Here is a 60,980-nt window from a genome sequence, read left to right on the forward strand (position 1 = left end):
GCAGAAAAAATGCTACTGCTTATTTGCAGATTGACAATTGTGACATTTGTCTATATGTATTGTCTATTTTATTCTTTGCAGTATGACAAAGGCAAAGCTCTTACAAACTTAAAAAATCCAATCCCTGCCACAGTTGCCAATGCAGATGACCTCCCTGAAACTGCTCAGATGATTGGCTGATTCTGAGCTTGGATCAAATTTGTGGCAGGGTTTTTACTTTTCTGTAATACTTTATTTTACATACGTATTTTAAGGGCCCACTGTTACAGTAGCCTAGCCTGGGCGAAAAGCCGACTGTTGACTCCGTCAATCAGTCTGGCAAAAGCCATGAGGAATCAGTCTCTGTGGAGGGTGGGAGATGGTCTGTCATTTAAATTAATTGAAGTTCCAAACTCAAATCAAAACCCATATTGTGCTTTATTAGCATGCCTGTTACGTTATAGCGTCGCAAAAGCATACAAATAACAAAACAAAAGTGTGAATATAGTTACCTTAACCAATCAGTAACGGATCTTGCGGGTGAGTTCTACGTCACCACTCTCAACTGTTTGCTGATTGGCTAAACACTGAGAGAACCGAGCTCGAGGCTTTTGCAGAGCCAAAATCTTTGGGTGGAGTACATGGATGGCGTCGCCAGGCTAACAGTAACCTCATTAGTGGAATAATTTGGCGTAACAACTACACACATATAATGCTGAATGTAACCAGGTCATACTGTGCAGTCTGCCACTCGGGGCTTGAACTCACAACCTTCCAGTTCACGCTCCAGTTCGGCACAGCAGGGACAATATGACACCACTGACCTTAAAGGACCAGTTCAGTCAATTTCAATATGCTGTTGTATTGCTGACGCTACCCTTGACTTGTCAGTACCCGGTGATGCCACATTTTTTGGCTAAGCCCTTTCCGAGATATGAGGTATTCTAATGGGGGCAGCGTTTGTTTACTTTTCTTTTTAATTAACATAGGCCTACTCCAAATATTTTCCCAAAAGGTACCGCTGTTTGCTAGTTGTCTGCTGATGTTGTATAACCTTTTGGATGTTTTTGGGAATAACTAAAAATGTTTTTTTGAAATGTAAACAAAGCGCTGCCCCTATTTCAATGACCAAGATCTCGGAAAAGGCTGAAGAAGAAGAAAAAAAACTCAGGTACTGACAAGTCCAGGGCAGTGTGAGCATTACAACTGCATGTTGAAATTGACTGAACTGGTCCTTTAAGTTCCAGACTGATAGCAGCGCTACCAATACCAGAGAGACTGGAATCTCTGCCGATACTGAATGAAGCTTTGGGAGGGAGGTTTAGTAACATTCTACCAGAGACTATTAGAATTAAGAGAATCTTTGATTCTACCGCAGACCTCTGCTAATAGACATCCATTACGCTTAACCACATCTCTCCTGTCCTTTCCTCTCTGCACTGGCTCCCTATCTGTCTCAGAATTAAATTCAAAGTACTTCTTTTAGTCTTTAAATCTTTACATGGTGAGGCCCCTTCCTATATTTATGACATGCTGCACTGCCCCTCGCACAGATCCCTTAGATCCACAGACAAAGGCCTTCTCCTAGTGCCCCGGTCCCGTCTTGTCAATAAAGGAGACGGAGACGGAGCCGTGGCAGCTCCACGCCTCTGGAATGATTTGCCCCGCAACATCAGACTCACCCCCACTACCTCTACTTTTAAAGGAGTATGCCACTATTTTGGGGCTTAATACAGTTAAAATCGTTGGCCAGGGTTTATATAGGTGGTAAAGTGTCTTATTTTTCATGTAAGCCGTTGTCTTGTTTTAAGACAAGTTAAAAGAGGGAGCATGTCGCTAAGCTAGTGAAAGTCAATGGATCCACGTAGCATGTAGCAATGCTACATGGATACATTGACTTTCACTAGCTTAGCGACATACTCCCCCTTTTAACTTGTCTTAAAGCAAGACAACGCTTAAAATGAAAAATAAGACACTTTACCACCTATATAAACCCCAGCCAACGATTTTAACTGTATTAAGCCCCAAAATAGTGGCATACCCCTTTAAATCCAGACTAAAATCGTATTTTTATACTTTAGCATTTGCTTCTTAGTTCTTACCTTTTTGCTCTTTAACACCTTTTATATTTATTTATTTTATTTTATTTTTTTTACTTTATTTTATTTGTATTTACCATATATAGGCCTATATTTTTGCTTATTGCCCTTTATGCTGAAAATTGTTTATTATGCTGCTGAAACTGTTTTACTGTTTTGATCAACATTTTAGTTAGACAATGTACAGCACTTAGGTCAGTTTTACCATTTTTAAATGTGCTTTATAAATAAAATGTACTTACTTACTCACTTACTTACACACACATACTGTACTGTGTCATGTAGTGTAGTTTGCTATACTTGGTATACTTCTACGCTTCTACCTTTTGCAAAACTAGGATTGAACAGTACAGCACTTGACAGGTCTGCAACAGGTTACACAATGTAAAGCAGGGGTGGGGATATGTCTCGAGGGCCGTTTGTGGCCATTGAGGCCGTTTTATCTGGCCCCCAGTGCCATTTTAATGCCATGCAGCTTCACATGACATATGACATATTTTGTAAAGAAATCTATAGAAATTATATTCGCAATACAATTAAGTTATTTTCAGGGGACCTAGAGAAGATGGGGTCTGTTTTAAAGGTGGCTGCCTTCAATATAGGCCTATAGGAGTACAAGGGGAAATCCAGGTTTGTGTTCATTGTACGGCCCTTGAAGGACTTTTACAGCCCTTGGAGGCCCTTAAAGTGGCCTCTCGAATGAAAAAGGTTCCCCACCCCTGATGTAAAGGTTTCAATCGAAGGCGCACTAACTCAGGGATAGCTGATGTTGTCGCTGGGTGTGTCTCCAATAAAAGTCATCAGCTAGAGAAAGACCACAATGTCTTTCTTGCTCTCTTTACTAAAATGTTAAACACACCATGTGCAAACACGTTTCGGCCTGAAGCCGCCCTCAGCACGTCACACTTTAGGCCGAAATGTGACTCCAACTCCCATTGTCATTGTGACACAGCACTCCACAGCACACAAGTGCACACTGCACACAATGAAATAGCATTTTATGCCTGACCCGTGCAAGGGGGCAGCCCTCAATGCCGCCCCAAGGGAGCAGCGCAGCAGGACAGTATGCTCAGGGTACCTCAGTCATGGAGGAGGATGGGGTAGAGCACTACCCAGACAGCAAAATGGGTCTGGCCCAGATCTGTGCCAGATGTTGGCAGGCATTTGGGCCAGGTCCGCAATCCTGGTCTGGCCCGGTTTCTTATTTTACAATGGCGCGGAGCTGGAACAGGTCTGGATTTTGGATCCGGAATGGATCTGGCCCAGGTCCAATCCACATGTTTGGAATTTGGCGGGTCAGGAGTCGAACCAGCAAACTTTGGGCTACAAGTCTGACGCCCTAACCTCTTAGCCATGACTGCCCTGGTATAAATACAATGATTGTCACAGAACCACCCTCAATGGCATGTATCGCTGGGGGTCAGATGGATCAATCCGTAACATTGTTATGTGTGACGGAGGTCATCTTGCACCTGTTCACCCCCCTCGGGGATCGAACGTGCGACCTCGTCAACTACAACGGTTCGGCAATGGGAGACACAGTACGATACCGCTGGGCCAAGAGACTAGTCTCTCGGCCCAACGGCACGAGACTGTATGAGGCTATCGGAGGGAGGTTTACCAACGTTCCACGCCAACTCTGTGCTAGTTAGCCTCCGTTACATATGGACTGGTATATGTTTAACTGGTTTCAGTATTGTCTATCACGATGATGGGGCCTCTGTCTTATTAAGCCTTGAGTTTCCTTCTGCATGCCATTTCTTTCAGTTGGCAAATTATACTGAATTTCAAAATGTTCAAAATATTCATGCAGGTTGTGGTAGGCCTCCTGCTGGGTGAGGCTACACTGTCAAGTTGCTTAATTACTGGTAGGCCTATTTGCAAATTATAAGGCAAAATAAAGGAAAATAACGAATAAAAATATAGTCTATTAGTAGGCTATACATTGTGTCTCATGTGTTGTGCTTGGTGATGTGTCTGTTGATGTTTCAGCAGTTGTAGGCTACATCTTGTAGTTGACTAGCCTAATAATAATAAGAATAATGATAATAATAATAATAATAATAATAATAATAATATGTTCTTGTTTTTGGTAATGTTCTGAATTTATTGAAGGGGGGAAATAATGAAACAAACTTAATAGCAGTTTGCGGTTTGCACTGAATATGACAAGATAAAAAGCCTGGAAACGTCAGCGCTCGTTAACTCTTATTTTGAAGTGGTTCCACGGGGTAGGCTAAGCACTTTGTTGATGTCCGGCGTTTCACCGGGATGTTTTTTTTTCTTAACTCGAAGTCTGTCGGACTGTCACTTTAATAGCTCTGTCTGTGTATGCCTGGTTGTAGGAGTGTGACATTATACGCGCAGAAGGTTATTCTCAGTCAATTCAGTGAGCACGCTCTGAAGAAATTTTACAGCTCAAGCGTATTGCAAGATGTGTCTATTAGATGAATGGTTACCAGTGGATATGACTGTCGGATGCATGCTTCTCATTGTCACAGCAGTTTGTGTAGTGTTGCAGGTGCTGCGTTTCATCTTCGCTGATGCTGACTTCACTTTGCTGTGGTCAGCTTCTTTTGGACACAAACCTGGTAAAGGCGATTCTTGGGTAGTACGGTTTTTTTTTTTTTTTTAATTATCTGTCCTGATTTCATGTCTTATCACACGGGGCAGCCATGGCTCAGTGGTTAGAGCACTGGCTTTAAGATTAGAGGTTTGCAGGTTCAAATCACACCCTTACCAATACCATCATCCATGGCTGAAGTGCCCTTGAGGAAGGCACCTAGCCCCACTTTGCTCCAGGGCCTGTAACCAATACCCTGAACCTAAATAAGTGTAAGTCTCTTTGGATACAAGCGTCAGCTAAGTGTAATGTACACTCGTGATAATTGAACCCCCATGATCTCCATTCTTTCTCGTAGACTACATTATATTGTAACAAATTGTTTGAGCAGACATCAGGGCTGTAGTACTCGAGTCCGGACTCGGCCCGAGTCCGGTCTCAAGTCCGGTTTTTTATGGACTTGGACTTGTCTCGGACTCGGTATTGTTTGGACTCGGACTTGTCTTGGACTCGGACAATGGTCTTGCCAAATTAGGCTTTTGGACTCGACCGGGTCTGTCATTAATTTTTGTTTATAACACTGGCCATCATAGATTGTAAAGTGGAGCTTGAAATCCAATAACAAACAAGTTTGTCTTCACATCCATGCCATATAGGTTATCTTCTAAGGTTCATACTATTGACATTCATCCTTTCATTGTTAAATACTGACCGACATGTGACTCGGACTTGACTTGGACTCTAATCTTTTTGGACTCGGTCTTGTCTCGGACTCGAACCTCTTTGGACTCGGACTTGTCTCAGACTTGACTAGTACTGGTCTTGGACTTGTCTTGGACTCTACAAAGGTGGACTTGACTACAGCCCTGGCAGACATTGTTATTCCATGTCATGAGTGACTATCATAAGTGACATTCCAGAACCTGAAGTCCTGCCTTCTAGGCTACTCATTAAACCTGACCAAATCTTCTCAGCAAAGCTGTATATCATTTACTAACACACTTGTTTTATGACCTGTATCTGACCACCAGAGTCTATTCTGAGGGGTCAGGTAGTGTGGATCACGGGCGCGTCCAGTGGCATCGGCGAAGAGCTGGCCTATCAACTAGCAGAGATTGGAGCTCGGCTGGTCTTGTCAGCACGCCGAGAGAATGAACTACAGAGAGTGAAAAGAGAATGTTTGGGTGAGTTAACAAGCCCAGTGGTTCCACGCCTGCCATGTCACATATGCAATCGGCTATCCAACTGTATGTGGACAGTTTCAATGTCTGAATGTCTACTTCACCAAATGTCAAACATCACCAAATCTGCCTTTTTACACCTTAACATCTCCAGACTCCCGCCCTCACTCTCTGTGTCACTGAAACATTCATCCGATCCATGCATTTATCACAGGGGTGGGGAACCTTTTTCATTCCAGGGGCCACGTCAAACTCCTCCAAGGGCCGTACTAGTAAGAACACGAACCAGGATTTCCCCCTGCACTTTAGGCATATATTTAAGGCAGCCACCTTTAAAACAGACCCCATCTTCATTAGATCCTCTGAATATAACTGGGTGGTTGACATGACGCCCTGTTTTTACATAACATTAGTTAAAAACCTGCAAAATGTATATTTTTCCAAATATTTTTACACCCAATATTTTCACCCAACTATTGCAAATGTAATTTCTAAGATTCCTTTACAAAATATGTCATATTTCATGTGAAACTGCATAACACTAAACTTAAATCAGTAGCCACATAAAGCGGTCTCAAGACCTCAAGACATGGGTCCCCTATGCATATGCATGCCATTACAGTGTCGTAACAGTGTCATGTCACAGTTATGCACGTGTCATTATGTTCATGTCTTAGACATTTTATGACTGTTGTTGGCCTTAAGTGACATTCGATTATGGCAAAGACAACCCTCTTTGCCATAACCGAATGTCACTTAAATGGACACTGTGCAGGAAATGGTCAAAATAGGCACTGCAACTATGCTGCTTATTGAAATTGGGCTGTCTATTGCCAAATTTGATCTTTACATGAAAGTTTACTAAGTATTAAACAAATATTTTCTAGTATGGTCCAAGTACCGTCATTTTTGCAGCTGAAAAAGGCTATTTTTGGAAATTCAAAATGGCGGACCATGGAGAAGATCCCCCTTTTCATGTATGAAAAGTGCAATTTTTCCAGTCATAATGATAACTTAGAATTTGATGCTGGTGGCAAGTATTCATGAAAAAGGTAACATTAGTGAATGGGCAGCATGAATTCTGGAAATAAACAACTAAAAATCTCACACAGTGTCCCTTTAAGGTCAACAGTCATAACTGTTTATTTGACAGGGACAGTGCACAACATACAATTGAGCCAGATTATAGCCCTAAGGCTCATTTTCATCTGTATAAATGTTTATGACATAATGTTTATGACTTATCTATGAGACTATGACTGTGTCATGACACTATTATGATACTGTAATGACATGCATATGACTCCGGCTTCAAGTAAAGTGTGTGACCCAACAAAGCCCTGGACCGATTAGTATGTTCAGAACTCAGCGGCCAGTGTCATATCGTGCACATAGTGGTGAAACTCATCATGCCCACACTTTTAACAACTTCAGTGGCTCGCAGTGAAGTCCTGTATCGTATACAAGCATCTTCTCTTGACCTACAAATCACTCCATGCTCTTGCTCCCCTGTACCTCTCTGAACTCCTCCAACCCTAGTCCAACCCCCACTCTAGGTAGCTGAGGTCCTCTGGCAAAGACCAGCTTGTCATCCCCTACGCCAGATTACGTACAGTACCATTAGTGACCGAGCCTTCTGTGTTGCTGCTCCCACCTTAGGAACAGTCTACCCACCCACATACACCAAACCCCCACACTGATCTCGTGGGAAAATCACCTCAAATCCCACCGTCCCCACCACCCAAGACCCTACCCCACCTTGTTTGTAAAGCAACCTTGGGGTTCATGAAAGGTGCTACAAAAGTTAGGATGATGATGATGATGATGATGATGATGTTGATGATGATTGTTTTCCTGACTACAGGACGATCTAAACTACATGATGAGGATATCCTAGTTCTCCCACTTGATCTACTGGACAGGACGTCCCATGAGCCTGCAACAGCAACTGTTGTGGAGCATTTTGGAAAAGTGAGTCTTTCAACTTTAAAGGTGCACTATGTAAGATGGTGGCCCAGAGTAGGTATTGCAACTATGCTGCTCATTGAAACTGTGCTGCCTATTGCCAAATGTTATCTTTTCATGAATATTTATTTACTAAGTAATAAACTAATATTTACCAGTATGACCAAAGTGTATGCAGCGAAAAATGTCTATTTCTGGGAATTCAAAATGGCGGACACGGAGAAGATCCCCCTTTTCATGTAAGAAAACAAGTGCCAGTTTCCCAGTCATAATGAATACTAGACTTTGATGGTGGTAAATATCCAGGAAAAAAGTTAACATTTGTGAATGAGCAGCATGAAAAATATTACATATTCTACCTTTAAGCACAGTGGGTTTACATACAGTGTTGAATCTCGCCCTCAAACCCGTGCCTGCAGTTCACCTAGGGAGCGCTGTCGAGACAGCAGAGGTCATAAGGCTGGCGCTAATAACTGACAATTGTGCTCGCTGTCTGCTGAAACTTGACAATATTACTGTAAGTTCTGTGAAACCAATGTGGATTTTAATGAAATGTACAATAACATGGGAGTTATGTCCTTCTGATTTCCTACAGCTTTGGCATTTAATGAGTCAGGCTCCGCTAGCATCTTGCTAACAAAATTCCTTTACTGCCGTCGTGATCACAGCAATGCAGCCGGCCGACCAATCCAAACGCAGTGTGTGAAGCCACTCGTGACGTCATATTGACAATAAAGACGTATTTTACAAAGATCCAGCAAGTTTAAACATTCAAACTAACTGCTGTTTGAAAGGATAATCTATCCTGCCTTTTGGAAAAATAAAATGAAACGATGATACCAATTCTCTCCCAAAGCAATGCATCGTGGTTGAGCTCCATGGGACCACATTCATGTCAACAGCCTCTGCGCTCCTTGGCGCTCCTCTGCGCTGTCTGGATGGCGCCACTTAGTGGACAGTACCACCCCGAAAAGGGGGGGCAATCGCTATTCCGACATACCGCTATTCCGACATACCGCTATTCCGACAGCCGACATACCGTAGGGTTAGGGTTAGGGTCAGGGTTAGGGTTAGGGTAACTGTATGCACTCTCCCTAAACTTAGTAAAAGCTGAGCAACGTAGCACAAACCAAAGAAATTGCATAACTCGCGCCGGTATTCCGACAATAGACATCAATGTCGGAATAGCGACATGTCGGAATAGCGCCACGTAACCCCCGGAAAAAGTAGCGAGATTGCTCTCTCGTACTACCCATAAACACTCTCTGCTTTAAGTTAGTCTGATGGTCTGGGTGTGAGACCTGATTTTGTGAACGCGTTTTTGTTTTTCTTTTGTTTCTCACAAAGATTGACATGCTCATAAACAATGGTGGACGTAGCCAGCGGTCGCTGTGTCTAGAGACTGCCGTGGAGGTGTATGAGGCCCTGATGGAGCTCAACGTCCTGGGCACCGTGTCCCTCACCAAGAGCGTGCTGCCCCACATGGTCCAGAGGGGTGTTGGTACTGTGACTGCTGTCAGCAGTGTGGTGGGCATCGCAGGGGCTCCGCTGGCCACCGGCTACGCTGCCAGCAAACACGCCTTGCAGGTCAGGGAACAGATTACACTGGTGCTTACTACGAGGTTGGATATAAAATAGACACTTAGTGCCAACGGTTGTGAACAAAAGAATCTACACAATGGTCACACACAATATTACAGGTCCAGTGTGTTGGTTTCATTGTGTTCATGGTGTTAATTTCATTATTCCAGTTATACATACAGCACTAAACACTACATAGAGAGGTCCCAATTATTCATGTATGAAACGTGTATGTCATACGAATAATTAGAAATTGATGGTGGTAGTGAATGAAGAGGATGACTGATGCAATCTATTGTGAATTTGTGTTCAGGCTGCTTTGTTGTGGCATACTATTGCTATATATATTTTTAATATTATTTTTATAATTATATATACACACAATAAAAATATTGACATACTTCTCTGTCATGGCCCTTTTCCCTCACAGGGTTTCTTTAATTCGTTGAGGATAGAGCTGGCTGATTATCCTGGCCTCACCATCAGCACCATTCTCCCAGGGCCGGTGCAGTCCCAAATAGTCCAGAATGCCTTTACTGAGTCGCTTAATAAGGTAAGCTTGGCACTCTGCCACACGGGTGAACTTGACCATAACCAATATCAGCCAATATCATCATCAATGTTATACTGTGTGTTAAGTTTTGTTGACGCCCACATGTGAGGTATAAAGTCAGTAGACTGGTTAAGGCTCCGATTTAATGGCTGCACATAGTCCAGAATGCCTTTACTGAGTCACTTAATAAGCTTGGTACTCCACCACACGTTAACACATTTGAGTGAACTTAACCATAGCCAATATCAGACAGCTTATTGGTCCAGTTTGTATATAAATATTGTTGATCTGAAATGTAAATACAGTATATTGATGGATCCATTTGATTGACACGGTCCTCCTTTTCTGTCCCTTTCAGCCATTGGTTGAGACAGGGAACCAGCAGCACAAGATGGCCACCTCTCGCTGTGCACGCCTCATCTTGTGTGGCTTGGCCAATCGAGTGAAAGAGATGTGGATTGGCCAGCAGCCATTTCTTTTGTATTTCTACGTGTGGCAGTACACACCTACGTTAGCCTGGTTTGTGACGAACCTATTGGGCAAGAAGAGAATTCAGAACTTCAAGGCTGGACTGGTAAGTTGGGTAACACTTTCCTTGACGCCGGTGTCATATGCCTGACATTACAGTGTCATAATAGTGTGAGTAGTGTGATGTCATAAACATTATGTCCGTGTCAAACATTTTATGAATGTTGGCCTTAAGTGATATTCGGTTATGGCTGTCTTTGCCTTAACCGAATGTCACTTAATTCCAACAGTCATAAAATGTTTGACACATGCATAACTGTGCCATGACACTGTTATGACCTGCCTATGACACCGGCGTCAAGTAAGTGTTACCGTAATTTGTTAGACTTAAAACATTGTTGGTGATGGTGGGGGGACAGCAGATAGTTCCTCACGGCAAGGGTTTGTACAAACTTGACTAGGGCGTGCATGTTCAATAAGTGTGTGGGGCAAGAATTTTAGCATGATATCAACTGACTGCTGACATTTTATTTGTATTTTTCCAGGATGCTGACTCTGCTTACTTCACAAAGCCAAAATCTCAATGAAGGATGGTGTTCATGGTCAACCGTTACGAATCTCATTGGATGACACATCTGATTAACTTTACTAATCAAGGGCCGAATAACCCTACAACTGAATCTGACCGTAACCTTGTAAGCAGTGTTGTATTTTTAAGAATCAAGACAATGAATTGTTAAATTCAGCACAACTATAGATGTTCTTCCGTTCCCTCAAAAATATGAAATAAAATGAACCATCGATTATTTTTTTGTGAAAAAAAAAGCGTTTTACTGTAATAAACTGTACATACAATAACATTTTACAGAAATAAAATGCATTTATACAAGGTTTACGGCAAACAGAGAAATTAATACACAGACCACCACACTGAAATTCAAAAAACACTGAAGGAGTCCTCAGAAAGAGAGGGCTTCGCAAGCCCAGTGCTTAGTGTTCAAGGAGGGAGGGGGGTTGAGGGGTCAGTGGGTGAATTCCAATATGCAGACTTCCATCCTTCCTTGCTCACTTGCCTTCTTGTGATCTCATGATGATGTCACAGATGATAGAAAATTAATTCAATATCTAATTGCAATTCTAATGTCATTTCCTCATTTGCAAGTTGTTGTGGCTAGTCTGACAGCGGGGAAACTTCATTGTTTTCTCCGCGGAGGTGTTAAGTCAGCAAAACGCGAGGCCACAAGCACAAGTGGAGGACGGAAGTCTGCATATTGGAATGCAACAGGGAATGGTATTGAAAAGAATCCCTGTGATGCAGAGCAGACGGTCTATATCAAGAGAGAATGTAATAAATATGGCCATTTGATGCTGTTCACATTTAAAAGGGAGAGAACTGCTGTAGATTTCCAGTAGTCCTGCAGACGGTCAGAGAAAGGTGCCGTTAGTGTAAAAACCTTTGAAAAGGGACTTCTTCGCCTTTCTCACATACACTGGGTCCTGATTTAGCCATGCCATGCTTTATTAAGTGCTCAATTGTCTGAGGTCTCTCTGCCCCTGGGCAAAAGGAGAAGCAGGTACACGTTGTAAATGTTGCTGCCAAGGTAAGCGTAGGGCTCCTTTGCTTCCCAGAAAGTAAGAGAACCTTAAAGGTGCTCTTCCAATATACATACAAAAACAATCCACAACTACAACTGGAATCAGTTTTTGGCATCACACAACAACAACCAGTTCCTTCCATGATTTTGTGGCATCATATGTGTGCATGTTGTGGAGAGGAGACTTGGTGCTAGAGGCAGGCCAGGTGCAGCGGGGCGGATGAGAAGATGGGGTACCCCAGGGGCGGGTCTGCAGCCTGCACGGTCAGGTTGCGCAGGAGCACCGGGTGAGCCTGGATGCTGTAGCGCTCCTCGTCGTCGTTGGTGGCGTACAGCAGCTCCCAGGACAGGTTGGCCCACTGGCCCCGCACCCCCTCCGCACACACCTGGCCCACGTACACCAGCTGCTCCTGCAGGGTCAGCACCCGACCCGTGTACGTCCCCTGTTAACACACAGCAAACAGGTGGGTAACAAGTTAATTAGTTGAGCAATAAACCACGAGAAGCTGTGGGTTATGCTCGATTGATAACAGGTAAGGGGAGTGGGGCATGAAGCGACCTGTGTACGCGCCTGGTAACACACAGCAAACAGGTGGGTAAAGAGTTTGTTGTAAGAAACTTAATTGTCCCCATGGACTACATTTTGGTCAGGAAGTGAGACGCACGTTGTTACCATGACATGACCTGGTCAAAGGTGCACTGTGTAGGATGGTGGTCAAAGTAGCTATTGCAACTATGCTGCCTATTGCCAAATTCAAACTTTTCATGAATATTTATTAAGTAATTAAACTTCAAAATCACAACAACTAAATGGTTAGAATGGTTTGAAGTTCTGTTACCCTTTGGTCCAGAAAACAAACACATGATATGATGTGATCTTGATTTGAAGCTGGGAAGCACCATCATTCATATTTTAAAAAATATATTAGTAGCCTCTTGTAACCTATTCTATCTATAAATGATCATCAAAAAGATATATTTTAAAAACTGTGGGGTGTATCGAACCGTAGGTCAAAAATTGTGATGCAAACCAAATCGTTAGTTGAACGAATCATTACACCCCTAGAAAATACATTACAAATATACATGTCAAAGAGTTCAAAGTTCACGGTTGCAACATGCATTACACACCATGGCGAGGTCGTGGCCCAGGGAGAAGAGGAAAGGCTTCTCCTGGCGTACGCTCTCCTGCCAGCCGTGGTCTGAGGCCGTGCCGATGTACCAGTGGTGCTCGTACTCATCCAGGGTGGCCTGCAGCTCCTCAGGGCTGTCTATGGGGCCCAGACTAGCCTGGTCAAACAGCAGCTTGAAACTGTACCTGCTCAGGCAGGAGAGAGCACACACAATAACAATGATGGTTCAGTTTTAAAGTGGACGTCTGCAACTTGTTTCAAAGTCCTATGACATCCTCTGTCATGGTAGCCTGATTATCATCGACTTTCAAATGTCTTTGAGACTTGGTCTGACCCAAGAGCATAACAATTTAATGTTTCCAAAACGGCATGGTTAACCTGCCTCCCTAGGTTTGCTACTGGTTGATTGGTTTCAAGATTCAAGATTCAAGATTCTTTTTAATAGTCCCGAAGGAAATTTGTCTTGGACATACATAGCTGCCACATACACACAACATACACATGACGCCAAAAAACAAACAAACAAAAACAACAATAAACACACACATACATAGAAACACTCAAGTGCATATCCACCACAGCCCACCACCCACATACATACAGTGCCCTCCATAATTATTGGCACCCCTGGTTGAGATGTGTTAAAAGCCTTAAAATAAATTCAGTGTTTATTGCAGAAGAATACTGTCACACTGAAAATTGTAGGAAAATGTAGCCTTCAACTCAAATGAATTGTAAGAAAATAAAAAAATCCCTGACTTAAAAAATAATTATTTTTCATTAAATCAGCTGTCCCACAATTATTGGCACCCTTAACAATTCCCAGGAAATAAATATAATTGAAGCATTTCTGTCATTTCTACAGTAGTTTACAAAGTTTACCAGAGTATGTAGGAACATTTAATTAGTAATTCATCACTTCCTGTTTCCCTGGGGTATAAATATGACGTGACACCGAGGCCATTTCTCTTATCCACTCTTAAACATGGGAAAGACAAAGGAACACAGCATACAAGTGAGGCAGATGTGCGTCGACCTTCACAGGTCAGGCAGAGACTACAAGAAGATTGCCACTCAACTGCAGCTGCCCATATCCACTGTGAGAGGAATAAAGAAGTTCAAAACAACTGGAACAGTGGTAAACAAGCCTGGACGAGGACCCAAGTTTATTTTGCCACCACGCACAGTGAGGAGGATGGTAAGAGAAATCAAAATATCTCCAAAGCTCATTGTTACAGAATTACAACAAATGGTAGCATCCTGGGGTCACAAAGTCTCCAAATCAACCATCAGGCGCTGTCTACACGCCAACAAGCTGTTTTGGGAGGCATGCACGGAGAAAACCTTTCCTCACTCACAATCATAAACGCAAGCGTCTGGAGTTCGCCAAGCGGTATTGGGGCTTCAACTGGGACCGTGTGCTTTGGTCAGATGAGACCAAGATTGAGCTTTTTGGCAACAAACACTCTAAGTGGGTCTGGCGTACCACGAAAGATGCGAATGCTGAAAAGCACCTCATACCCACTGTGAAGTATGGGGGTGGGTCAGTGATGCTGTGGGGCTGTTTCGCTTCCAAAGGCCCTGGGAACCTTGTTAGGGTGCATGGCATCATGAATGCTTTGAAATACCAGGACATTTTAAAATCAAAATCTGTTGCCCTCTGCCCGAAAGCTGAAGCTGGGTCGTCACTGGGTCTTTCAGCAAGACAATGACCCTAAACATATGGCCAAATCTACACAGAAATGGTTCACCAGACACAAAATCAAGCTCCTCCCATGGCCATCTCAGTCCCCTGACCTCAACCCCATTGAGAACTTGTGGGTGAGCTGAAGAGGAGAGTACAGAGGGAGAGGACCCAGGTACTGGATGATTTAGAGAGATTCTGCAAAGAGGAATGGCTGAAGATCCCTCTTTCTGTCTTTTCCATCTTGTGAAACATTATAGGAGAAGATTAGGTGCTGTTTTGTTGGCAAAAGGGGGTTGTACAAAATATTAACACCAGGGGTGCTAATAATTGTGACACACATTATTTGATGTCAAATAATTATTTCTTTATGTGGGATTTTTTCCCCACTGAATAAATGCACTTGTATTGAAGGTTGGATTTTTCTCTTTTTTTTCCATTAAGGTCCCATATTATTTAGAAAAAAAATAAAATAATTGGAAGCTAAAAAACACATCTCAACCAGGGGTGCCAATAATTATGGAGGGCACTGTACATGGCATTACAGGATGGTAGTTGTTAATGACCTGCGTTCAGTAGGTTAACAGAAACGGGGACAAAAGAAAACCTATACCTATTCAGAAACCTTTTCTTGTTTTTAACTGGTACTCTGAATCGCCTGCCAGAGGGTAGCAGCTCATATTCTGGGTACAGAACATGTGATGGATCCTCAGTTATTTTTCTAGCATGCCTAACTACAGACTCTTCATATATTGCTTGGAGGGTGGGGTAGTCCCTCACCCCCACTACCTTCAGTGCAGTGCGGGTCAGTCTGTCTATTTGAGACTTCACTTTCACTGTCAGGTTTCCAAACCACACAGTGATTGCATAGCGTACTACGCTCTCAACAACAGCACGGTAAAAAAAGTAACATAATCCTCTGTTGAACACCAAACACCCTGAGTCTACGTAAAAAATGAAGTCTCTGTTGGATCCTGGTACACACATTGTTAACATGAACATTCCAAGACAGATTATTATCAAAGTACACTCCCAAATATTTGTAAGAGTCCACCTGAGTAATATTGGCATCACCAATGACCAATGACTGTTTCCGTCAAAGAGGGTGGAGTTCCCCATTTTCCAGGAGATCAGAAACGATATTTACATTGCTCTTGGCCTGTAGAAGCAACGCAAGGTGTTGCGTCACTAGGAGGGCGTGGCCTGGCTACTGTCATGGGATTCTGAAAGTGGTACATGAAATAGCCTGTTAAGGAAAAAAAGACGAGTTACTGTATCCTTTCATTGCGCATAAGAACTTTATTATATTAGTATACACCACTATGTTGCATTTTACATACTGTGCTGTATGTTAAGTGTGCTGGCGTGGCTGAACCTAATGCATTAATGTATGATCTATGGCAGACATTGTGTCACTGTTCAATTGCAAGGAATCGAGTACATTACAGTACTTGAGTACATACAGTACAGACCAAAAGTATGGACTCAACTTCTTGTTAGTGTACAATAACGACACGAGTTTTAAATGAACTTCAAACTTTATAGAGCCATATTCACATTACAGCCATTCCAATCTTCTCGATGTAAACGACTACCCCCCAGGGGCGCACATGCGCATTAACAGTTAACAAACTCCCCCTTTTTCTTTAAAGAAAAATAAACTCAAGTATAGTACTGTTCAAAGAACAAAAAAAGAAAAATACTGCCTTCATATTTAGAGTCCATTAAATTGTTGTCTTGTTCTCTTATTCCTTGAGGTGCCATACACCTTCACTGAAGGCCTTTAGGAGGAGGAGAGCTGATGTTCCTTTCTTTGTCAAGCAGTCAGCAAGCTGGTCTTTGGTCGCTGACCACATGATGCGTCGAATGACTCTGGACTGGATGAGCTCTTTGACATTGCTTATTTCAAGCCGCAGTCTCCTCTCTGTGACTGGTTTGGTCGACTTTACAGCATCCAGGAGTGAGTGATTGTCAGTTACACATATTATAGGTATGCCGCTGTGCTTGCAGTCACCTACAGTAAGTTCTGAGTAGAGTGTGGCCAGAAATATTGCATTATCGATGCCATCTGCAAGGGCCAGTGTCTCCCCTGCTAGAGTGCTTCTCACCACTCTTCTTATTCTTTTTGACTGCCAGCATATACAGTCCCAGGAAAAAGTTTGTACACCCTTTGAAATTTCTTACATTTCTGTCAAAATTGATCATAAAACATGGTCTGATCTTCCCGGAAATCTCAAGAAGGAACAATCAGAGTCTGCTTTAATTAATTCCACCCAAACATTTACATGTTATCATATTTTTATTGGTCATAAGGCCATAACATCCACAGGAGAGCAGGGCATAAGTAAGTACATCCTTGCATTAAGTAGGTTTTAACCCTCAGTTAGTTGCAATATCATCAACCAGACTTGTCCTGTAGTTGCAGATCAGATTAACAAACCAATCTGTTTGTATCTTGTCTCCCTCTTCTTTAGAGAACTGCCTCTCATCAGCAAGGTTTGTGGGATGTCTGGAGTGCATAGCTTTCTTGACTTCATGCCATATAATCTCAATTGTTTTTTTGTCAGGGCTTTTACTGGGCTATTTCAGAATGTGTATTTCATTATTATGAAGCCATTCTAAAGTCGATTTGCTTCTAAAGTATGGGTTGTTGTCACATTTCAGGACCCATACTCTTATGTGCTTCAACTGTGTGACAGACTTCCTCACGTTTTTTCTATGATAATAGCAAACTGTCAAGGGCTTGAGGCAGCAAGGTAGCCGCATATAATGATGCTCCCACCACCATACTCAGAAGAGGAGATGTAACCAAGAATAGCTAAAAATGGGACTCATTCTGCCAATCTAAAATTAATGGGGTTTCTGTCCAAAAAATATTGCTGCACCTTTGAGGTTTGTGAAAAATCATTTATATGCTTCATAGAATTACTGCAAAATATTCTGTAGACCAACGTTGAAACCAAAGTTCAATTGTTTAGGGGAACACACAATGTCATGTTTGGATGAGAACTGGAGAACCACACCTTCACCAAAACATCATCTCCACCTTTGAGTATGGTGGCGGGAGCATCATTATATGCAGCTACCTTGCTGCCTCAGGCCCTTTTCAGTTTGCTATTATCAGTGGAACAATGAACTCAGAAGTTTATCGAGATATTTTACAGAAAAAAGTGAGGTAGTCTGTCACACAGTTGAAGCACACAAGAGGATGGGTGCTGAAATGTGACAACAACCCATACTTTAGAAGCAAATCGACTTTAGAATGGCTTCATAATAATGAAATACACATTCTGGAATAGCCCAGGCACTCAAAGAGTGCGGTAAAGTTAGTTTGATATTGGACATTCATTTGACATTCAAAATAAAAACTTGATGGATCTGAAAAATAAGTCTTGTGGTACATGAGGGACTTCTGTCCCTATGTTAAAAATATGGTTTGATGACTCAAGGTCAAAAGGTCAAGGAGCCTAATTAGTTTATATCAACATATTAAGTATTTTTATTATTTGTAGAATTACTTGAGTGCTAAATCTAAAAAAACAAGTCTTGTGGTAAATGAGGTATATTTATCTCTGTTTTATAAAACTGGTGTGGTGATCAGAGGTCAAAAGGTCAAGGAGCCTAATTCATTTACAACACATTTTTTATGATTTTATTTTTTTTCTGAATTGACAGAATGAAGAATGACAAAATGAACTCTTGTGGCATATGAGGCACACATGCCTCTGTGTTACAAAACTGGTTAACCGACTCAAGGTCAAAAGGTCGCGGAGCCTAATTCATTTATATCACTCATTTTTGTAATATTATTATTAAAATACCCACCAAAGTGATTCATCTGTAAAACAAGTCTTGTGGCAAATGATGGACATTTATGTCTGTGTGATAGACCTGGTGTGGTGAGCCAAGGTCAAAAGGTCAAGGAGCCTAATTCATTTATACCACCATTTTAAATATTTTTATTATTTATAAAATTATTTGAGTGCTAAATCTAAAAAACAAGTCTTGTGGTAAATGAGGTATATTTATCTCTGTTTTATAAAACTGGTGTGGTGATCCGAGGTCAAAAGGTCAAGGGGCCTAATTCATTTAAAACACATTTTTTATGATTTTATTTTTTTCTGAATTGACAGAATGAAGAATGACAAAATGAACTCTTGTGGCATATGAGGGACACATGCCTCTGTGTTACAAAACTGGTTAACCGACTCAAGGTCAAAAGGTCGCGGAGCCTAATTCATTTATATCACTCATTTTTGTAATATTATTATTAAAATACCAACCAATGTGATGAATCTGTAAAACAAGTCTTGTGGCAAATGAGGGACATTTATGTCTGTGTGATAGACCTGGTGTGGTGAGCCAAGGTCAAAAGGCCAAGGAGCCTAACTCGTTTATACCACCATTTGAAATTATTTCATTATTTATAGAATTACTTGAGTGATGCATCTAAAAAAACAAATCTTGTGGTACATGACATACATGCATCTCTGTTTTATAAAACTGTTTTGGTGATCCAAGGTCAAAAATTCAAGGGGCCTAATTCATTTACAACACAGTTTTTATTATTTCATTTTTTCCCAAATGGACAGAATGAAAAATGACAAAATTAACTCTTGTGGCATATTAGGGACATGTGCTTCTGTGTCACAAAAATGGTTAAGAAACTCAAGGTCAAAATGTCAAGTAAAATAATGCATTTTCCTCACTTTTTTATAAAGTGATACATCTGTAAATGAAGAATGAAAAATGAATGAAGAATGAAAAATACTTTTGTGACATACGACGGACATTGGTTTACAACATTGGTTTACAACATTGGTTTTGTGATTCATGGTCAAAAGTTCCAGAAGCCTTTTTCACAACTTATGAAAACACACTTGTCAACTGTATAACTTTGTCAAAAGCATGCAGTACTTGATTTTCTGCATGTGAACTTAACAATCAAACATTCAATACAGATATTTTACAACTTAATGGAAATCAAAAAGAGTTATTCATCACACAGGATGCATTTCCATTGTTTTTGCAGCTTTTGAACTTGTGCCATGTGGGTGTGGTAAAGGCAAAGGTCATGGAATCTCCTTCCACACGAGTCACACTGTGTCTACAAATTTAAACAAATAGAAAAACAGTTTTATAAAACAGAGATGCATGTATGTCATGTACCACAAAATTTGTTTTTTTAGATGCATCACTCAAGTAATTCTATAAATAATGAAATAATTTCAAATGGTAGTATAAACGAGTTAGGCTCCTTGACCTTTTGACCTTTGATCACCACACCAGTTTTGTAACACAGAGGCATGTGTGCCTCATATGCCACAAGAGTTCATTTTGTCATTCTTCATTCTGTCAATTCAGAAAAAAATAAAATCATAAAAAATGTGTTGTAAATGAATTAGGCTCCTTGACCTTTTGACCTTTGATCAACACACTAGTTTTATAAAACAGAGATAAATATACCTCATTTACCACAAGACTTGTTTTTTAGATTTAGCACTCAAAAAATTTTATAAATAATAAAAATATTTAAAATGGTGGTATAAGTGAATTAGGCTCCTTGACCTTTTGACCTTGGCTCACCACACCAGGTCTATCACACAGACATAAATGTCCCTCATTTGCCACAAGACTTGTTTTACAGATTCATCACATTAGTTGGTATTTTAATATTAATATTACAAAAATGAGTGATATAAATGAATTAGGCTCCGCGACCTTTTGACCTTGAGTCGGTTAACCAGTTTTGTAACACAGAGGCATGTGTCCCTCATATGCCACAAGAGTTCATTTTGTCATTCTTCATTCTGTCAATTCAGAAAAAAATAAAATCATCAAAAATGTGTTGTAAATGAATTAGGCCCCTTGACCTTTTGACCTCTGATCACCACACCAGTTTTATAAAACAGAGATAAATATACCTCATTTACCACAAGACTTGTTTTTTAGATTTAGCACTCAAATAATTCTATAAATAATAAAAATATTTAAAATGGTGGTATAAATGAATTAGGCTCCTTGACCTTTTGACCTTGGCTCACCACACCAGGTCTATCACACAGACATAAATGTCCCTCATTTGCCACAAGACTTGTTTTACAGACTCATCACATTGGTTGGTATTTTAATATTAATATTACAAAAATGAGTGATATAAATGAATTAGGCTCCGCGACCTTTTGACCTTGAGTCGGTTAACCAGTTTTGTAACACAGAGACATGTGTGCCTCGTATGCCACAAGAGTTCATATTGTCATTCTTCATTCTCTCAATTCAGAAAAAAATAAAATAATAAAAAATGTGTTGTAAATGAATTATGCTCCTTGATCTTTTGACCTTGGCTCACCACACCAGGTCTATCACACAGACATAAATATACCTCATTTACCACAAGACTTGTTTTTTAGATTTAGCACTCAAGTAATTCTACAAATAATAAAAAATACTTAATATGTTGATATAAACTAATTAGGCTCCTTGACCTTTTGACCTTGAGTCATCAAACCATATTTTTAACATAGGGACAGAAGTCCCTCATGTACCACAAGACTTATTTTTCAGATCCATCAAGTTTTTATTTTGAATGTCAAATGAATGTCCAATATCAAACTAACTTTACCGCACTCAGTCAAAGCCATGACAAAAACAATTGAGATTATATGGCATGAAGTCAAGAAAGCTATGCACTCCAGACATCCCACAAACCTTGCTGACGAGAGGCAGTTTTCTAAAGAAGAGGGAGACCAGATACATCCAGATTGTTTTGTTAATCTGATCTGCAACTACAGGAAACATCTGGTTGAGGTTATTGCGACTAATTTAGGGTTAAAACCTATTGAATGCAAGGGTGTACTTACTTATGCCTTGGTGTCTTGTGAATGATTACATCTTATGGTCAATGAAAATATGAAAATTTGTAAATGTTTGGGTTGAATTAGTTAAAGCATACTCTGGTTGTTCCTTCTTGTGATTTCCGGGAAGATCAGACCATGTTTTATGACCAATTTTGACAGAAAGGCAAGAAATTTCAAAGGGTGTACACACTTTTTCCTGGGACTGTAGGTGAGAATCTTCCATTCTCTCCCATGAGCATGATGAGATGACCACCCTGAGTGCCACCATCAGGAAGGTTTCCCATTGATGAATCACAGAACACGACAAGCTGCAAGGAACGGTCTTTACCTAGGTGCTGGAATTTCAAGGTCACTTCATCAGATTTGAGTTTCTGTATCAGTTTGTTTAAAGAGTGTAGAGTTTGAACAGTAGCAGCTTTCATACTGGATGCTAACATGGATACGTCACACATTGCATCTGGCCTTGTTTGTCTTGCCACCCACAACATTTGGCCAATTTTTGATCTAAGCATGTCAGTTTCTTGATTTGTTAGGGGAGCATCTCGCTCAGCAGCTCTGGCCGGGTTCACTAGAATGGGCTGGAGGTTCTTGATGTACATGCTCTGCTGTACCTGTACTGTGTCATTCAGAGTAGAGAACTCCATTCCAATATAGCTGAAGGTGTTATGCTCTTCCCGTCCAACTTGGAAAGCTGCTTTTAACTGTGGTATGATTTTTGTGGTGAACCTTTCAGAACCTCCCCAGATAAAATCATCCACATGACAGCCAAGTACTCCCATGACATTGGAGGAGTCATCTAGCCAGTAGAAGACTGCTGGATCAACTTGTGACACGATTGCTCCCAAATGATGCATTGTGTCCTTTACTTTATTATACCAATAAAGTGAGGCATCTGCTAGTCCGTAGACACACTTTTTCAGTGTCCACAAAACGCCTTGGCTCTGAGCCTCTGGTGGAGGGCGAATGTAGATGTCTCGAGTCAATTCTTTGCCTTGCAAAAAAGCTGCTTTTATATCCATAGAATTTAATTGCCATTTCTTTTGACATATGACAGCCATGATCATTCTTAGTGACTCTGAGGCACATGTTGGGGAGTCTTTTGGGAGTTCTTGAATATTCATTTCCTCAAAGCCTCTGGCAACTAGTCTAGCTTTAGGTGCAACACCATCAGTGGTTTCTTTCAGTGTACACACCCACCTTGTGGAGATGCATTTCTGTCCTTCATCTTTCACTTCCTCAAAGACATCATTTTTCTTCCAGTTGCATAATTCTGTTTCTTTTGCAGTATCAAAGACATCGTCATCGACCATCAGAGTGTTCTCTGTATTGCTTTCCTCACATAAGTCGGTGTGCGCTGCTGGTATTGTTTGAACATTGTCCATTTCACTCAGATTTACTGAGCCTGAGGAGCCAGCGAGGTCCCCAGATCCACGGAACCGTACATTGTACCAGTTTTTGTGTTTTCCAGTGGACTTCCCTGCACGACCTAGAATCGTTCCGGTTAATGTTTGTCCGCTTTCTCTGTCCGTGTATGTTACCGTTTGTCCAGTTTTTAGTCGCAAATCTCCATGTTTTGTGAGTGTTTCCGTCTGTACTGTGTCAGCATTCGGGATGTTTTCAGGTGCAAGTGGAGTGGCTACAGCATGATTTTCTGATTCAGGCGAGTCATGTGTATGGGTCTCTTCTCCACTGTCAGTGTCGTCATCCTCGTAGTTGGGTCCAGAGTCCGGCAGTGTCTGTTTGTCAGTCACCTCTGGCTGAATGTCCATATCTTCTAGCACTGCTTGTTGGGCATCAATCTTTCTCAGTCTGGTGTGATGCACACGAACATATGTGCCCCCATGCCTTACAAAGACTACCACACCATCTTGGCCGATGACCACCCCTGGACCTTTCCACTGTGGACAGTCAGCTCGTTTGTAGTATACTTTGTCCCCTGTTTCGTATCGGTCATCATTGGCTCGCAGCTGTTTGTGAAGGGCTCGTTTGATTCTTTCAGAGCACTCTGCTTCTGTGAATGCTCGGCGTGCTGCATGCAAAGTTGTAATGTGCTGAGCCATCCAGGTATTCATCGTAGGGCTTTCAAGTGCGGGTGGCTTATCGGTTAGAACTGACGGCATGTTGGGATTTTGTCCAAACACCAGTTGGTATGGACTGTAGCCATGCACATTGTGCAATGAGTTCTTGGCCATCAAGGCCCAGTCTAGAGCCATTGGCCAGCTGCATTCATTTTCCTTTTTCAATTTCAACAGGATGTTGGTCAGGGTGTGGTTATGCCTTTCCAAAAGGCCATTGCTCCATGGGCTATATGCTGCAGTGGTTTTTAATTCAATGTTGAATTTTTCAGCCATATCCCTCATTTCCTCATTGTTAAATTCACCACCGTTGTCACTAAACAGTCGATGTGGTGGCCCATGCACACTTATCCAGCAGTGGATGAGATGCTTCACGATGTCTTTGGGTTTCTTGTTTGTCACAATGCTCCCTGCACTGAAACGTGTGAAGTGATCAATGACATGGAGATACCACAGCCCTGGTTCCAACTCATGCAAGTCCACAGCCACCGTCTCGTTGTAGGTTGAGGCCATGGGTAAGCCCACTGCAGGCTTTGGCTTTGGCTTGCTGTATCGTATGCATGTGTCACATTTGCTTACAATGTCATTGAGAATTTCAAGGCAGTCATCATCATGGTTGCCTGCACAGTCCAGCAATTTTTTCAGCTTTTCCACTGAGGCATGTCCAAATTGTTTGTGTAGTTTTAACAGCACCTTCTGTTTTTCCTGTTTTGTCATATTTTCAGTTACAGTGAGAACTTCGTCATTCTGGATGTCATTTTCTGCTGAATTATTTTTTGCTTTTATGTTAACACAATAGTGATCTGATGAGGTCAGCTCAAGTTTCACTGGCTGCTTAAACATTGTGGCTTTATCATTCTCAATGTCCAGGACGGCACCTGCTCTTTTCAGTGATGTTTTGCTTAAAAGCAAGGGAATGTCAACTGGCACGACTTCTGTTTCTATATGTCATTTGGTCTGACCAATCACAGCTGGAATTGTCACACGCTTTGTGGAATGAACTCCGTGTAGGCATCGTATTGGCGGTCTTTTTCCTCTTTCAAATACACCGTATCCAGTTTCTGCAGAAGCGTTGTTATTCCATTATCTTTGTTCAAATCGTCCATGGATATTTCCAGTGCTATTGTCCTCGCTCTTCCAGTAAGAGACAATGCTACCGCTAGCGCCTGTTTCTTCTGATCCAACTCTGTAACTAGCTTCCAGATCTTGATTTCATTCTTCCAACTTTCATAATCCGATTTGCTTTCATCAAACGGAGGCGGCACTTTGTAGCTGTGTGCCGACATCCTCTGCTACCAATGTTAGTGTACAATAACGACACGAGTTTTAAATGAACTTCAAACTTTATAGAGCCATATTCACATTACAGCCATTCCAATCTTCTCGATGTAAACGACTACCCCCCAGGGGCGCACATGCGCATTAACAGTTAACACTTCTCATTTATGCATTCTTTATTTTCGTGGATTTTCATTGTGTATTTTCCTGCAGGGCATCAAAACTGTGCATGAACACATGGAGAATTACATACTTTCCAAAAAATATAATTCTAGCTGTTGTCCAACAGCAATGACAGCTGCCTATCCACCTGACGTCTACACGGCACAACTGATGGCCCCACACATTTCAATAAGCTTATTTTTTTGTCTATTTTCAAATAAAAATGCCCAGACAGTCATGTCAATCCTAATTGAACATTAAAGTCCTCCAATAACTCCAAGAATTGTAGAACTGGAATTTTGAGACATAAAACCTAGTTTTAAACACTTGCCAATACAAGCATTTTCCAGACATTTTCTTGATATGATATTGAGGGAATCTGTGGCAGGGTTTTTCACTTTTACTTTTAGTATCACTATTTCACCTAGATAACCAGCTATGCTGACCAAGTGACCTATTATCAGATCAAGAAAATCTGTCTTGTATTGCTTATATAAATTAAAATGGACTCGAATGACTGGGTATTTTTACTTGAAAATAGACAGAAAAATAAGGTGGTGAAACATGTGGGGCCCTCAGTTTTGCTGTGTTGACGTGACTGTTTGGCATTTTTTGATATTTTTTAATAATTGTTTTTATTTTTAATATATTTTCATTTTTTGTTAAGCAAAAAATTATACATGTATTCATGCACAGAAATAATGCCCTCTCTGGAAATGTATTATGTTCTTTAAAAAGCCACAAAAATAAAGAGAATTAATTAAATGAGAAGATGAGTCCATACTTTTGGCCTGTACTGTATGTAACCCTGACCTGCTTCAGAAGCTTGGGTGGACATACACCGCATGCGCCTACTTAAGTGTAGACTATGGATATTTCTCAGTGTTTTTTGCTCCTAACAACAATGCTTGACCCCAAACAGCTGAAATACTTGTTGAAATCCCCCAGAATTCTGAGGAAAACCTCACCTGAATGCTTTCAGTGCCAGTCGGTGTAGCTCCCTACTTCGCTTCAGCCAGTATGCAGGAGCACTTTTATTTTACGATACCCTTTAATTGCGTTTAAGAAATATTGTGAGAAATTAATATACGTTTCCATTATGTACTCATTACTCACTCAAGTTTTGAGACCTCACCTAAATGCTTTGAGTGCCAGCTGTTGCAGTTCCCTCCTTCCCTTCAGCCAGTGTACAGCACTTTTTTTTTTACAGTACCCTTTACCCTTACCTTTACCTTACCCTTACCCTTGTTGCGTTAAATGTTGTGAGAAATGAAATGCAAGTTTCCATTAATATTTGCAATCAAGTTGTGAGAGCTCACCTAAATGCTTTGAGTGCCAGCTGGTGTAGTTCCCTCCTTCCCTTCAGCCAGTCCAGAGCCTCGCTCCAGGGGGCGCCCCCGCCATACAGCCGGAACACCAGGCCAGGGCTGGGCAGCTCCCCCTCCAGCCCCAGGGCCACCAGGCAGGACAGGGCCACCTGCCCAAAGAGCTCCAGCGAGTCCCTCTCCTCCTGCAGCAGCGTCACGGCGTGCGGACCCCCCGCTGAGGCCAGCAGCGCCCGGCCCACCGCGAAGTGGAACCAGTCCGAGGGCACCAGTGGCTGCAGCTGCTGCATCTGCGGCGGGGCCAGGGGGGCCGTGCGCCACTCCCCAGGCAGAAGCTGCGAGTGGGGGCCGCTGAAGCGACGCTGCAGCCCCTGCTGTCCCTGCTGCTGCTGCCCTGGTCCCTGTGAGGAGGGGTCTTCGTGGAGCCCTCCGCCGCTACTACCGCGGTCCGCCGCTGGCATGCCCAGGCCAAGCGGCCTCAGCGGGGGCAGGGCGGACAGCGCCATGTTCTCGTAAAGACTCAGCACCTCCACGGAGCCCGGCAGGGAGAAGTTCCTCTCCTGGGGCTGTGGCTGCTGGGCCAGGCGGCGCGCCACCACCTGCGGCCCGAACAGGTCGTCGTCGTCCAGCCAGTCGGCGGAGGAGCTGAGGCTGCCGCGCTGGTCCGGCGAAGTGGAGGAGGACGAAGAGGTGGAGGAGGAGGAGGAGGAGAACGAGGGGTGGGAGGGGGCCACGTGGGTGGAGACCTGTGTGTCGCGCTGCCTCAGGGCGTGCAGGGAACTGCTGCTGTTGGCACCAGGAGAGAGGGGCACCTAGGGGGACAGAATCAGCTTTACTGGCAATGTATACTTAACTAGGCGGAGCTGTAGCAAGTGGATTGGGTAAGCGAAATGAAGTGCAGGGGGAGAAAGCAGTTGTGGTAAGGGGGTTCGAGGGCAAGGTGACCCAGAGGAAACCTTTGACAAAAACACTGCAATATGGCGTAATTTGGAGAAAAAAAAACATGATGATTTTACATTTTCCTTTTATTTGATCTTACTTTTCTGTAAAGCACATTGAATTACATTTATGTATGAAATGCGCTATACAAATAAAATGGCCTTGCATAGCCTCTTCATAGCTCCGCTACAAAAGCCAGAAAAATACTCCCTGCCCTGTTAGAATCAAAGGATCCTAAATAGTTCTATGCTTTCAATCCTGTAGCTCCTATGCAAGATTCTACAAGACTGATTTGTCAAGTGATAATACTTGGATGTGGCAGTTTAGGTGTCAGTGATAGACAGGTTCAGGGCTCTTAATGAACACCAGCAAACCGGCCAAATGCTGGTGAAATATCAGTTTGGCTGGTAGAAAAGACCAACTTACTAGCCACTTACTAAAATTAGCATACTAGTCATTTTGGTTGGTGATTGAAAAAGTTAAGAGCTCTGGACAGGTTGGTGTCTAAACTGCCATAAAACCAACAAGAAGAAGAAGAAAAAGAAACAGCAGCAGCAGCCTACCTTCTCCTGGAGCTGCTGGGGCGTGAGTCGGTCCCTCTGTGCACAGCGCTGAAGTAGCAGCCACAGCAGCACCTTCACGTAGTCGCCGCGCAGCTTGCGCAGGTGCTCGTGCGAGTCGATGATGCCCGTGAGCACGTTGCGGGCGTCCGAGTAGAGGCGTACGGGCAGAGCGCAGCGCGGGGTGAGGGTGTTGCCCCAGTGGGGGTTGAGCTGCAGCAGCTGGCGGCAGCAGGGGCTTTGGGCCGCGGGGGCGTGATGGGCCAGCGCCGCCTCAAACACCTCGTCCATGCGGCGCGCCTCCAGGGTGTGGCACGACGTCTCCTGCAGCTCCAGACCCTACAGCCAGCCAGCCAGCCAAGGGCAGAATGAAGTAAATATACTGTATAGTCAGGCCAAGAGCAATACAATATCGTTTCTGAGTATTTCTGATACTCCTTCTGCTTTGTCGGGAATAATACAACCATTAGCAAACCAGGGGAAGCGGGTCGACCATGCCGTTTGGGAAATGTTAATTGTTGTTATGCTCTTGGTCAGACCAAGTCTCGAAGAGAATTTGAAAGTTGATGATAATCAGGCTAGTAAATGTATGGCACAATGACGTTTTTCTAGTAGCAGAGGTCAGAGTGGTGTAATCACAGCTATTCCCACTATTGTATGGATTTGTTTTTTTTCTAGATTATCTAAGAAGCATATTAATTGCTTTAACAATAGTTACCAATTTATTTATGGTCATAAGCTGTGGTTGTACCACCTGATGTCTGCAACTAATTTTAAAAAAACGTCATTGACCCTACAAAGAATGGTGCTGTATAGAACTAAGGGGGCAAGTAACACCACAGCTGCAGGGGTTGTGGTGCAAGCATTTTTTCAATGGGATATTGTTAATGCCATTAAGAATTGAAGGACATTGAGAGTTGAGAGAAACAAGAATTAAAATGACGAGCAATGGTATGTATGTAACGGTTCCGTTCCGTTTAAACATGTAGTAACTTAACGGTGCGAATACTTATCTCGTAGGAACTGTGTTGCAACATCAAATCGTGCAGTGCAAAGACTGGGTGCATTTCTGCTGTAAAACGTTCAGGACAGGACAGCAAAAAAGTCTTTAGAGACCATAGCTCCGTACCTTGATGTTGAGGGTGCAGTAGCCATAACCTCGCTCTAGCACGGTGAGCCACATCACCCGATCCTGGAAACGACACAGGAAGTGGGAGCCAGGCGGGGCGGCACCTGGAGGAGAGGATGGACACTTACAATCAGTGCCTTTATATGCAGTTCAGTATCCCCAATATGATCGGGTTATTTAGTATCCCGAATTTGTGTTTGAGCAAATAAACGCCTTTTCCCCGACTTCAGTATCCCGGAAAAGCCCTTATTCGGGACTTTGAGAAATCAGGATATGCTAGGTGGAGTAGTCCATCAGAAGACGAGATACTGACGCATGGAAACGCCTTATCCTGAATACAAATTCTTCCCATAGAATGCTGTTGCTGGTATCCAGGTATATAAACACCTTGTCCTGAATTTGATCATAACCGGGATAAGCCTCATATTCGGGATATTGAACTGCATATACTGTAAACGCACTCATTGACAACAAATGACAACTGCAAGACAAACAGCCAAGCTGCAATCACACAAGTTCAGCTAGTATCAGTGTGAATTGTGAGATTAACATCTATTTTGCAACCCTACTGTCTATGTAGTGCACACACAGATTAGGTCATCTAACATGCTAATCAGTGATAGCTGCGTCAGTGAATAGGAAGAAGTTACAGGTTGGTCTTGCACTTCCTGATGCTGGGAATAGGATGTCCACATTTCGCTTTTTCAATGTAATCATGTTGGTTTGCTGATGAATGCAAAAAAACAACTCAACAAGACCAAAAGGTTAGAAGCAAACCACCATCTCACTCACCAAGAGCTCCACACGCGATCGCCCCTCTGAGAGCAGACGCCAGCCGGGTGCTGAGCTGCTGGTAGTACACAGAGTCTGGGCAGGGGCAGGCCGTGCCCGGGGTGCCCGGCCAGGAGCGCAGCGGCCTGGGGAAGCCAACCAGGAAGATGGGCAGGGTGAAGAGGGGCAGCAGGGGTGCCGAGAGCAGAGCGGACAGCACCAGCTCCGCCAGCAGGAGGGGGAAGAGCACAGCGTTCACCACCAGCATGGCACTGGTGGACTGGCGCCGCTGCTTGGTCTCTGTCCAGGAGGTGACGATGACGGTGAGGGCAAAGCGCAGCTTGGAGACGAACTGGGAGGCGCGGTCAATCAGCAAGCCAATCTGACAGACAGACAGACAAGTAAACAGATGGATAGATACGGAAAATTGGTCTGCGCCACAGAGGAGAATGACAATATAACAAGATGTTAATGTTTATAAAGAAGCATATTTAAATCTGCACAATATACAGGTAGTACAAAAAAAGGTAAAATTTGATATTTTGATATATCTGTCTTTGGACGGACCACTGAATCTACATCTACACGAGTTGCCTCCTGCCATGATTTCAGTGATCGAAACATGATGTAGAAAGTTTAAATGACGGAGGAGATGGCAGCAGCTCACCACCAGCAGCTGTATGCCTGTGCCCAGGCCGTGCCATCCTGTAGCCGGTGCCCCTCCAGAGCCCAGCCTGGCCAGCACCACAATCACCATCTGGAGAAGAGCTTCATCCGAGCTCTGCCACACCTGGGAGGTGAAATAGTCAACATATCATTGCATTATTACATATTGTATGTTTTTTACAATACTGCTTTAGGGGCTTTTATGCCTTTATTTGACAGGACAGAAGATGGTGATAGGAAGCGAATGGGACAGAGAGACAGGGGAGGATCGGGAAATGACCCCGGCTGGACTCGAACCGGGGTCCCCGTGGGTGGGTAAGCCCAAATGTGGGAGGCTTAGCGCTCTATGTTATTCTTATTTGGATTTACGCTTCTTTATTTATGGCTAGTAATAGTTTTCAACAAATTAATTGAGAGAGAAGCTGTGGCAGGCAAGACAATTCTTTTAAATACGGTTGTGGATTAAAATGGAAAACATTACCATTCTGAAAGCTCGCGTGAAGCCCACCGCAAGTGATGCCGTGTGAAGATCCTGCAAAGATGCATCCAAGGCGAGGAACGCAATCATGGCAAACGGGGCCACTGCAGAGGAACACAAAAACAATTCTCAGCCAACATTGTCATTTGTTATCTGACCATACATTATGAACCAGCTACACACCATCAACAGATATCACTGTTGTAATCACTGCATGTACATTGTCTGCTTCACTCCATCCATCCAGCTAACTCTCTGCTAAGAGCACATACAAACTGAGACACAGTAAAGCGGACAGCATCTCTACCAAAAAGCAAGGTTTTTTGACAGCTTCTTCCCAGCAAGTGAGGCTGATGGCAAAAAAATAACATTTACTTAGATTTTTTTTATCCTTTTGATATCTTTTTTTGAATGTCTTGCCTGCACAAGAGTTCCTATGTGCTTGGACTACTAGTCCATGCACAAATGGCACATAAACAACTTTGAACTTTGCTTCCTTACCCAGATGAAGCAGGGCTCTCCTGAGGTAGCCAGCCAGCAGGAGCCCCCTGCTGCTGCGTCTGAAGGCCTGTGAGCAGCCCGTCTGCCTGGGGTACAGCGGATTCCGCAGGGTCCCTCCCAGTACAAACACCCCTTGGATCTCCCTCAGGCCCCGGCTTAGCAGGAACAGACAGATGAGGACGTAGCCCACGGCAGCCTGAGGCCCCTGGAGCCTGACGGAGGGGAGAACCTCTACGGGAGCTCCGGCGGCGTCCTCCTCCAGGGTGGTGACGTTCACGGTCTGATTGAAGGGCTCGTAGAGGTAGTAGTGGAGCAGCCCCCCGTCGGCCATCGACCCGGCCAGGAAGAGCAAGCCCAGTGGCAGGCCCTTGAGGCCGAGAGAGAGGGCTCTAGCCTGGGGACGCACGCGCCCACACAGGGCCCCCAATTGGCTGCCGTCTTGGCTGAGCAGGTATCCCATGGCGACGGTGAAGAGGACCACCCCCAGGGAGGACGGGATGAAGTAGGCGCTCACCGCCACACTGGCCGAGATCAGGAACATCACCAGAAGCCTAACAACAACACAACACAACACACTAGGGGTGTAAATCACAGCCTCCGTGACGATATGGTATCGATTTCTTAAAGCAGGGATTCGATTATTTTTGATAGTTAAGAATTCCCCACGATACGATCAGATTTTTTCCCAATTACTTTTCCACTTCTATTATGTTATGGAGCCAGGGCATTGGACAGGGGCCAGCGATTCGATTATTTTTAAAGAATGTCCCACGATACGATGCAATTAAATCGCTGACCGATACATCGATACATTTCGATTATTATTTACACCCCTACAACACACACTCACTCATAAGTAGGGGTGGGCGGTATGGCCAAAAATGTATACCTTGGTATAATTTTAGCCACGGTATATATCACGGTATTGTACATTTGTGTATAAAATGTTAAAATTAAGCGTTTTGTGGCAAAATGACCAAAACACCATTTTTTGCATTTTATTTTTGGAAATGACTGGTCAGACATTGTTTTATCTATGTGGGAATTCTTGTCATTAAAATAATTTGAAAACTTTTAGTCTATAACTATAACTCTACATCTACGCAATGCGCTATTGCGGTAGACGGTATGAGACAAAATCTCTATCATTGATGAAAAAATACAGCACACGATATTATACCGCGGTTACCGCCCACCCCTACTCATAAGTACTACAAAAAACAAACATGCAATCTTAATTAAGCCTTTTTTAATGATGGATCCTCTCATGAAGACTATAAAAGCACATCAGCCATCAGACAACGTTGTATGCCTAATAGCCACGTTATTATGGGTTTTGCATGCAAGTAGTAATATGCTGCTTGATTCTCAGATGTTGCATTGTGATTCTCAATTAAACAGGCAGCATTTTGGTGCCCTAAGTTTAGGCCCCAAGTCGAGAAGGAGACAGCTGTCTTTACCTGAGGTTCGTGGCCATGGGCGAGCCTCCGAGCCCCAGCACCAGCACCTGCTCCATGGCCCAGAGTAGCAGGGCATCCGGAGGGGGCAGCGTGCCCAGCGCCCACAGCACCGGCAGCACCACAAACACCCCGTGCAGCACCTGGCACGCCAGACGCAGCTCATTCATGGGGTCAGTCAACCTGCACACAACACAAGACAACAAGACAACTTATCAATTGAAGTGGAGGAGACGCGCTGCTGATAAATACAGATTATAACTGGGTGCTGAATCCCACATAAAACATAGATGAATGAAGGAAGACAAGGACGTCACTATTTAAATTTTTCTCTGCTTATTCGCCTACGAACATTTCGGGCAGAGCCCTTCCTCAGCGTGTAATGGCGAGTACACGCTGAGGAAGGGCTCTGCCCAAAATGTTTGGAAAGTCTTTCAAGGTTAGCTACTGATGGATACCTGCAACCTTTGACACAAGACCTCCAGACCATGCCCAACGAGGCAGGTGTGTGTGTATGCCAAACATACCTGTATACCAGGTCGACGGCTATGAAGATGAGGATGTAGAGAGGCCTGGTGAGTGCTGTGATCTCATAGGTGTCCTGGGGCTGGAAGGTGGCCGTCTCTGGGGGCGTGTTGACAATCAGGGCGTACTCCCCGCTGCACAGCGTCACCCAGCTCAGAGCGAAGACGGGCATGGCAGCCCCCATGCCCCCGTACAGCGAGCTCAGGCTCCCGGGCAGCAGGTACCAGGTGCCCAGCCCGCAGAGCATGCCCGCCAACAGCGTGTGCAGGACCACGTTCACGATGAACTTCTTGCCCGGCACGACAAAGCGCACGGTCTCCGGCGCCACGCAGTGTGAGAACTCCACCTCCTCCTCGTCCGCCAAGATGTTGTTCTGCTGCGCCGACAGGCGCTGGACCACGCCGGTCCTCCGCGCCACGCACTGCGCCAGCGTCTGCAGCACGGCCGCCACGGCCAGCATGAGTCCGCCCGAGAGAGTGGCGGCGTAGGCATCGCCCAGCACGCCTACCTGGTAGAGCGCGGTGCCCACCCCGCCCAGCATGCAGGGCGTGAGGAACAGCAGCAGCTGGTGCAGGTAGACGTACGGCGGGGCGCAGTAGCCCAGCTTGAGCCGGGGCCCCCCCAGCAGTGTCTGCGGGAATCGCTTCCAGAAGAACTCCTGCTTGTAGTCGTTGAGCAGGGGAACCTCGGGCCCCATGGTGAACGACGCCGGCTGCCAGGGACTAGGAGGCAGTAGCAGCTGCCGCTCACCTCCATGCAGTAAAGCTAAAGCTGGATCACCTCCGCTCTGCTGAAATCATGTCTCATGATGATGAAGTCACGCAGACAGGCCATTTCTGCAAAAACACAACAAATAAAATCACATAACAAAAATCATTGACAAAAACAATCAAGTTTGACATTCTAGTGAAGTCTTATTTAAGCTTGCTTCCTCGGCATACAATACACACGCGTGATACACATTTAGGTACATTAACACTTACAGTACTGAACCAAAGTTGTTGGATTCCAAATTACAGTAAATGTTGGTGGGAACAAAGTTTACAGAATTTTGCCCAGTGCCTTTCTAAAGCAATATTACTTACAGGTGTCTGACTTCTAATATTTGCTTGTCTCTAACATTGTAGCTAATTACGAAAACCTTGCTGCATTGTTAACTTCAAGCTAGAACTACCTCAATAGTCAGTCGAGGTTGATGTTTTTGTGTTTCCAAGGACCCAAGTCGTCCATGGTGTTGCTCAAACAAGATTTTATTAAACACCGTGCCCATGACAACACACGCCTGTGTACACCTGGCCATGCAGGCTATGATGTCTACGAGTTATCCTTCTTTATTTGCACACCGGTGAACAATTCCTGGACATCATTCTTACCTAAAAGAATTGCCCTGGACTGCATCAGCAGCTAGCAATGTATGTTTGCATAGAAAGCGGCGTACAACAGCTCTTTCCAGCTAAGGTTCCTTAGCAGGCTAGATGCGCTTGCTAACATCCCTTTCTTATGAGCTGCGGTTGTGCAGAAGATGATCAATATGTCACAACCACATACCAACAGTCACTGGAGCATTATTTGCAATACAAGACAAAATCTTACTTATAAAGTGAGTGAAACTGGAGCTAGCAAATGTGGCTAGTTTTCTACGTCCACAATGTGTGTAGAAGCTACCTAGCGAACGGCTAGCCAGAGCTAATAAATAACATGTTCAATGTTTGTTTCTACACAGATTTTAAAACAAAGCAGAGACATTGCGGTCAAAATGTACTAAGAGTTTCCACGTTGTATGGCGTGAAGGCTAGCTGCCTAGATAACTTGTATTTAAAAAGATAACGGTCAGCTTTTAGTCAAAACACTGACCTCTGTCGTGGATGGCAGCAACGGTTCAGCCAAGATTCGGAACCACTGGTTGACTTGGGCCGGGGTGCCGAAGCACAGCTGCATGAGGATTGAGGAAGCCGGCTCGTCCTTTTTCTTACCGATGTAGGTATCGTATCGTCTCATCAGTAAACACTCCACATTTTAACATAATTAATTTACGATGTACATTTAATGATGACGCGAAATTTAATAATCTAGACCCGGACTGATTCGTCAAAGTGATCTTCACCGATTTGTTATTTGTTCACGTGATCTGTAAAAGCTGACCCCACCCCTTTTCCAGTCCGTGGGATATCAGCCTGAGCAGATCCATCTCTTTGGCCTGAGTGCGAAGGGGGATATGCAGCCTAAAAACATTATACTGTGCGATTTTAATTTACAAAATGTTTAGTAGTATTGCTCTAAAAGCATGACTGGGGAGACGGTGAAGCCACCCAGTACCACACTTCTTCTACCAAAGAGTGCCTGGCTTCTTCCCATTCTTCTGTGTGGAATGATGGCACATGAGTTTCAATGTTCCATTCAGTTCATGGAATGGAGGAAGCTGGAGCTGGTAGCTTATAGAGCATCTGTAGGCTAGAGCTTTTTTTTATTTTTCTTAATAGCTGTGTAGTTCTCTCTTGTTCCCTGTAAGGTCATTGGTCTCAATTGGATTTACAAATCAGAAATGAACCAAGAGTACAGTACATCCACAAGGTAAAGAAAGAGCATAGGTGGCGTAGGCCTGAGTGATCGCTTAATTCACTTGTGCCGCTGGTAGGCCCTGAACTTGTCCTTTAATGAAAAGGACAGACTTTCTGGTACAAGTTGAACTAAGAATTTCTCACGTCACGTCTGAAAGATAAACCATACTGTAATTCCCTGTTTGGTGTATTCATTAAATCTGTTTTGGAGTTGAAAATAATTTAGTTCTTATGAGAAGATACAATTTTAATCAAAAGACAACATAGGACTTAGGATTCTTTTTTCTTTTAATACATACATATTATTTACATAGATTTCTTATCAACAAATATGCCTCTCTCTGACCCCAGTATTAACACAGACAAGTATTTTGACATGCAAATAAAATATACAAAAATGATTTAGACAAAATGCAAATAAAATATCATAAAAATAAAACTATATACTGTATATTTCCTCCATGGAATAAAGTTAACACTGCTGTCTGTATGCAGATGTTTGAAGAGCTTGGACAAGAGACACAGCAACATCTTTCTGTGCCTCCTCTTCAAGTTTACATGTGTGGAGGTTTTGAGCCACCGCTCTGGCTCTGGAATCTGATGAGTAATAAAGTAGAAAAGAAACATTAGTGAGGTTGTGTATGTGTGTATCATGAAAGTTTATAAAGGTTGGAGCAGGCTTCACCCAACAAGTTTTTCTTCTTTTGAGAGAGCTGACCAAAATATCAAGTCAAGTCAAGTCAAGTAGGTTTTATTGTCAATTTCTTTACATGCACTGGTCATACAAAGAATTTGAAATTATATTTCATTGTAAAACTGAAAAACGAGAGAAGGTCGCACCATGCATAGGTTTTTTTTACAATTACACAGACGCGTTTATGCGTTCGGGAGGCAGAGCGCCGAAACGCGTCTGTGTAATAATAAAAAAGAATCCATGCATGGTACGACTTTTCATCCCTTTTCATCCCTGTATCATGTACATGAAAAGCATCAATGTCATTGCGATATGTAGTCGAGACGACACTGTATATGTATTTTTGGTCCTGCTGTATCAAAACCACTTACTGGACTGCACTCAGACAGCTTTGTCATACTGTTCTGTTGTGCCCCAATGCAAGTCACTGTTGTACATTTATTTTGCTAATTTAATTGGCACAGGTCTTTTATTTTAACAGGTTGTGGTTAACACTTTGATAATTCTGTTTCAAATACCCACATAAGTAGTGTACATATATGTCACCATTCAGCCCAAAAATATCAGTATTGGGCCATATCGCTCAGCCCTTAAGAAGTCTTGGAACACATCTATGCCTATTCATGCTGTTGTAAGCTGGCATGCATACGTAGTACACAGGTGCAAGGAGCATGTGTGTATTTACTTGTACCTGTTTTCCTCTTCAGGGTAGGTAAGCAGGATTTTATGTGTGTTGGGCAGCAGGGTCCCCCCTCCTCTTAAGGCCTGTATGGCTGCTTCTGAATGGCTCCCACGACCTGGCTTCTGCTTCTTACCTGTGGAGAGGTAAAGTTACAGGTTGGCACTCTGCAAATACCTGTAGCCCCATAATGCACCACGTACCACCAGTGGCACGCTGTAAAAGTAATTTAAAGGTTAATTACCCTAATATTACCATAGTATTTACTATGGCATAACACAGGGCCTTAAGTAATGCACTATGATTTGGTCATTGCCATTCTGCTAACAGCAAATCTATAACGCCATGCTTTAAAGGGTTAAGGTAGAGTAGAGGAGAGTGGGGCAAGCAGCCAATGTGTAAGTTGTGCCACCCCCTGCATTTAGGTAGCCAAAGTAAATATTGGTCATTTCACACTCATGTGAGTGACCACATATTTTTGGAATCATCCATTTCACTCATTCATAAAAAGCAGCAAGAAAAGCTGATTAAAAAAAAAAAGAAAGTGAAAAGAAAGAAAGAAAGTGAAATCAACTGTCTGACACACCGGAGAAGATGGCACTTGAGGGAGCAAAGAAAGAAAAATAAAATAAAATGGCTGAACAGGAAAACAAGAAGAGTTCTAAAGTGTTCATGAAGCCCACGGGCTTGGTTTAGAAAAGTCTTGTTAAAAGCTGCCCTTTGTTGTAAAATAAACTTAACCCATTTAAGCCTAAGGCACCTGAAAAAAATGCCTGCTTAATGCTTAAGTCCTTTTTGGGAAAATGTGCCCTCAGCCTATAAAAACCTAAATATCTCAGCCTCCGAAGCACATAAAACATGAAATAAGTAAAGCTAACACCCTCATCTTGCATTAGCATTCTTTCATTCATCTCCTCTTTTAAAAAAAAATACAGGTGTGTGAGTGAGGAGAAAGTTGAATGTGAGTGTGAGCTTCTTGTTTTACATACAGGTGTGTGAGTGAGGGGTTTCCAGGAGGACATCCTGTCCCAGCAGAGATCCTGTGGCCATGCATCTTACTGAGGCGCGGGAGATGTACGGCAGGAGGGTGGGGAGGGTCATGTCCGCAGCAGAACCCTAATCACACCCAGAGGTGACAAAAGGAAAAGTATTAGTACATTTGTGATATAGGTAAGTGTATGACAAGTACACGATATTGCATAGTCGGTACACCAGTTATTTCTCTGTACCTAATGAGGTAGATACACAGGAACACTGATCCTTAAAATAAGGTAATACCCCTTGACCCCCTTGAAAACCACATATTACTATATCTCAAGGCAAGGGGCTATCCCCCCAAGAACAATGAACTGAACTCAGTCAGATGCTGAGGCACTCAAGGTTGTAATTTTTTTACAGGCATTGTAGCCAAATAAAAAAGTAAAAAAAAAATTGCAACCTTTAGTGCCTCAGCATCTGTCTTCCTGAACCAAGTTTGAGAGCCCCTACACTGATGAGCACCAAGGAAAAAAGGTGAAGACCCAGAAGCAATCCAATTTACCTGCTTGTGAATGAACTGAACTGAATTGAACAGTAAAAACCCTGCCACAAATGTGACCAAACTACCTGTGCTTCAGCGTTCAGTAGTTCAGCTCTGGTTCGTTCCTCTAATGTGACTAGGAGTCCATCCAACACTTGCAGTCTGGAGAGACGCAGTACCACTACGGGCCTATGGAGGGAGCGTCGTGCCATCTGGGACAAACAGAGGCACACAGCATGACAAACTAGACCGGGGGTGTCAAACTCAAACTCAGAGAGGGCCAAAATCTGGGATGATAATATGATATAATGCAATACCCCCACATGCATCATAGTGACATATTTCTATGTTTCATATTTTTTTGCCAGTGTTTTGAATACAAGTGTGCACAACTTACTGGGTTTCCAGCGACAGACAGCTCAATTAGAGATGGTAGAATGTCCAACTTCTCCAGTTCAGCGAGGTCCTATGAGATTTGTTTTACACATTTGCACACATACACAACATGTTTTACATGTACGTACAATATATTTTCATATTTTATGGCAATAAAAATGACTGTGATACTAGATCTGATATGCAACGCGTTAAGATCCGCAAGTTTATTTAGCATATTGTTGTATTCAATTATTTCTGTAGTATATTTGATTGTTTTATCATGATTATAAAGTATTTCTAGTTACTGTTATTTTTTTCTACAATAATAATTTGTAATGCATTTGCACCATTTGTATGTTACACTAGACTAGAGGTTAATGCTAGAGGTAATGTGTGTGTGTGTGTGTGTGTGTGTGTGTGTGTGTGTGTGCGTGTGTGTGTGTGCGCGGGCGTGTGTGCGTGTGTTCACCTCCAACTTGTTCATGCCAAGGAAGAGTCTCCGCAGCTGTGGCAGTGGGTGCAGGTGAGTCAGCTCGCGCAGCCGGTTCTCCGACAGGTGAAGCTCCAGCAGGGACACCAGAGACGCAAACGAGTTCTCAGTCAGGATCCGGATCCGGTTTTGGTCCAGAAACAACTCCCGCAAGGTGTGCAAGCCCTCCAGCCCGTCCACCTGACTGATGTCATTTCCTGTTTGTGTGTAAATGCAAAAGAAAACCAAACAAACAAACTAAAAAACATGAGTTTGTTTCCTTAAATGCTGTAAATTTCCCCTCACTTTATTTGCGTTTGAAGCAGCACCGGGTGGTGTGTGGGAATTTTAAACTTGACTAATGTTATCCTCATTTTTCCAATAAAACAAGTCATTTTCTGCAAATGTTTGAAACTGGATAAAAGTACAGCGCATTGGAAACAAATGATAAATTATGATACATGAACTCAGGGACAGATTGAAAGGGCCAGATCCACGTCTGGCATTTCTCCTTACCCTGTAAAAAGAGAGCTTTCAGGTTGGTGAGTCTGAAGAGTTGTAGATTGGCTAAGTTGGTGATGCCGTTGTGACTCAGATGGAGGACCTCCAGACTGGACATCAGGGGCTCTGCGCTATCTCCTGGATCCCAATCCCTCATGGGGGAACAGAAAAGACATGCTCATTTCACGTCAGTCAGGACAAAACACCAGCATACTGTATAACTGTGACTGTATACCTGGGCTGAATGTATGTATGTAAGAGTGAGCTACATATGGTTAATATATGTGTAATGATGTGTGTAATGTCTTGTGTGTAATGTCTTCTGTATTTATGTATGTATGCTACTTGACACCTTCATTTCCCCCTGGGATCTACTCTACTATACCGCAGCAAAATGACAAAGACAGGACTATGCCGTACCTGTTGGCTTTATTGGAGCACTGCTGGCCGTATCCGCTGGAGCTGACCTTGTGGTAAAGCATTTGTCTATTGCTCATTTGCATTGTCATCTTCTGGCGAGGTAAGATGGACTCTATGTGGTTGTGGTCCAAGCAGAGAGCCTACAGTCACATAGAAAACAAACAACAACATGTATTGACAAGATACACACCAACCCAGGGTGAATGGAGAAAGGGCTAGGGTTGTTTTGTAATGTTTGAAATCATTCATGAGCTAAGTTATTTGTCTAAATAAAATACTCACCAAATGAATTATAGATTCTATGCTGGAGGGCTATTAACACTATTTAAGAGTTCACCTGTTCCATTGCACTGAGAACAAGTTAAAAGTCTAATGTGTCGAATGACCTCCCTTCCCTTCTTCAACACTTCTCTAAGCTGATCAATGACAATGATTTTTCATATCAGAGAAAAATGGAGCTTGAGGTAGGATCACATACAAATATGTAAATTTACATACACATGTAAAATCTAATAACAGAATTTGAAATTGAAGATGGTGGTGGTGATTATTTTAGAAGAAGAACACATTTTGAATAGGAAACATTTGGATTATGAACGCATGAAAATGATACTCACTGGATCTTGAAAATGGCATCTGCCTGAGATGGTAAAATTTGTATACCTTGACCTTGGGCAGAAAGAGGAGTCCACTGAACGAAGTGAGATTGTTGTGCTCCAGGTTAATGCTCTGAAGATTCAGGAACAGATCGGGAGGAGCTAGATCCACCAGCCTAGAAGACAGAATGAATGAACTACTGTATATCATAACAAGACAGCACTGATATGATTATGATATATAGTGATTAATATAAAACAAGAAAACTAAGATAGTAATACCTGGATATAGACAATAATAGCTGGATTACCGGTATTACCAGTATTTAACATTGTATGAAGAACATGCTACAGAATGATTTAAGTGCTTATTAGCTGTAAGGAGTCCTGAGCTGGGGTTTCCTCACTCATGACATATCTCTTGTCCAATCAGAATCAACTAAATAATGTGTATAGAACACAATTGCTTTATGAGAGTGGGTAATCAATTATAATGCCATTTTTACTTTTTTGGTTTTAACTTCATATACAGTATGGTGGTGCATGGATGATGCGTAATAAAGGTACACTACCTGATGGAACAAGCTTGCATTGTCAGCTCTGTAATGTCTTTATAGCTGGAATGACCAAGTTTCTCTGCTACCATGTCTGTGGTCAGGCGCCCTCCAAATGTATCCTTGGCGTTATCACACTCTGACACCTCCTGCAAGCATTAAAAGATGGTTTACTTAGTGCATCCAAATGAAAGGAGTCAATAAATATATCATGCAGGGTTCCCACTCCAAGTCAGATGTAACATTCCCTGACCTTCCCTCCCACAAGTCTAAATCTTTACACTGGTATGCCAGTCATGACAGCAAATTCATTACATGGACCTTTAAGGTTTTGGTTAAAACAAATGATTTGTACACGAAGACAGGTTTTAAGCATAGAATAATCCCCAGTATATCCCTGATTTTGCACATGAAATCATCAAATCCCTGCCTTTCACAGACGTTGCCTGATATTCCAGGAATTACATGGCCAGCAGTGACAACTGTGAACCCAGATCATGATAAGAGATCTTGGAGGTGCCAGACCCACAAGAGGACTCCAGCAACCACGAAAACAAAGTAGCCAGTAAACACATAGTCCCTTTTTCAGAGGGCTGTTCAGACTTTGATGTACAGTACAGTACAGGCTAAAGGTCTCACCACAGCTATGCCATCCAAGGCCTTGAGAGAGGGCAGGTGGAACACCAGGTAGATGCGGTAGTTCTCCAGCTTCTCCAGTAGGGGGTTCCCATACAGGTCCAGGATGATCAGGTTAGTCAAGGCCTGCAGGGAATAGACCTCTTTACTATTTGTACACAGATGTGACGTAATCTGGCAGCGCACGCACACACGCACACGCACACATTTGATTTGTACACATATTTGTAAAGAAACTAGCCAGGTGTTTTTTTTCCTGAAATAAGAAAATGGATGGTCACAATAACTTCAGACATGCAATGGGCGCCACAAACATGGGCATTCCTGATGATGTCCTCAGTCCAGTCTGTAGGTTTAATTTCTTGTTCCACAAACATCTCCTATGCTTCTGGAACAGCCTATTCCCTCTCAGAATAGCGTAACACGTGTACTCTTTAGGGTCTCTATTTTTTTACAACCATAATCACTTGAGGACGGCATTTCTTCTCTCTGTGGGGTCTGCACTGTCTGTTTGTGTGTGTGTGTGTGTTTGAGCCAACAATGTGTGCACAGTCAGCGACAATGTATCTTCTAAAGGGGTCAATTTTATGGGATATCACCTCCAGATCAGGCACATACACTAACACATACCTGATGGTTATCTCCTAAATGGACCGCAACCATAAAGTACTGTACAGGATACAATTACGTACAGTTGGAAAGTTTTGTTGTTGTTGGCTGATTTTGTAATACCTTACCTTGAGGTTGTAAATATCCCTGGTGGTGGAGATAATGTTATTTCCTAAGTACAGTTCGAAGAGTAAGCGCGCGCGCTGAATCCCGTGCAGCGAGCCGATCAGGTTGTTCTCTGCGGACAGGAAGTGGAGGCAGGGGAGCTGGCCGAGGATGGAGCCATCCAGCGATGTCAGCTGGTTACCGCTCACGCTCAGACGAGAGAGCCGGTGGAGCTGGGACACACCTGAGGCAACGACAGATTTTTTTAAAAATTACATTACATTACATTGCATTTGGCAGACACTTAAAGGGATACTGTCCCATTTTTGGAAATAAGCTTATTTTACACCTCCCCTTGAGTTAAATAATAGGGTTTTACCGTTCTCCTGTACTTTCAACCGTTCTCGGGGTATGGCAGTGCAAATTTTACCTCCATGCTAGCAGTTAACATTGAGTCCTATGAGACCAGCTCGCGGCTAACTGGTCTCATAGGACTCAATGTTAACTGTTAGCTTGGAGGTAAAATTTGCACTGTCATAACTAGAAAACGGTTTAAAGTACAGGAGAACGGTAAAACCCTATTATTTAACTCAAGGGAAGGTGTAAAATAAGCTTATTTCCAAAAATGGGACAGTATCACTTTATTAACCAAAGCGATTTTCAAAAGAGGACATAATCATAGCCAACATCGCTAGCAGATACAAAGTGCACAGGAAATATACAGAACACATGCAGATGCAAATAAGTTGGTTAGTTTTTTTGGGTTTTTTTTCCATTCAGATTCATCCAGTTTGTCATCAGGTACTCATCAATCAATCAATCAATCAGTCAAAAATATTTATATAGCACATTATCACACATAAATGTAATTCAATGTGCTTAAGAATAGAGAAAAGAGAAGAACAAACTATATTGTGTTATAGATAGTGTGAAATTAACTATCTATCACCAAAGTCAGATGAGAATAAAGCTGTTGGGGCAGTTCTACGTTCATATAGGATGACAGAGAATCACATAAAGCAGTAATGTCTGCCCCATTTATGTTTTACCAAGAAAATGTAAACGCTGGCATCTTAGTTATCTTTTGTTGAACCTTCCTGTTAACCTTCTACAATATATTTTATCATTAGGGCTGGGTAAAATAATCGATTCAATCGATAATCGATCGATATCATTTAAAATTCACATAATCGATTCACAGGGCACAAAATCGATTTTTTTGCTCTTTTTCTTTATGTTCTTTTTGTTTCATTTAGGTCTATGGAAAATACCCAGTAGGTATTAGTCAATTAGGCCTAGGCCTACTTATTACAAATTAGCAATCTGTTAACACTGTCAAGCCACAGCCCTTTGACATTTTTATATAAAAATAGGCAACAGCATCTTTTGGGGGAAATCCTTGCACCAAAAAGGGAACGGATTGAATCGATTCGGAGTGAATCGAATTGAATCGAATCGAATCGTGATTAATCGATTCAAAACCCTCAGAATCGAAATCGAATCGATACAGGAACATGGCTGTGATACCCAGCCCTATTTATCATTATATGGTGATTATCTGAAACACATAATTTGACAGACTAGGGTTGGCAATCTTGTGTTGTCTTGTGTTGTCTCTCATTCGTAAGTCGCTTTAGATAAATTGAAATTGAAATTGAAATTCTTCATTAGAGGATAGCCTCTTGAGATGAGCATCTCGTTTTCGAGAAGATCCTCAGATAAAAGTGTCTGCTAAATGTAATGTAATGTCTTGAAGTTCATCATACTTTAGTGGAAAATGCCTTATGGACAGACAAGTGGTATTCACTGGGAAGAGAAACAGAAGAAAACCGTGTGAAAGTGTGAGTTGATGGAGCAAGCTGACCCTCCAGCTTGCTGAGGCAGTTGTTGTCCAGGGAGAGCTCCTCCAGGAGGCTGCAGTTCTCCAGACCCTCCACGCGACTCAACTCGTTACCGTTGAAGGAGGCCCAACGCAGGTTCACCAGTTTGTCCAGGTTAGCCAGACGGGTCAGACCCTGGCCATCCAGGTTCAGAGCAGTGATCTGACAAGATAGAGGAAGAAAGAAAAGTAGGGAGGGGTTATTGTGCAATGTTGCTAAAACCAGATTCAAACGACATTACTTTAGACACGTATCTGATTTTGACATCAGGTTGTGCCTCACAAATAAAGGCAATTGGAGGTGACATGTTTGATTCGTGATAAGGCAGTCTTTGAACATGTACATTTCTGTCTAATGTCACACACGACAAATGAATTTTGGCCGTTAATCAATTGCGATGCTGCTGGAGAGGGAAGGTTTGGGCGACTGTTAGAGTGGGGGTTTCAGTTGAGAATCAGGTTGATAGTTTAAGTCTACTGTATCTTAAGTTTGTTAGTTCTTATTGCACGATGAGAAGCACAAGCTAGCATTCAGAGTATCTATGTGGTTGATAACAAAGAAAACAAACTTCCCGATCACAAGAGTGCTGTCAATATGCTGCACAAAATGTACACAAAATGTAGATTTGGCAATTAGACACCAATTTTTTGTATAATGCAAAAGTTCAAAGATCCATGCACCGCTTCTGGTGCAGGTCAACACAGGAGTATGCAATACTTCAAAATGAAAAAGTTTACCGCACACTGGTTTGACTTTCTGCTCTTTTATTCAGAGCGAACAGCGCATTTCCCCTCTGTGCGTCATCAGGTTCGCTCAGGCATTACCTGTGATCAGTTAGGTGTGGCTTATTATCATCACGTCACAAGATCTTTCCTTAAGTCATAACATTTTTAGATGCAAAAAATAGTAGTATATAGAAGCATGTACTGTACAGTAGAATCATTTTAGTAGGTTAAATAGCCAATGGATGGATGTTTGGATAGACAAATAGATAGTGTTTTCTGAGTTTACCTTACTGATCCAGCCGGGTGGCAGGTCAGCGTGTGAGTCAAATGGGGAGGGCTTCAGGTGTGTAAGAAGCTGGGCTCCTGAGAGCAAACTGAGGCTACGAGGCCGCTCAACGTCTGTTCGGGAGTTGGCCACAAGGCAGGCCTACAGACAAACATGCATTTAACCATTATGAAGTTATCAAAGCATTAACCCATTTTAGCCTGATGCTGCGTGCGTATCCTGTATGTTGTTTGACCTTTGGGACCTGTAGCGACATATACGCTGCATTCAGGCTATTGAGATTTGAGGGGTTTTTACATTTAAAATGTGGGTATGTTAGAGCTGAATGAACGCATTCTAATTCTAGTTTTTAAATGCAACTTATTTCATGTTTTATGTGCTTTTCCCAAAAACGGCTTAGGCATTCAGCAGGTGTTTTTTGCAGAAGCCTAAAATGGGTTAATATAGGGTCTGACTGCAGACCGAGCCACACAGAGTTGTCTTGAAGCAGTATATGTACCAGATGGAAAAACACTTGAAATTAATTTAATTGTCAAAGTATAAAAGAATTTACAGACATCATATTATTATGTCACCACGTGCGTTCTCAAACTGACATACATTCTGGTCCGGGCACTGCGGACAATGTGAAACACACACACGAACTTAGGAGTTTTTCAATGGCTGCATCCACTTCAAGTGATTGTTGCAGGTCTCATAACATAGACTTCAGACATTGTAGAGAGACTTTAGACAGTATGAGAATAGGCAGTGAAAAAAACACTAAACCCACTAATGCAACAACAACATAAGATCTTTCATATGGGCTTGGTTGAAAGAGACAAGTGAGGGGCAGAGGGGTATTTGTGAGACCTGGTTGACTCTGGAGCCCATAGCGACCTGGACGGCTGCAGCAGCCTCCTCCTCTGTAATGAGCACGCCGTCCAGATGAGTCAAACTCCTCAGCCGACCCAGCACCAGCATACGCACCGAGTCACACTGTTGAACACACACACACACACACACACACACACACACACACACACACACACACACACACACACACACACACACACACACACACACACACACACACACACTTTAACTACTTTATTTATGTCCGCAATTCATAATATGTACATATGCATTATGGACATAAATGTTACAGATACAACAATGCTAGGTCACAATCCAATGTGGGTCTCAAAATAAGAGCAGATCTAAGGATACAAACAACACCTCCTTCTCCAAATATGACGACTACCAATAATGGAGGATATTGGTAATATTTGGCTATTTGCTGTGCCTTTGCTTGCACCCACACACACACACACACACACACACAGATATTGACGCTCAATTAGGCTTCCGGGGCGGCATAGCAACCTAGCCTAGGGGCCCCAGGCCTTCTTAATGCGGCCCTGGTGGTCCTCTCCTCACCTTGCTCCAGGGGTTGTGGCGCAGGTCCAGCTGCAGGAGGGCGGGGGCGTGTTTCCGCAGGATGTTGGTGTCCTCGCGGGCACGGCTCAGCTGGTTCCAGGCCAGGTTCAGGAGCCTGAGGCGGGGCAGGCCCCGCACGCCCTCCAGGGAGCTGATGTGGTTAAAGCTGGCGTCCACACTCTCCAGGCTGGGCTGACAGGTGAAGCATGAGATGGAAATGGTTAAAATATTGTATGACAGGGGTATTCAATGAAAAGTCACCGAGGGGCGGTTTTTCAAATTCCCTCCAGTGAAGGGGCCAAACATAGAATCTGCATAACTGCAAACAGCATGGTGTGTCTTAGGTTAGGGTGTGAAACAAGCGGATAGCTTTCCAGACAGAACAGATATTCGCTTCTCTATTTCTTAGTAGCCTTAAGATGGTCTATTCATGACACGGTTTTAGATAAGATTTCACTCTCTTGCCAATGCATAGCAGAGATATCCCCAACCTGAAGAGTTAGTGATTGCAAATTATGCACGGACACAGATAGCACACATATTTGTTTTCATTTTGTTCTGACCTTGCCATCCCAGGGCCGCATCTGGCCCCAGGGCCTCCCTTTGAATAGTCCTGCTGTACATGTATAATGTCATACACAACTTTGCTATCAGCTTTCCCACCCTTCCTCTGCTGACTAAATAATTTACAGGTAATCAGGGGAACTGATGTCTTAAAAATGTCCAGTCATTGTCTCCAAGAGTGTTGTCTCCAAGTCTCAAGAGTGTAATATAATATTAAAGGGAAGGATGCCATAATAGCTCATAACATGGGGGCAGAGTAAAAAGAGATACTAAAAAGAGATAATCTCTGTAATATAATATAGAGGTTCTGCCAATCTATATCACATCCAAATGACTTCATTAAAAATAATCATACGAAAACTCTAATGAAAGACTTGACTGTAGTCTGGGAGAACTGGATGAGTCAGACTAGCTAGCAGAAGAAAATATTTTGCTAGTCTCCAGATCGTCCAGTGGGTGGCACTGTTTCCCCTCCTCCTCACCAGGTGGGAGATGTCGTCCAGCTGAGTGAGCTCGTTGAAGCTGATGGTCAGATGACGAAGAGCCGTCAGCCGAGAGATCTCCTTCAGTTTACTCAGCCGATTACCATGGAGATTCAGCACCTACAAAGGGCAGCACAGGAAGACATGAACACCACAGAACTCAGGTGAACTTTCAAGCAAAGGTGGCTGTGTGGATGAACGTTGCATCCAGGGCAGGAATTTCGCTTCGTGTCCTCCCACTTTGGCCTTGTGCCCCTGAAAAAAATATCTGCCTTAAGGCCACAGTGGCCTTGATGCCTCTCTGATGCCTAATTGATTAAAATACATTAAAATGCATGACATTGCATCTAAGAAACACCCATTTTCTTGGGGGAAGACCCCCAAACCCCCCGCCCAAAAACATGTCCTCCTTTCTGCTGGCACGAACATGGTCACAGTACCCTTTACATAGTCTTGTATTTTGCACTTCATTTGCTCTGAATTAACACCAGTCAGCATGATGAGAAAACCGGTTACATTTCAATTTGACTGCTAAAAAAAAAAGTTTTAATTTATGGCCTTGGTGCCCTGGCTTTTGGCCCTTGTGCCCTTAAAAACATGACAACTCAGAAAGTGGCCTTGGCCCTAAAATGTCGAAATTCCAGGCCTGGTTGCATCTTTTGTCAGCCTGTGATGATCTCAAAAGTAACTGAGAAACAAGATCCCAAAAAGGTGTTTGAATTGTTCAACAACACAGTGGTAATCAGAAAAGGTCTTTTAAAGATCTTTCACACAACACCTTTTATTTGCTACTGTGGGTTATGTGAATGTATGTGTTACTGTAATGTCTTTTCTAAAAAACATTTTTTTGGCTCCCATTCTGACCAGGACTCCAGGACCAGGACAGAAGAGAAGATTAGTCTCAATGCAACTTCTTTAGACCAGTGGTTCCCAACCTGGGGTACGCGTGCCACTAGTACTTGGACAGACCTCACAGGGTATGCGGAAAAGTTACAAATGTATGGAGCAGCAGGGGCATGGGGATATAGGAAGAAATATAGGACATCACTGAGGGGGTACTCATGGTATGATAAAAAAGGTTTAGGGGCCACGGAAGACAAAAAAAAAAGATTTGGAAACACTGCTTTAGACTATAATGTCTACTGCTCTCTCACGGTGATCTGGCTGAGTACGTTGGCTCTGGCCACGTTCAGGAGGGTCTTCTCATCCAGGCTGAGGAGCTTTGGACGAGGCTTCACTATGGGCTCCATGGCCAGTACCTCCCCATCCTGCGCCAGGTCGCAAGAGGCCAACGCTGTGTCACTGGCAGGATCAAGGTCGCCATCATTTGGCAATGGCCGCTGAGACCCATCCTATTGCATAGAATAGAGTAGGATAAAAGAGTAGAATAGAATAGAATAGAATAGAACAGAATAGAATACAATACAATAGAATACAATAGAATAGAATATCATAGAGAAGAATAGAATAGAGTAGAGCAGAATAAAATAGAAGAGAAGTGAGAAGAGTAGAATAGAATAGAACAGAGCAGAATAGCATAGAATAGAATAGGGTAGAATATAATAGAATAGAATAGAATAGAATAGAATACCATAGAATAGAAAGCTTGTCATTATACATAGTACGCAGCTGAATGTATCAATTAAGTATTAAAAACTGTGAAAACTAATATGCTATGCAGACTGACAGATAACAGACAACACAGTCTTGATTTCAATTGGTAAGCACGCAGCATATGAGAGGCAATAGAAGAGACAATGGGATAAGGATGTGACATCATTGTTTTATGATCATGACTGCAAAGGTCACAGATATTCGTAGGCAAGACAAAAAGATCGACTGTATTTCATTAGGGTCTCTATTTTGTCATGTTAAAGTTTTGCTGTTTTTTTGTCTTTTAATCAGATAGGAGCGAGATCTGTGGTATGGATGGACAACATAGCAAACTGAACTGCACCACACTAAACTGGCTCTTAAGTACCTGAATGAGGTACTCGAAGTGGATGAGGTACTCCGGCAACACAAGCTCATGATCAAACACAAACCACTGAGTCTGACGTTGAAGGCAATCGCAGCATGATGGGCCTTTGAGTGAGCACTGCATTTCTGAAATGTACAAGTGCACACAAACACACATTAACACACATTTACAGCAGACAGAGCACATGCTATAAACACAAAACAACACCACTCATCACATACAGTCCATTAAACTAGCATCGAGTTATCGGAGCGCAACATGAACATCATGACCTTACAACAGTGTGGGGTTGCTTGGAATCAAAATGGGGTCGCCTGAAATGTGTAGGTGTGGGAAAAATCCTATTTTTTCAGAAATATCAATAGATTTAATTGCCTACAACTTATCTTAGCTGTGTTTTTTTCTGGTTGCAGTGTGTATGGGAGGTCCCCGGAAATTTGGGACATCAAAATGAACATTGTGACTGTACAACATACTGCTCTTTCATCAGAGGTGTCAAGAGTAAAATGACCTGCCACAGTTTCCTTCCAACACAAGTAACTTCACTGAGTAACTGCTCTACTATTCCTGTAGTAGACCAACATACCCCATTCTCCACTGGTTGGACCAAATTTGTGGGGGGGTCTTGTCAGGCTGTTCGTTTTTTTTCTCGGTACCACCAAGTCTATCCACCTCAAGGTACAATGGAATAACTGGTGTAACAGCTAGTATGTAATATCATGTGCTAGTGTTGTACTTACACCATGAATTTACTTATACTTTTACTTTTGACACACATAGTATACAAAACCTACAGTCACTAAAATGACAGAAGCAAAAACACTACAGTATGCTCAGTAAATTTTCTTTCATTGACAACAAACAAACACACAAACGCACAGACAAACACACACACACACACACACACACACACACACACACACACACACACACACACACACACACACACACACACACACACACACACACCTCCTTTAGGTGCAGTCTTGTATATGTTCTGTTGGTTCTGGTTGTTGCTGCGAACTGAATGGGCTTTAGGATAGTGGGAGGGGTCTACGGGTAGCCCCTCCTTCAGTGCCATACTACGACCAAGAAACACCTTCGAGAGGATGAGCTGGCCTGAACACACACAAACAGAAAATTAGAAGACAAAATGAAAAGGTAAGCGAAAGCGCTCTCTCTCTCACACACACACACACACACATACACGCGCGCGCACGCGCGCACGCGCACACACACACACACACACTAGGACTGCACAATATATCGAAAATGTATCGAAATTGTGATATCAAGAGTGCCGATATGCATATGGCGAAAATGACTTATCATCACAAACAAGTAAAACATTTCTGTGCAGTCCAATCACTTGCACACTTCAGGTATTGCATGCTGTTATCGAGTATTGATTTTTTTTCTGATATCGTGCAGCTCGAACACACACACACACACACACACACACGCACACACACGCACATACACACACACACACAGAGTGTAATTTCCAGAAAGAGTTCCAGTTGATCTCCATGCTCACCATGCTTGTAAGGTAAGGGGTCCGAGTGCAAGTCCTGGCCATTCTTGACCATCTTCATCTGGATGGAATTTATTCGCAGGCGCTCCGCACCACTCAGGCTATTGGACAGCGGGACTGCCTTCTCCCTGCCTACTGTCTAGGAATATGATGAGCACAAACAAGCACAAGGGTTTCACAATGTTGTCATTGCTGAATGTTACAAGAAATACAGCATGCTGTTGGCTATATGATCGGAAATATACTTTCATTAATTCACTATCTGAAATTTGGATTAAGCATGTATGCATACATCTTCGTTCTCGCTGAAGAACGGACTTCTCGTGATCGTGCCGATCTCACAGGAGAGTGGCTGTCCACGCAGTGGACGATCATCAAAGTGCTTCACGGGGTCCGCAGGGACCACTGCACTCAAGAAGCTGAGATAGATTACATATTGGGCAAGATCGCTGGCCGTGGTGCTGAAGTACTGCCACGGCCGAGAAATGTCTATGCAGTAAACATTCTCTAGGGAGTACAGGGCGCCACTGAGAGCTCGGGCAGTATCTGCGCCCGCAGATATGTGCGAACTCTGAGCAAACTCTGAGCTCTGAACACCCCCCGTCAGATGATGGTCGGAGAGCAATGGATCGAGGTGAACTGGGAGGAAGCTAGGGCAAGACACCTGACGAATCGATCAAATCGATCATTTCTGACTGGAGACAGGTGAGCGGAGAATAAATACTGTAAGGGGCATTCCAAATTCCAGTGTGCTGAAATTCCACCAAATGACGGCACAGCGGAGAATGAGATAAAGCTGGTTAAATAGGCGTGCCTATCTTTTCGCGCTGAATACAGACAAATTACAGTTGAGTGGAGAAAAGAAAGCAGGTGGTAAATAAATAAAATGTAACTTAAAGATGGCCTCTCAACGTCATTTAATTAATATTGCCGTGTTCCCAATTGTTATTGAATGTGTTTCGCGTTGGTCCTGTTTTAAAAAACGTTCTGGTTGCTTTGTTTCAAGACGTTTTTGCAAGCTGGCAAGGTGGCTTGTGGAGAAACGAGAGAGTGTTCCGTGTTTCTCGTGGAAATGCGTCTCTGATTGGCTCACTCCTCCTGCTCTCAAAGAAACGCGTCTCTGATTGGCTCAGTCCTCCAGTTCTTGGAGAGAATGTAATGGGAAACAGAGTCGCCACTTCCCCGGGTGGTACTGCACTATAGGGGCGCCAACGGAGGCGTGCAGGCTCCATTCAGGGCTGTGCTCTTTCGACAGCGACCCCTAGGCGAGCTGCAGGCAGGGAGCAACCGGAGTGAGCAGGCTTTATGTATGAGGCTTTGTGCTGTGTGTGTACCTGAGAGTAGCAACCAGCTGATAGCTAAGCTAAGCTATGTTTCGGGCCACCAGACGTTGCTTGTTTTGAAAACAAGCAGAAAAAAATTACTCGACATGTTTTTAGATAAATGGGTCGATATAAACCTTTGTGGGCAACGCCTTCTTTCGACGTGACGAAACACAGAAAGGCTTTCGTGATTCGCTCGTTTCTCTGCATTATTTATGTAAATTGGGAAACACCGGGAAACACAGCCAGGAGAGTTGACGCACCGCTATGAGAGCCTTGCAAGTGAGTTTAACTTGGGGTGACCGTCCGATCTTCGAAAGGAGTGAGTAAAACTGAGTTTTATCGGAAGTTGGCCTTTAAAAACAAATGCACTCTCTCTATACAGTAGTTAACACACACTGTATAATATGTGCCTCTTGAGACAGGGTATAGATGCCCTGTGAAAGCACTGTAAAACAAATAAGTATGCATGCAAAAAAATCAAACAATAAAATGGTATACCTTATAGTGATCAGCTGGTTCAAAGCCATTTTCTAAGATGTGCAGAATTTCATTTTTGTCAGAGGTGTGTTCAGGATCAGGCACATAGAAGAGGTAGTCCAGCCCTCTCTTGTAGTTCCTGCTCCCCGTGGAAAGACCCAGAAGGCATGACATGTCAATTTGATCTTCATTCTACATTAAAGGTGCACTGTGTAATATTTTTAGTAGTTTATTTCCAGAATGCATGCTGCCCATTCACAAATGTTACCTTTTTCATGAATACTTTAGTTACCATCACCATCCATTTTTTAGTATTCATTATGACTAGGAAAATTGCCCTTTTCATACATGAAAAGGGGGATGTTCTCCATGTCCGCCATTTTGAATTCCCAGAAATAGACATATTTAGCTGCAAAACGTACTATACCGGTACTTTGGTCATGCTAGTAAATATTGGTTTATTATTTAGTAAATATTCATGGAAAGATCAAATTTGGTAATAGGCAGCACCATTTCAATGAGCAGCATAGTTGCAATACCTACTCTGGCCACCATCTTACACAGTGCACCTTTAATGTTTTTGTGGTCAGTGAGATATACTGTGAGAGTAGAAAGCACAGAATAACAACCAGTTAAACAGGATAAAAATGAAAATACTTCTTTTAGACTATGTAGGTATAGCAATACTGCGGTGCATTTCTCAAAAGAGTAGTTGTTAGCCAGTTAGCAATTTGGGTAGTTGTCAATGGGAAACTGTGTAGCAAACATAGTCAGCAACTATGGTTTCGAGAAATGCACCCCTGTACTGTGCTGAACGTGTAATGACGGGAGAGAGGGAACCAACAAAAGCACATCTTTAACAAGAATATGCCATCGATGTTTTCACAGACAGGACAGAATGAATGAGCCTTTTGAAACTACTGTCAAGGAACCCTAGAGCAGCAGGCAACTCAACAGTCACTCACAGGGAGAAGAAGTGGGGGTCCTTGCTGGCCAGAAGACTGTGGAGCTTGTTTTCGAAGCGCAAACGCAAGGCACGGTTATGGATTCGAATGATGCTCTTGATCTTGATGCCAGAGATGCCGTACTTCGTGTAGTCCCATACACAGAACCGAGACAGCAGGAGATCGTAGCAGGACGTAAACCTGCCAGTCAAAAAAATCCCGTTTTAAAAAATACAGACCTTTTATACTTTCAAAATCAAAATCACTTTATTTGCTTCACTTCAACCAAATCTTTGATTGTTATTATGCTACGCATCTTTTAAAGGTGCCATATCATATGGAACGATAGGGTTCCGATTAGCAAAGAGTATTACCAGAGATAAATAAGACAATAGTTGAACAAGAGCGACAATGTTTTTAAATAAACGTAGAGTAAATTCTTCTTGTTTTCATTCTAGAAGTTGACCAATCAGGTGCACCACGTTGACTTCTTCACCCAAACAGACAACCTTGTGAATTAATTTATAAAGTGTCACTTGTGGTGCCCTCCTCCAGGTGGTTTTTACTCTAGAAGTTGAACAATCTTAAACAATTTTGCCCCCAAACAGACAAATATAACCTTTATTGCATTAAGCATTTTCTTATCTTGAAACAAATAGATGCATTATGCCGACTTTGCTTCAAATTGAAAATCCGATGTGTGTACCAAGTGTCACTCGCGGTGCCCTCCTCCAAGCGGATGTTGCCCACGGTCTCCAGCTCCAGCACCAGGAAGTGCTCCATCATCTCCTTCCTGTCCGTGGCCAGCTTCAGCTCTCGCTTGTACTGGACCTCTGCTCTGCAGACAACCAACACAACACAGGCACATGACAAGAAGCATCACCGCCAGCCAGGCTTCTCGACGTGCTCAAGTCAATTAAAAATGAGTTGGACCGCATGTGATATGCCCTGCCTGCCCTACACACTCCGTTTCCTCCTACGCCTTTAGAAGGCCTGATGATGGCATGAGTGAACAAGCAGAGACATGGATCATTTACTAGGCAGTATCAATGTCATCACATGTCCTATTAGACGGCATGTAATCAATATTGTAGAGACGCTGTTTACCTCTGTTTCAATTAGATCATGACTAATATTTCACGTCTGTCCACAGTGTCGACACACCTGCCTGCTCTCGTTTGCGCAATATTGTGTGTTGCTGAGATCATGCTTTTCCAGATCTATTCATCTCAGTTTCTGGCCTCGTTTATAAATAAGTAAGTAGCTGTCACAGCGCAGTCACACAACACAAGTATGACTCACTGTTCCATTCTCTGGCTCCAGCGTTGCAGCCTCTCCCTGAGCGCATCTGCTTTGGCCAGCAGCCTCTGCTCCTGGTCGGGGTCGGCCACGGCGTTGTTGTCGCCGGGGTCTCCGGAGCCCTCCGTCAGCGGAGACGCCGCCCCGTCCCTGCAGCGGCCCATCCTGCCACTGGCCTGCAGTTCAGACAGCTCCAGCTCCAACTGTATGGGCAGAGAGACGGTAACACATGTCATTACAGTGTCAACATTGTGACCATATCATAATCATATTATGACTGTTGGCCTTAGGTGACATTCGGTTATGGCAAAGACAACCCAAGGAGTATTGGGTTATGACTTATCTATTACTGGGTCATGACACTATTATGACACTGTAATGAAATGCATATGACACCGGCGTCAAGTTAAGTGTTACTGCTGAGTCTAACTCTGACATGACAGTGGCAGTGACAGTGACAATAATGTGAAAAATGACCTTTTACTTGCCTTTTTTCACAGTTCTGCTTTGAGTGTCCTGGAGTGTATGTAGTAAGGCCATGTCATAATGAGTAGAGACATAGTGGCTCACCCAGCTTCATTATCTTTGCAAAATAAAGTCACTGGGCTTTGATGTTCAGGGCTCACATGCCAGAGAGAGTAACTAAACCTGTGTGCAATATACCCCCCACCCGCACCTCCACTCCACTTACCATCTTGAGGCTGCAGGTGAGCATGTGTATCCGGTCTCTGGGCCTCTGCAGGCGACGGGCCCTCTGTTCCAGCAGTCGGGACTTGGCCTCAGCCAGCTGCCGCTGCACCATACGCACGCGCATGCTGTAGTACATCATCTTCTTCAGCACGGTGGACTACATTACAGGGAGACAGACACCAGTGTTTAAGTAAAGGCCAATTGCTTTGATAGTGATGCTTTAATAGTGGTTTTATACCGTCATGCATCATACCGCAGCATCCCTTGCAATGCCACCCGCTTTAGGGACTGTACCTAGTACCCACAAGCCATCCGCCAGTTAAATATGCACTTGCACTTTATAGTCTCCACTACCTGGTCTTCCTACCTCTCCTGCTTACTTTACACAATGAAACTGTTTTCTGTACAACCAACGCACTTTCAATTTTCCATTTTTCCATTTACATCGCACTTTTCAAGGTTTTTGTATGTATCATTCCCTATTTATTTATTTATTTATTTATGTGCCCCCTTGGTTTCATACTTTATTTCATCTTTCATATATGCATTCTCTCTGTGATTCATGTGTGCATAGTTCAGTCTTCTCTCTTGCCCTCCTTCATACTGACTCACGTATACACTCTCTCTCTATCTCACACACACACACACACACACACACACACACACACACACACACACACACACACACACACACACACACTACTATGGGTGTAAATCACAATCTCCATGATGATACGTTTCGATTCGATTTTTTTACTTTTAAACTTGTATTATGTTATGGAGCGTACTGTACGGCATTGGGCAGGGGCCAGCGATAATGAATAATGCCCCACAATACGATACGATCTGATTCAATCGTCGGCCATAGGATCGATGCATCGACACATTATCTATTACTATTTACGCCCCTACACACTACATCATCTGTCCCACCTCTGCGGCATCTTTGACCTGCTTGCTGCAGACGTGGTGGGTGTCTAAGCGCTGGAGCTGGGGCAGGTGGTAGAGCAGGTGGGTGGCGTAGTTGCACAGCAGGCACACGGGGTTGGGCTCAGACTGCGGCTCCTGCAGCCCCAGCTCCCTCAGCTGGCCCAGCGATGCCAGGTGGGTCAGCTCCTGCATGGGATGTAGACATCAATTTGTCCATCAACACATGTATTAATTAATCTACTATTCATGATGGATGGATGGGATATAGTACAGACACCGATTTGTCCATCATCAACGCATCTATTAATCCCTTTGTGAAGGATAAAATAATTCTATTATTTTTAACCCGTTAAGACACAGCGTTATAAATGTACTGTTACCAGAATGACAATGACAGAGTCGTAATGCATTACTAAAGGTCCTGTGTTATGTCATAGTATTGTAGTACAATTGTAGTTAACTTTTCAGTGACTATGACAGCATGCCACTGGAAGTATGGCGTGCATTAAGGGGCTAGTGGGGTGTATTCAGCAAAATTCTTTCCCAATCAGTGTCCTCATGTCTCAAGTTGGCAAGTTCTGCCACTAAAAAGCGACTAAAATAAGTGCACTACAGAAAGAAAGTGCTTGGAGCACAGGCACCCTCTGTGGTCCAATAAGTATGTGGTGCATCATGCATTCACAACTACCTTAAACGAACTGATCTGGTTGCCTGACAGGTTGAGGATCTGCAAGTTGCTGTTGGGATCCAGTGTGTGCCCTGAAAATAACCACATTGTTCTGTTTTACTATGTTTTGTTTTGTTTTACCACGTATGCTTTCACACTATAATTACATGAGCATAATGCTAACCTATAGTACAGCACATACCGATCTTTTCAATTGCATTGTCTGCTAGATTTAGTTCCTTGAGATTTTGAAGAGTTTCCAGGCCCTATAAAGATAGATACAAAACAGAAGACATTAAAACAGAACCCGTTCCAACAATTCTGGCATAAAACATGACATGTCTTTTAGTATATTGTCTTTATACTGTACATGCCCTGATGGATGGTTTTGCTAAAATCAGATTATGGACGGTTTTGGTAACCTCAAAAGTCCAAAAGCTTGTGTCTTCTTCCGACATTCTGACGTGTTACATGTTACTGATGCTGTGAAGTAGGGTAATATTAGCCTAATTATCATCGACTTTCAAATCTCTAGGGTAATATTACCTTGGTCTTCGTAATGCAGTTGCTGTTGAGCCACAAAACCTCAAGATTTACAAGAGGTTCCAGGTTTGCAATTTCACTGATGTGGTTGTCATAGAGATACAACTGCTGCAACTGAAGGCAATTCTGCAATCCAGAAATTTCCTGGAAATGCATAAACAGTGTGCATAATTAAAGAGGTCCAACAACACGTGAATTTCTTGTTCCCACCAACTTTACCATCAGCATATGAATACTGTATAATACAACTGTCTTTCTGTACTACAATTATGTGTAGTGCACCCAAAACAAGAACACGGGGGGAAGAAAGCTACTAATTTGCATGTTCTTTTCGTTTTGGAATGCATATCTCCCCCACCAATATGTTTATCCTGTTAATAAGAGGAAGCCTGGCTACAGCAGAAAAAAATTAATGTTCAATTACCTTCAGCTGGCATTCTGCGACCCAAAGTTCTTTGAGCACAGAACAGTGCTCCAAACCCTGAATTTGGGTAACGCTCTGCCCCATGATGATGAGTTTGGAGAGGCGAGGGAAGAAGGAGAGACCCACCATTCGTGGGTACCCTGAGAAGAACACCTCCAAAGAAGAAATTCCAGTTCCATCTTGGCATATTTTCTCGTATGACAACCCATTCGCTGAGCACTGCAGCAAAGGTTCGAGGATACAAAATACCATTGATGACATCAAATGTCAAAATAAAAACGTCCAAAACAGAGCTTTCATCACAATTAAACTTACTAATTCTTTGATGATTTCCTCTTCTCCCATTTGTCGTTGCTTTTCAATTAATGTCATAGTTTTCTCCTTACGAAAGCAGCCGAGCAAAACATAACATGGTTAGATCCAGTTGGCATCAAGCTTCATTCATTCAACTGACCACCAAATATCACCGCGAGTTTTATCACAACGTGTACAGACTATCTCAGTATTTCTTACGAAAGAGAACCTTACAGTAGACATGTATGGAGATGAATAATAATGCTACAGCGAGTTGATACCGTTGTTGTATCAGTTACGTGTGCTATTTCAAGCCAGCCAAGTTTTGTCTTGATCACGGAACAGACGAGTAACACACAACTTTGTGGATTAACTTACCTCGAATTATTATAGTGGTTGGAAACTATTCGTGGCAAAACATAACACTGCCGTGTGTCCAAACGTCTTCAAGTAACCCCGACGTCTTCAAGTGAGAGGTGCACCCCACGAGGCATCCCCCGCAATGTTTGTCATCAACGGGTAACTAAGAGCGTTGCTGGGGAGCCATATTGGAATTTGTCCAGTGAGTGCCACTAGGGGGTGCAAAATCTCTGATGCCAGACATGGGGCTACTTGCTGAAATGGAATGTTCATGTTCAAGTTCAATGGGTCTACAGTCAGGGCTCTAATGCTGGTGAAATTTCAGTTTGGCTGGCGGAAAAGACCATCTTACTAGTCACTTTGACCCATTCGTGAGTGCGTGTTTGTTTGGCTATTAAGATCAGCATCTACTAGCCATTTTGGCTGGTGATGAAAAAAGTTAATTCAAAGCGCTGCCTACAATGTCATATCAGGAGCTCTCAGTTGGAAAGCTTTGGGATAGGAGGACTAGAACTGATTTAGGAGGACAACTTGATTCTGGGCGTTACCAGCTGATGACTCTTCTCCTGTGCCTGTGCAGGATAGGTTCACATCCAGATCATGCTCACTTTTGAATCTTATACACTGAAGATACACTATTAACATTTTGCGATAATCCCCTAGTCCTAGACCTCTGCCGTCTTGCTACTATTATCATATTTTTACAAAGCCCTAAGCCCTCTGTTTGTGACGAATGGAAATGTGTGAGACTGGTTGATCAGACCGCAAAAGGACCACGGGTCGGGTCGGGTCGCTTCGGGCTCGGGCTTGGGCAGAGAATCTAAACTCTGAACAGGACTGAGTGGGCAATCTGGGACTTACCCTACCCAAGAATAACAAAACAGGAGCGAAAGACCACACCACACACCATTCAT

At 43.0% G+C, this 60,980-nt stretch overlaps 3 protein-coding genes across 3 annotated transcripts; 1 reads left to right on the forward strand and 2 right to left on the reverse strand.

The window, feature by feature from the left end:
• Positions 1-4,358: 4,358 nt before the first annotated feature.
• On the forward strand, positions 4,359-11,279 carry dhrs7 (dehydrogenase/reductase (SDR family) member 7). The gene is made up of 7 exons (XM_063184281.1): positions 4,359-4,669; positions 5,673-5,825; positions 7,687-7,793; positions 9,135-9,374; positions 9,799-9,921; positions 10,280-10,495; positions 10,935-11,279. The coding sequence occupies exons 1-7, from the start codon at positions 4,513-4,515 to the stop codon at positions 10,974-10,976; spliced, it is 1,038 nt and encodes a 345-aa protein (XP_063040351.1). The 5' UTR covers positions 4,359-4,512; the 3' UTR covers positions 10,977-11,279.
• Positions 11,280-11,379: 100 nt separating this feature from the next.
• On the reverse strand, positions 11,380-35,627 carry pcnx4 (pecanex 4). The gene is made up of 12 exons (XM_063184272.1): positions 35,379-35,627; positions 33,527-34,360; positions 33,003-33,182; positions 31,543-32,093; positions 31,045-31,145; positions 30,565-30,687; positions 29,919-30,279; positions 29,127-29,230; positions 28,001-28,336; positions 26,493-27,310; positions 13,116-13,302; positions 11,380-12,427 (listed from the first exon to the last, which is right to left on the reverse strand). The coding sequence occupies exons 2-12, from the start codon at positions 34,219-34,221 to the stop codon at positions 12,176-12,178; spliced, it is 3,708 nt and encodes a 1,235-aa protein (XP_063040342.1). The 5' UTR covers positions 34,222-34,360; positions 35,379-35,627; the 3' UTR covers positions 11,380-12,175.
• Positions 35,628-36,356: 729 nt separating this feature from the next.
• lrrc9 (leucine rich repeat containing 9) lies at positions 36,357-60,209 on the reverse strand. The gene is made up of 33 exons (XM_063224189.1): positions 60,085-60,209; positions 59,728-59,793; positions 59,413-59,631; positions 58,992-59,132; positions 58,648-58,711; positions 58,467-58,537; positions 57,782-57,964; positions 56,850-57,005; positions 56,162-56,361; positions 55,566-55,697; positions 54,881-55,060; positions 53,937-54,054; positions 52,117-52,252; positions 51,549-51,698; positions 50,580-50,704; positions 49,753-49,950; positions 48,599-48,718; positions 47,553-47,744; positions 46,986-47,111; positions 46,134-46,274; positions 45,107-45,284; positions 43,266-43,486; positions 42,532-42,654; positions 41,911-42,041; positions 41,406-41,514; positions 40,743-40,882; positions 40,338-40,474; positions 39,822-40,039; positions 39,372-39,440; positions 39,061-39,186; positions 38,445-38,571; positions 37,468-37,591; positions 36,357-36,679 (listed from the first exon to the last, which is right to left on the reverse strand). The coding sequence occupies exons 2-33, from the start codon at positions 59,782-59,784 to the stop codon at positions 36,637-36,639; spliced, it is 4,455 nt and encodes a 1,484-aa protein (XP_063080259.1). The 5' UTR covers positions 59,785-59,793; positions 60,085-60,209; the 3' UTR covers positions 36,357-36,636.
• Between the last annotated feature and the right edge of the window lie 771 nt (positions 60,210-60,980).

Source organism: Engraulis encrasicolus, chromosome 19, assembly GCF_034702125.1.
Source record: "Engraulis encrasicolus isolate BLACKSEA-1 chromosome 19, IST_EnEncr_1.0, whole genome shotgun sequence".
NCBI lineage: Eukaryota > Metazoa > Chordata > Actinopteri > Clupeiformes > Engraulidae > Engraulis > Engraulis encrasicolus.

Bases quoted from the DNA above. Each gene is read 5' to 3' on its own strand.
- dhrs7 (XM_063184281.1), top strand. From the start codon at position 4,513: ATGTGTCTATTAGATGAATGGTTACCAGTGGATATGACTGTCGGATGC. The intron at 4,670-5,672 runs GTAAAGGCGATT...TCTGACCACCAG, and splicing joins TTCTTTTGGACACAAACCTG to AGTCTATTCTGAGGGGTCAG. The intron at 9,375-9,798 runs GTCAGGGAACAG...TTTCCCTCACAG, and splicing joins CCAGCAAACACGCCTTGCAG to GGTTTCTTTAATTCGTTGAG.
- pcnx4 (XM_063184272.1), bottom strand. From the start codon at position 34,221: ATGGGGCCCGAGGTTCCCCTGCTCAACGACTACAAGCAGGAGTTCTTC. The intron at 27,311-28,000 runs GTAGGCTGCTGC...CTGTCCCCCTAG, and splicing joins CCCAGCAGCTCCAGGAGAAG to GTGCCCCTCTCTCCTGGTGC. The intron at 12,428-13,115 runs GTGTGTAATGCA...GTGTGTTAACAG, and splicing joins TGGGCCACGACCTCGCCATG to GGGACGTACACGGGTCGGGT.
- lrrc9 (XM_063224189.1), bottom strand. From the start codon at position 59,784: ATGACATTAATTGAAAAGCAACGACAAATGGGAGAAGAGGAAATCATC. The intron at 46,275-46,985 runs GTCTCACAAATA...GTTTGTCTGTAG, and splicing joins TGGGCTCCAGAGTCAACCAG to GCCTGCCTTGTGGCCAACTC. The intron at 37,592-38,444 runs GTATGTAAAACA...ACCTCTCCACAG, and splicing joins AACCCCTCACTCACACACCT to GTAAGAAGCAGAAGCCAGGT.